This window comes from Dicentrarchus labrax, unplaced genomic scaffold (assembly GCF_905237075.1).
Source record: "Dicentrarchus labrax unplaced genomic scaffold, dlabrax2021, whole genome shotgun sequence".
Taxonomy (NCBI): domain Eukaryota; kingdom Metazoa; phylum Chordata; class Actinopteri; family Moronidae; genus Dicentrarchus; species Dicentrarchus labrax.
The window spans coordinates 25,101,408-25,171,606 of record NW_026136720.1 but is presented as its reverse complement, the minus strand read 5'-3'; the positions used below and the strand labels follow the sequence as shown (position 1 = coordinate 25,171,606).

The following is a 70,199-nucleotide window of genomic DNA, read 5'->3' as shown; positions in this document are numbered from 1 at the left end:
ACAAACTGAGAGCTTCAGGTATAGTGAACTATTTCTTGACAGACCACAGTGTATCCCTCCGCCCGCCGAGATCGTCTTCCTGCCCGACGTCGTTTACGTAGTTTGACGTTTTCTGTGTCTGACGTTCCCGTGGCGTCGATCTGACACAGAAGTATAAATCCGGTTTATTTCTTAACTTTGGACAGAGCCTGACCAGCTGTCTTTATGCTAAGCTAGGCTAACCACATCCGTCTGATGGGTTAAAAAAGTTAAAAAGCTGATTCAGGAAATCGTTCATACGCTGTCTCTTTAAAGAGCTGCTTACCGTCAGGCTAGCAGTTTCCCCCTGCTTGCAGTCTTTGTGCTAAGCTAGGCTAACCACACACAGTTGGATATTCCTTTACGTTATTCTAACCTCTACAATCTGCTGTGTTCTCTGTATTTTCTGTGAAGCACTTTAACTGATTTCAGTGTTTTACCAATAAAATGTTTTATTGTCGATATCGAGGTTGGTTGTTGGTCTTCGTTACGAGCTGATGGGATCTAAACACAGACCCGCTTTCATATTCAGACCCTTTATGATGGTGTGTGGACTGATTTGCAGCTTGTGCAGTAATGTTTTAGATCAGTTACTTAAATAAAAGTAATACAACTACAACGTAAATATACTCAATACACAAGTATTAACAAAATGTGAAGAAATAATGAAGCCGCAGAACGTCGATGGTGTGTGACTCTGATTTCTGATTATATTTGATTATTGTTCTGTGTTTTAATATAGTTGGTGGGGGTGAAGCCAGTTTATTTCCCTGTAGCTGCTGAATAGAGTAAAAAGAGTAAAAAGTACAATATGTTCTTCTGAACTGTAGAGTACTACAATGTGACCTCCGCACTGTAAAGCAGTAGTTCTACGTCCCGCCGCTGAAAGAAGTCAAATAAACCTGTGTGTGTTCATATAAAAGTCACAGCGTCACCTGAAGATCAGCCGGTGGTACTCACCTGTCCCTGTGCGGTCAGGTGGTCCGGTCGGCCTCGTCAGGTCTCTTCATTAACAGTCTGGCAGCTGTCTGATGGGGCAGATATCGTCCCGGCAGGTAAACCGAGCCCCGTTATCAGCAGACAGGTGTGTAACTGTAGTCCAGCACGCTGCTGCAAATCACAGGCGCACTGATGTAATCTGCCTCGGTTTAATCACGCTGCCTTTGTCCCGAACGTACTCCAGGATCCACTTTACTCCATTTGTAAAGGAAATTTCTCTCAGAAGCAGTATTTTAATTATAAAGGAGCCATTTTGGGTTGGAGCGGTTTCTGTAAACTTACTGAGTACTGCGCGCCGGCGTCACCAAACACTTATATGATGGTATTTTACAAGATTCTGACTGGGTTATATGTATATATATATATATTATATATATATAGGGTTATCGTATAATATACGATGACATTAAAATATACACTATATTATAGTGAAAGCATTGATTACTAAGACTTCACTGTGTAGCACAGGGCAATGCAGTGCAAAGAGAATAAAATATAAAATATATAGTGTATATATGTACACGTGCAGTGTTGTCCAAGTATTGTGTTTGTACATGAGGTAACGGGTACCGGGTTCTGGGGTCTGATGGCACAAATGATGCATGCTGGGATGTTTTTAGGATTTTTTTTGCAGTGAAATGGTGGCAGAAAGTGAACATTGCTATAAAGGTAACGTTTTTCTCGTATAATTCATTAAAAACCGAATGCAGCTGGTTCCAGTGAGAATATAAGTGTGTTTGTACAGTGGCTAGCTCACTAATGAATCTTCACTCTGTGTGGCTAAAAGTTGCAGATTGATTGACGGGTGAATGTCAGGATATTATTGGTTGAAATCAGTTAGTTCATGCTGACGTAAACACGCATCACATTTAGTTTCACAGGAGGACACAATGATTGGTTGACACATCGTCAAATAGGGATCAATATGACGGGATGTAATGTAAAAAGACATTTTAGCATTTTATCTGAACAAACTGAAAAAGACTGAATCTAGGCGGTCAGTGAGGCGCAGAGTGTTTGTGGAGGTCTCCTGCCCCCCCTGGTGGCCACCAGCTGATTACTGCAGCTTTAATAGACTCTTTTAAACTCTTACAGTTTCTCACAGAGCAAGAAACCAAACAGCCACATTTGAATGGCGAAGATGGAGCTCACGGTCGGCTGGTTTACATGAATACACTCACACTCACTCACTCACACACACACACACACACACACACACACACTCTGGTGGTGTGCCGGTGACCCGCCGGGTTAGCCGAGCGGTTTCATGGCCTCACCTGACGCCTACAACAACATGGCTGAAAGTGTTTACGGCAGATCCTGTTACCCGCTGCAGCCGACACTTACCTGCAGGTGAAATGAAGTTACCTGAGAGTTACACTGAACTCTGAATGACCCCCCCCCCTCACTCTGCTGCATTAATTATTCCCAGGACAATCACAGAGGATAGTGACAGGTGAGAGGACAGCCTGGTGTCTGTCCAGCCTTCGCAGACACACGGATAAAGAGCGGGACAGGTTTCACTTTAAAGACGCTTTCTGACGTCCTCGACATGCTAACGTCACAAAAACGGCGAATACACACCCTACTTTGTTGTCCTGGAAAATGTGAATAGTACTTTAGTCTGTGTGAGTGTTACACTGGTTCCCAACCTTTTTCCTTAAAGGAGTCCTTTTCTATCACTGAGTGAACTAAGGGACATAATATTCAGAATATTATTTTTAACAATAATAATACAGAACAGCTGATAAACTGTAAACAGTGAACTCAGTAAAGTAAGTTTGTGTAAGAACTATATTTTTAGGAACTTTTTATAACTGAAGTTTTTATTTTTGACAGATTCAGTGTTTCCTTCGCATTGTTCATCAGCTCTGTGGTTGTTTTCTGACGCTGGACGAGGAAACTGAAGGATCTGTGAATATAACTTGGTCTTCAAATTTTATATCTCGAGTCGCGAGGCCTTCTTGATTTTTAGTGTTGTAAGAAAACTTTAAATATATACACACAGTAGGCCAATGTCTCAGCAATTTGGTTCATTTCAAGAAAACTAAATTAAATAGTTCACATTGTTTACATATTCTGTATTGTATTGTTAAGAGGATTGTTACAGACAGAGAACTGTATGAAAAGTTCCTAAAAAATATCAGTAAAACTAATCTCTGATCAATATTCAGAGGAGATAATCAAATCTCTGGTTTTACATGAACTTCCTGCAGTTAATGAGTTCACTGTTATTATTAAATATAATATGAAATATATAAGTATGTCACAGTCGGAGGTCGGCAGTTTACTCAATGATAGAAAACGGGTCCATTAAAGGAAAATGTTGGGAACCGCTGCCTTTAATTTACGAAGGCCTCCTGACCTCTTCTGGTGCTTTGGTGACCTCTAGAGGGTGCCCCAACCCTCAGGTTGAGAACCACTGCGTTAGAGGGAAACTGTCTAGGTTTAAATGATGACCACTGTGTAGAAGCTATTGTTAGAATAACTCCTGGAAAAGCATTTCTTAGGAATCGTGTAGTTTGAGCCATCGATTGTTCAGAGAGACATCGCAGAGGTCGGCGCTGCAGCTTTCATGTTGGCTCAATCTGGAGTCCAAATCACAAACAGATGAGCGGGTTTCCAGCGGGAGGTGGTGGGTTTGGGGGTCCGAGGGCGCAGCTGAGGGAGTATGAATGAGACTTTTAATTGGCAGCGACGGCGGCAACTGGCCGGTCAGACCTCTGACAGCAGCTGATCGGATTCGGACGAGACCGGTTTCATCGTGGAGCTAAAAACTGAATCTTTCTTCCACCGAGAATAAAAGTGAAATAAAAACTTAATCAGCTCTAATCTGTAACATTTCCTCATTAAACAGTGTATAAACTCTGGCTTTATGTTCTATGTGTAGTTGAGTTCTTACACTATCCCAGATGTTTCCAACAAAGTTCAAACTCAGAGAAATCTGTCATTTTATTCAGGTAACGCTGCGTTTCACCGGTCGCCTGTCGATGGCGTCATATCCCCTTTGTGCCTGCGTCAGCGTTGTGGTTGTCTGCCAGAAGCTGTCATACATTGACTGTTGATCCAGTCTGAAGCCACATTGTTACCATCCACTGTTTAGATCTTGGTGCTTTTTAACTCTAGATTTGAACCGGATGAAGGATTTTAGTCATCAGACGTCTGGATCTTAAGTTATCAGAGAAACAAGCTGAGCTAACGTTAGCAGCAGCTCAGCTCACATTCTCCTTTTGTTTAGTGGCATAACTGGGCTTCCATACTTTTAATTTAATTTAATTTTTGTTTGCATATATTGAAAAATTATTGTCTTATTACAGATTGTGTTGTAGTTTCATTGCCGATCATCTGTTCAACTACAGCAGCACAATTAATCTAAATTATATCAGAATTTTTTTTTTTTTTGACCAATCAGCATTTTGTTCAGACCAAACTCATGTCCTTGATTTATTTTATTCTCACTGGAACAAGTTGCCTTTGATTTTTAATACATAATACTAATAAAAGCAACTAGTTTTAGTATTTAAATATGACTGTTTGCAGCAGTAAGAGTTCCCCTGATTGCTTCTAAAAGACCAGAACCAGGACAGACAGAACCAAAGTACAGTAACAGAATCTCTCCATATAGTGTCTTTATATGTGGCCTCACACTGACCCCTGCTGGTGGGAACAGAGCAGAGCACCTTTAAATCCCTCAGCTGCAACTGTATCAGTGTTTTATTGTCTGGAGCTCACAGAAAGTTGTGTATTAATATTTCTTAAAGGTCCAATATTCAGGAGGAATTATTGGCAGAAATATAATATTCATAGGTATATTTTTATTAGTGTGTAAATAACCTGGAAATAACAATAGTTGTGTTTTTGTTTCCTTCGAATGAGACGTTTTTATCTTCTACGGAGTCCGCCATCTTTCTACAGCAGCCCAGAACGGACAAACCAAACACTGGCTCTAGAAAGGGGCTTTTGAGTTTTCTCAGCCACCATAGTTTCTCCTAAACACTTCACAAACCTTTAGACCTTTATTAAAAGAGAAACTATAAAGTATATTACGGATAGAAAGTAGAGCTCGTGGAACATGTATAAATGAGACGGCGTCTGTAACAACTTTCAAACAGTTTATTTCTCATTTTTCCATGTATGAAGTTTGAGTGATGCAGCAGAGATGAAAACAGGAGTAAAAATCTAAGACTGAATCCATCACAAACGTCCCTTTAAACCAACAGAAGACATTTCAGCACCGACCCCAAACTAAACAAGCAGGAAGCTTTGACACCGACCGTTTAGAACAAAACATCATCAACCCAAAGAAAAAAAGAGCAAAAAACAAATACAGAGCGAGTGGCGGGCGACTTCAAACCGCTAGATTACACTTATTTTCTTATTTTTTTTTGTCATTTCCATGTTTAAACCTTTTATTGGCAACATCTACGTGCTTGAAATGTTTTATTTATCACCATTATTAACATGTAAACACAACACGGCCTCACGGAATTTCATGAAATGAGCCAAAACTCTGAAATGCAAAAAATGAAACACAAGATAAATGACGTCATCCTCACCGTGAAACACATGGTCTGATAATAACATGATTCAAATATGAAACAGCTAAATAAACAATCCTGTTTAAGGGTTAAAGTTCTATTGAAAGTAGCTATATTCTAATTATTAAACATGCACCAAAAAACGCCCGTTTTATACTTTATTTCATTGTATAACTGTATAAAAATTCTACCTCACAGAAAATGCCGTCTTTTCAGTGCAAGTAGTCCGACCTAACCGGTAATACGATCACATACTCTTGCATGCACAGAATAGATTATTTGCATTTGCAAGACATTTCACTCATTTCATTAAATTTTGAGACCAGTCTGGTAAACTCGAGCTTTGAAAAAAGACCTTTAATATAAAGCTTTAAAGAGCTTTAATAAAACCTGATCTACATGCAAACAGCAACAGGCAGAAGAAGAAGTTCACACGTCATGCAAACACGTCACAAGTCGTCCGTTTCAGGTATAAAAGTATTTTGCGGCGCGTCGGGGAAAACGAACCGTTCGGTCCGGCAGATTTTCCTGCAGCGCGAACCGAGTTCAGCAGCTTTTAGACTTCCGATGGCCATTTTGTTTTTCTCCTCCCTCGGTTTTGCTTCTTCCCAAAGAAAGGTGGAGTATAAAGACGTGAATGTCCGAAAGCAGAGGCGCCGATTCAGTTCACAAAATATCATTTACAGCCTCTGCCGTACCTCTGAAGCTTATTTCCAAACACTTTTACTAAATCTTAAAGGTGTAAAAACACATACAGAAACTATTTAAAACTATAAATGTAAATGAGTCTTTGCAGCCAGTAGGAGTCCTGCATGTCGTCCAACGATCAGTGGCTTTACCGTTTCTAAAGCGCCATCAAGCAAACCGAAATATTTGGGAGGAATTTCAGCATCTTTCCTCATTTTAACAGTTGACCAGATTTTCTGACAGCAAAAAGATATTATTCCAAATAATATCTGTACGTTTGTTTGTTCACAGTCTGCAGTAAATCAAACCTTTATGTGAAGCAGTTTCCAGAGATTACTAAGACCTGACGTCAGGGTTCGAGCTACCCGGGAGCTCCTGTGGGGGTCGCTAACACATTCGCAACAACCTTTATTCAGCAAGACCAATCGACCAAAAAAACGCTGAGCTGTACGTCACCAAACTCACGTCCTTGTTTCTAGTCGGGTCCAGATGGTTTGATTTTACTCTCAGTGTTGCGAGGGCAGGTGATTAGCACCGTGCCGCCCTAAATCACTGCAGGAGAAATTCCTTCAGTCCATAAAACAATAACACCTACTTCTGTCTGATTCTACAGGGTTAGATTGTGTTCTCTCCCGTTGGCATATTTCAGCCCACTGAAACCTCCCCAGTGGTCGTAAGGTAGGTGTGTGTGTGTGTGTGTGTGAGAAAGTGTTGGACCACGTAATGCTGATTGTTTCAGAGACCCCCACAGTCAGCGGCTGAGAGGTATCAGCGAACAGAACATGAATCCAAAGGACCGTTATTAGTGTCGGACTTACTGCCTGCTGATGTGTGGACGAGGAGAATCGTTGAGAAGTGACTGAAACATTGTTCGCTAGCAGACTGATCACTGTTGCTCTCTGGGACATCAGGTTGTTACTCAGTTACTTTCCCCTCATATTCAGATATTACACAGCATCAAGTCTCCATCAGCGTTAACTAAAAGATGTAATGCTACAGCACAGCTAGCTTCATAATAGCCTAACGATAGATGGTACGTTAGAATGAAGATATAAGGACACTGAATAACATCATTTGGAATCAGTTTGCGAACGAACAAACCGCCAACAACTTTCCTCTTCCACACATCAGTGGGCAATCAGTGCGCCCCGCTGTGCCGTTGGCTGACACCTCTCAGCCACCGTAGCAGAGCTCAGACTGTAACTCGAACCCCATCGACAGCAGCCGCTCGTCCCTGACGCCATCTCAGAGTTACTGTAATAACTAGTTTGTGATTTGTGAGTAAGTCGTCGTGCTGAAAGTGCCTGAAAAAAAGATGCTAACGGATGCTCGCGTACGCCGTCGTTTACAAACATGCAGAGCCCGAAGCGCCGCCGTTATATCTGACTGAAAGAAGCCAAACAGTGACTGTGAATGAAGCTGTTCTTAAAGTGTAAATAATGCAGTACTCCAGTAAGATAAATGCATTCAATAATACAGTTACATCTCCAAAACAAAGACACAGACTTTACCTGTAACTCAACTGCATGTCAGTAAATTCTCGTTGGCACTTCATGCTGTTTGTGTTGTTCTGAAATCAAGTAACATCGCTGCTAACGTCCGTTAACATCTGCTAACATCTGCTAACATCTGCTAACGTCCGCTAACATCAGCTAAAGTCCGCTAACATCTGCTAACGTTTACTTTCTTTAAGATTCTTTGATTCTCGAAAAAAAAAAAAACAATGACACCAAAATAAATATAAAAAACCCACATACCTTGAAAAAACCAGTAAAACATACAGTACACATCCACACACACACACACACACACACACACATATACACACACACACACACACACACACACACACACACACACACATACACACACACACACACACGCACACACACACACTCCAGCTCTCCTCCACCAAACTGAAACCGCCGTTCTGCGTTAAAAAGCCGTCTGTCAGCTTTTAAAGTGCGACGCCGCCGAGTCAATGAGAGTTCAATAATACTTGGTTAAAAGTTTGGCTTCAGAAGGCTCAGGAGGGGAGGAGGGGTGAGGACGGGTGAGGACAGGGGAGGACGGGTGGGAGACGGTGGAGGACGGGTGGGAGACGGTGGAGGAGGGGTGAGGACGGGTGGGAGACGGTGGAGGAGGGGTGAGGACGGATGAGGACGGGGGGAGACGGGTGAGGAGGGGATTTTTCACAGAGAAAAAACTTCCGTTTGAAAAACAGACAAGAGCGTTTTGCTGGACGACGTCTTCAAGCAGATCTTCAGTGAATGGAGGCCAAAACACAAAGTTGTCAGACGTCCACCACCATCTTTTTGTGAATGTCTAATCCACCGACGACCTGGAGGAGACAACAGGAAGTGAGGTCACACACACACATCGTTTCTTGTTTTTAACGTTTAACCAATCACAGTCAGAGTGAGGACGAACGAGGAACAGAACAAGTTTAAAGTTGCACTCTCTGCACGACCTTTATATCGGTTAATGTAATCCAGAGACAGAGTGCAGGACCTGCAGTTTGGGGGTCAATCAAAAAAGCATAAAAGCAAATAAATAAATACATTTATTTATTGCTAACTGGACTAAATCTGCTCTTAATGCTACAAATGTTTCTGGAGTTTTTAACTCTTCAGGCTGTTTCCTTCTTTCCTGGAGGTAAAGTTGTGCCAGTCTATCAGCTGTGTGTTTCAGTCTGAAGCTCTTGTTAGCACACAGGGGATGAGGGGGGAGGAGGGGAGGATGGGAGGAGGGGAGCAGGGGATGAGGGGGGAGGAGGGGAGGATGGCAGGGGATGAGGGGAGGAGGGGGGGGGGGGGGGGGGGGGGGGGGGGAGGCAGCAGGGGATGAGGGGATGAAGCATCGATACTTACAGCACAGAACTCCTCGAAGGATATCCTGCCGTCCCCGTCTTTGTCTGCGTTGATGATGGTTTTGTCGACGATCTGTTGGAGCTGGGTGTCCTTCAGGTTGTTGCCCACCATCATCTTGAGGACCTGGAAGAGCTCCCCGTTGGATATGTAGCCGTCTTTGTCCATGTCATAGATCCTGAAGGCAACTGAGAGGGGGCAGGCAGGGTCGATGTTATTAATGAGGTTTGTCTGAACGGCGTAATTTAGACAAACATACAACAACAACGTGGGATACAAACAGTTGGTGCGTTATTCTCTGTTAAACCCTCTAAGTGATGGATATTTAAAGGTTTAACAGTTATGAAAATGCCTCTCACTGAAATATTATCTCTAATTTTGAATGAATGAAAGTTAAAACAGATGAAACCTGTTGAGATTTAATTTGTCTACATACATAAGTCTGAGTGTAATAATCATAACCCGGGGACGGGAAGGGAACGTCGGCCTGTTGGACACTTACAGCGCAACTTCTGCTCTTTGTCTCCTTTGACGCTGAACTGGGAGACTCCTTCGATGAACTCTGCAGAAGAACAGAAAACAACATCATCGGTTAAAATATTCTATGTGATCGTCTTGTTTATGGATGTGAATCAGACGGGGCAGTGGTTCCCAATCTGGGGGTAGCCAAAGATTCATTGGGGGGGGGGTCACGAGGCCTTACTGATTTTAAGGTATGTAAGGAAACTTTAAAGATATCAACAGTAGGACTATATCTCAGCATCTGGTTCAACGCTGTGAGGAAAAGTTGAAGTAAATTGTCTAATAGAACAATGGACAAGAAAACACTGAATCTGTTCAAAAAGAAGCTGATTAAGTCTGTAAGATTGTTAAAAATGATAAAAATACAGAATACAAACAGAGAATTATATAAAAAGTAAACAGGTAATAATCTTCTTAGCATTAATCCAAATCTCTGGTTTTCTTCCTGCAGTTACTGAGTTCACGGTTCGTGTTCATTGGACAGTTTTTAAATATAATATGAATTATCTGTAAAATGTCACTAAGGAGTTTAAAGACTTATTTAGGAATCCTATTTGATTGTAATTTAAGCATTACGGCCAACACAGAGTACAGAGTACAAGCAACAAGCAGTGCCTGTATCTGATCAGGATTCATTGGATATAAACAGGAATATTTCAGAGGACGTCTATCGAAGTCTTACTGACGGTGTTTGAACTTTTAATGCAACAAACTCAGACTGAGCACAATCACAAACACGGCCAGTGAGATTACTGGGAAAGAGCAGAAACAACAGAGTCTGATCCTGTTTATCCTGTTCAATGCATTCATACAACTGTCCTCTGGAAGGCGCTATCGAGCAGCTGCAGCAACCAGCAACAGCTACACAAACACATCTGTGACTGTCTGTACTGTGTTATTGTGATTTCATCAGCCTGTGAAGGCGAATGTCTAAACTGTGGACAATAAAGATTAATATTATTATTATTGTTGTTGTTAATATTATAATAATAGATAAAGGGTCCCTAAAGGAAATGGCTGGGAACCACTGGTATCAGGGTATCAGTATTAAACTGTAGACTGTTTCATGAGCAGTAAAAACTACTTTTAGTGCGTTTCAAGAAGAAAACAGATCAAAGCTCTTTCCAGAGGCAGCGCACTGATCATCTTTAGGACTGGTGTTAAAACTTTCACACGGGGAATAAGATCCTGTTAAAGTTTAAATTCATTCAGCGTTTGATGATTTATTTACCTTTAAAGTCGACTTCCCCGTTTCCGTCGGTGTCGAATATGTCGATGACTCGCTGCACGAGAGGATTCTGTTGGAGCTCCGGTAAGGACATAAACTCCTCCACACTCAGGGACCCGGAGTTATCTAGGTCGAGTTTCTTAAATCTCTTTCCTAGCCTCTTAATCTCATCAGCATCAACTGAAAACAAACAGAGAGACAGAGACAGAGAGAGAGAGAGTTATCTACAGACAGGAACAAGTTTCAGCTCTACACGAGGAGAATATTTGGACTAAGGACCAGCGACTTTGTGGCGAAGCTTCTTTCTACCAGTGAAGTTGCAGTTTAAACAACCGTACGTCCTTCCTGAGCGGCCTGCATGGACCGCTTCCACAAACAGCACAACCGAACTTACCTGGTTTCCTGTTCCTACCGGCCATTGTAGTTCAGAGCTACTGGTGTCTCACTGCACCAGTGAGGCTGAACCCTGTGCTACCGGACCTCCTGGTGCCGCGCTCTAAGCCCTAACACCGGGTCATGTGACACCTCTTTCAGCACTAATCACTCTGCTGATTACCATGAATCAGCGAGACACAGTGGACCTGGTGGATCCTTTACCCTGTGTTTACATGACTAATGCTCGAAACTAATAGACTAATAAATAGTTTTTTTTGTAAATACAGAAACTCTCCTGAGGTCTGACTCCTGTGTGACTTCCTGCTCAGCACAGATGGGAAAAACTCTCCAATTATTCTGCTTCTCCTGAGCTTTGTTCAGAAAATTCAACAACTAACAGCTTCAATTTCAGGTTATGCTTTTTTCTCTGTGTCGCTGACATTATACTGCAACGTGATGTAGACCACTAACTGCTGTTATGACACTGAACAACCACTAGATGGATCTCAACACAAAGGAATGATGAGCCCAGAGTTACTGGTATTACTATATACCAAACACTGCTGGAATTCATTCATTATCTGTTTCATAAACTACAAAATACTGTGAAGCCGATTTTCCTCTTAGATCTGATAGAAGGTCTATAGACCCTTTTCCCCCTTTGGTGCCACTGAGTGAGCGGAGGTTAAATATGGACTGATATCATTACACCTTCTGTCTGAAACCGTTATCAGAGATATATATATGACAGCAGAACAGGCTCCAATGTGGGCGTCTATCCAGGAAGACCTTACCCTGTGCCGGCATTTATTACTCACACCAATGGTGTTATCCCTCATTATAATCCAGCTTCACAGCAGACGGGGAACACAAGAGCACACAAGCCCATATAAAACTCAAAACAAAACTCGTATAAGCTTCATTATGGCATAAAACAACCATTAAAATATTTTTTTATTGGGCTGGATGGATGAAATTGTTAATTGTTTATATTGGGGATTTATCTGACAGAGACAAATTCATGTCTTTTGAACAATTATAATAAACTCTTAAGTAAAGATTTCAGGAAATAGCATCAGCTGTGTAGCCTGATCCTGGCACGGTTTACACTATTTACCATTTATATTTAGTACTGAAATACCGTGCCCCATGGTGCATCTTGTTTCGTCATAGATGATGTTATTTGTTAAGACAGTGATGATGTCTGTGCACACATTGGTATCAGCGACATACCAAAGGGAAGTTGTCTAAATGCCCACCAGACTTCATGGTGCAGAACAGCATCTATCACTGGATGCAGAGTAGTAGAAAACTATCAAATTCTCCTCCTGTGAAAGACGTTGCTATAAACTGATAGACAAAATATCTACATGAATATCTGGGGGCCTTATTCTACGGCAGTGTGCTAATTCAAGGTTCTGTTTTACATAGTCAGAGGTATTATTTGTTACATACATCATGTAGTATACAGAGGATACTGTGTAACGTCTCTGTTATAACCGAGGGATGGGGATCGAGACCAGGTTCTGAAAGGACCCGGTTCCAAATTTCTTAAAACCCGAGAATCAATAAAAGGTCAGAGCTTATCGATACTGCTATCGATACAAGCGGACTACACTAATAAAAGTTTTTGAATTTAAATTAATCCCCTCACAACCTTGTTTGTTCTATTTTCCTCTGGTCAATCGGTTGCTTGCTAAGATGGCTGTATTACATTTCTTCCCAAGCAGAGCATGAGCAGTGTTTACTGAAGGTAGGTCAGTTACAGACTCAGTTAAACAATAAAAGCAATACCAGTTCTGTTTAGCATTTATTGTCATTTATTCTTGATGTTCTGATTTGGATTTTATTGTTGATTTAGCAGAACTTTATATCAAAGAACCCAATAAATCCAAGTCTTGTGCAGATATTTCAGTCCAATAAACTAATCTCTTGTGGAAAAAGTAAAGCTAAGGCACAAGAAAGGTTCAACACACATAAGGTAAGCAACACCTTTAGACACTCCTTACTCTTCCCAGTGTATAGTGCCACCTTTGCTCCATAATAAAGCAGGTAAAAACCCAACCTTCCACTTACTCCAGAGGAAGGAAACACAATCCAACCAACCGAGCTGCAGTCGGAGGCGGAGCAACACTGAACAGAGGAGAACTTTAGCGTCACACTCCAGAAATGAAACTCAATGTTTATCAGAGTTGAAGCCACGCAGCAGTCGAGACGAGTCTCTGTTTGTCTCTGAGAGAAAATTCAAACTGAGTTCATCAGGTCTTTCTCAACAACACAGCAGAGTCTCTGTCAAACACTGGTGAGTACAGCTGATCATATTTACAGTTTAACAACCAGGATTAACACAAAACTTCAGCTCTACTCAGACAGGCACTCTTCATTTCATACTTCTGACACTAACTATGGCTGTTTGACCACGGACCCACTTTAACTGCTTTAAACTGTTGATCTGTCAGTTATCAGCAGGAGAATAACATCTAACTGAATCTCTGTGGTTTGGAGTTTCTCCTGATTTCCTGGTATTTCTTTGACTGATCGCTTCCTAAAGCCATTTTACATTCTGTTTCCTCTGGTTATTTCACATTAAAAGCTTTCCAACAGCAAACCAGCAGGAGGTTTTCAATGTGAAAGAGCTAAAGGAAATACAATGCGTTAATGATAAGTAAACTGAGTTTTGTCAGCAGTCCTATTCTTCAATACAAACTGGTCTAACACAACAGGATATGGATATATTCTGGTCGGTTGGTTGGTTAATATGCTTTCACCTGACCACAATCTCATTGGTCTGACAATCGCTGGTGTTACTTTGATAAGAAGCCCCCACAGGCTTGTACGATAGGCAGTAGGCATGATGGGTGCATCACTTCATCCGCCTCTCTTTTTACCCTCATGCGCCCATACCTCTGGAACAGGGTAAATCTGGATTCATCAGACCACATGACCTTCTTTCATTGCTCCAGAGTCCAATCTTTATGCTCTCTAGCAAATTCAAGCCTTTTTCCGGTTTAGCCTCACTGATGAGTGGTTTTCCTATGGCTAGACAGCTGTTTAGTCCCAATCCCTTGAGTTCCCTTCGCATTGTGTGTGTGGAAATACTCTTACTTTCACTATCAAACATAGTCATGAGTTCTACTGTTGATTTCTTATGATATGATTTCACCAAAAGTTCAAGTGATCTCCGATCACGATAATTCAAGAGTTTTTTCCGACCACATTTCTTCCTCAAAGATGATGGTTCACCACTATCCTTCCAGGTTTTAATAAGTTCTTAACCATATTTTGATAGTTTCAACAATCTCCATAGTTGTTTTCTTTGCTTGATGCAGGCCAATAATTTGACCCTTCTGAAACTGATTAACATCCTTTCCACAACCACAGGATATGTCTTCCGACATAGTTGTTTAAGAAATGAGAAGTTACTCATATCAGCTATGGTTAAATAACTTGTTGCCAGCTGAAAAATATTAATCACTGCAGTAATTATCTAATCGAAAGCTCTTACCGATTTGTTTAGTTAAATCCAGGTGGTGACTTTTTTTTTGGACGGGCATTGTACAATGTCTTTATCATTAAGTAAACAGAGCTTTGTTAGCATTGATATTATGTAATAGAAATCAGTCTACACAACAGGATACACATTCAGTGCTGTTTTGCCAGGGTAGTGAGCTTTATTTTGCCAGCACGGCTTAAATGGTCAGTTACTCAAAGCTCACCTTGGTCAACTCAAACAAACACATAATTAAAATTTACTTCACCGGATAATATATATTGTACTTACAATATAGGCACGAACAATAGATACACTTCTTTCTTAATAATCAAAAATTTAAAACTGAATTTTGAATAAAATGTTTTTCTTTCAAACTTTGTGTAGATATGGCTGCTGCAAACTATCTGCCATCTGAAGATCAGTTCCTGTGCTCCATCTGTCTGGATGTGTTCACTGATCCAGTCAGCACATCATGTGGACACAACTTCTGTAAAACCTGCATCAATGAACACTGGAAAACTACTGACCAGTACATGTGTCCAATGTGTAAGAAGGTTTTCAACAAAAGACCTGAGCTGCACATCAACACTTTTATCTCTGAGATGGTCGCTCAGTTCAGACAGTCAGCTCAACAGAAATCCAGCCACAGCAGCTCAGAGCAACAAGTGTCCAAACCAGGAGAAGTTCCCTGTGACATCTGCATTGGAACCAAACTGAAGGCCCTGAAGTCCTGCCTGGTGTGTCTGGTCTCCTACTGTGAGACTCACCTGGAGCCTCATCTGACTGTGTCAGGTCTAAAAAGACATCAGCTGATCGACCCTGTGGAGAACCTGGAAGACAGGATGTGTACGAAGCACGATAAACCTCTGGAGCTGTTCTGTAAGACTGATCAGACATGTGTCTGTGTGCTCTGCTCTGTTTTAGACCACAAGACACATGAGTTTGTTTCTCTGAGAGAAGAATATGAAGTAAAGAAAGAAGAGCTGGGGAAGACAGAGGCTGAAATTCAGCAGATGATCCAGGAGATCAAACAGTCAGTGGACCTCAGTAAGGAAAATGCAGACAGAATGACAGCAGAAGGTGTCCAGATCTTCACCGCTCTGAAGGAGTCTGTTGAGAGAGGTCAGACCAATCTCACCAACTCGATCAAAGAGAAACAGAAAGCAACAGAAAAACAGGCGGAAACTTTCATCAAACAGCTGGAACAGGAAATTTCTGAGCTAAAGAAGAGAAGGACGGAAGTGGACCAGTTCTCACACTCTGAAGACCACATGCATCTTCTCCAGAGTGTCCAGTCCCTAAAAATCCACCACCCACCACCAACCAAGAACTGGACAGATGTTAGTGCCTGTCCATTTTATGAGGGGACTTTGGTGGCAGCATTGACTCAGATGGAGGAGACACTCAGTACAGAGATGAGGAAGCTGCTTGAAGCTGAGATTAAAAGGGTCCAGCAGTATGCAGTGGATGTGACCCTTGATCCTCATACAGCAAATCCCTCTCTCATTCTATCTGCTGATGGGAAACGAGTATATCATAGTGATGTGACGAAAACTCTCCCAGACAATCCAGAGAGATTTTCTTCTCATGCTTGGGTCTCTGGAAAGCAGAGTTTTTCTTCAAGCAGATTTTACTGTGAGGTTCAAGTTAAAGGAAAGACTATATGGACTTTAGGAGTGATCAGGGAGTCGAGCAGGAGGAAAGGAGAAATCACTCAGAGTCCCAAGAAAGGTTACTGGAGTATATGGAAGAGGAATGGAAATAGGTACAAAGCTCTTGATGACCCTTCAGTCCATCTCTCTCTGCAGTCTCAGCCTCAGAAGGTGGGGGTGTTTGTGGATTATGAGGAGGGTCTGGTCTCCTTTTATGATGTAGATGCTGCAGCTCTTATCTACTCCTTTACTGGCTGCTCCTTCACTGAGAAACTCTACCCATTCTTTGGTCCTGGTCTTAATGAAGGTGGTAGAAACTCTGCCCCTCTGATCCTCTCTCCTGTCAGAGTAAAGTAATAACTTATCTTAGTTCATATATTGATTGATTTTGACTGAATGGGTCACATTTAGTGGCAATCCTGTTTAGTTATACATCTTATTTTCTACAAAAATCTGTTTACTGTAGTTATTCATTCACACTTCATTGAGAGATTTTATATTATATGCATCCCATTTCATATTAAGAGTATGTCCTATTACATATCTATAGAGTATATAGAATACAGTATGTGTCATTGTCATACGGGGCATAACAAGTGATCATACAGAAATAATCAATAGAATAGATGCAAAATGTTATAGTTTGATCAAAGGGGTTTTGTTTAATTACTGGTTACTTTGACCAATTTCTTTATGAATGCTGGTAAGATGGTGTATGATTCAAATGAATCTGTAAATGTGTGATTGTTTTATATAAACTGTAAAATAGACCTTGTGTTCAACAACTAGTTTGAGTACGTAGTGACTGGAGCACCAAACACTCAACAGGAAAGCTTAGTTTCTATATAAACTGTATTTAATTACAAAATGCGTTGTGTTCCTGATGGCCTCTTCACAAAAAAAGCCACCACGTGTTTCACCAGTTGGACTCTCTTTTACTGTGAATCAGTTACAGGAGGAAATGTTTGTTAGCACCGACAGTGATTGAATACAGTAACGTAGTAGGAGAGTGAACAGTTAGGGTGACAATGATCAATAAGAGATAATTATGATTGATTACATGCTGCAACGTTCACTATGAATCCCTCGTGTGTGTAAAGGCAATCGCCAATCGAGCACCAGAACTGCAGACTTATTATGGCGACCATAAACAGTATGTATGAAAAATGGGGTTTGAAATGTCTTTCTGGATTTGGACCAAATGGACAGTACATTAAACCTACCTCCTCTTAAATGAATGCTTCCGATGTTCAGCTGTTAATAATTAAAGCTTGTGTTGTGTAAGGACATTTCTGGTTTTGTGCACAGTACTGTGTGGATCTACCTGCAGCAGTACTGATACTGTGTAAACTGAGGAATGTGAAATGAACGCTTTGCCAAAATAAAAAATAAAATGTAATAAAAAAGAAGAACAGGGTTTGATTTCATGTAAATCATCAGGGTGATAACTGTTTGATTTCAGCCCGACCACATTCTCCCTGCAGTTTTACTCTATTACATAAAATGATTCTTACCTTTGTGATATGTAACACTAAATCAACATGATGTCCTATATTTGAACCCATTACATTGGGTCAACCTGTACTTACTGATCTCCGTGGCAGGCTTTGGGGGACAAATATGATGAGAGTCACCTGACTGACAGGAGGGGAGCAAAATGCCCAAAAACTCCTCTTCTCAGATTCTCATATGAAACTCAGACATAAATGTAGCCTTCGTTTTCTGACACTATAACATCTTCCTTCCCAAAATGTAAAATTACAGATGAACTCAAGCTTAACTTGTAAATAAACACAGACAATAAGTCCTAAAAGTGCTCTGAAAAAGAGAAAGTTTGAACATCTACAGTGTAGTAAAGTCCCCTTAACGAGTCATCCAATGATATTTGGTTTGTAAACTCAGGAAAACCTCAACAATTAACATTTCCGGAGAAACTCATGTCTGACCACTTCTAGCTGACTCCCTGCTACACTGCAGTAACAACAGGCTTCCATGTAGACCACTAACTGTTGTTATGACACAGAACAACCACTAGATGGATCACAACACAAAGGAATGATGAGCCCAGAGTTACTGTACTGCTGCCACTCCAAGCACCAAACCATGTGAGTGAACACACTGCGTGTCACATACGGGTTAATCAGCCATGATGGCCGACGATACAACTAACAACCTCATCTTTCTAATTATCTAAAACATTGTTCTCTTACATTGAATTATTTTACTTCTATAACTATATAAAAATATCAATTGCTACAACTAATGGGCAGAAAAAGTGAAGAATCCTCCTACAACCACAGTTATAATCTGACCAACAGTATTTCTTATGAGAGAAAACTGAAGTATTTCCCAATGAGTCAGAGGAAGGAAACACAATCCAACCAACCGAGCTTCAGTCGGAGGCGGAGCAACACTGAACAGAGGAGAACTTCAACGTCACACTCCAGAAATGAAACTGAATGTTTATCAGAGTTGAAGCCACGCAGCAGTCGAGACGAGTCTCTGTTTGTCTCTGAGAGAATATTCAAACTGAGTTCATCAGGTCTTTCTCAACAACACAGCAGAGTCTCTGTCAAACACTGGTGAGTACAGCTGATCAGATCTACAGTTTAACAACCAGGATTAACACAAACAAGCTCTACTCAGACAGGCACTCTTCATTTCATACTTCTGACATTGGTTAATATATAACTATGGCTGTTTGACCACAGACCCACTTTAACTGCTTTAAACTGTTGATCTGTCAGTTATCAGCAGGAGAATAACATCTAACTGAATCTCTGTGGTTTGGAGTTTCTCCTGATTTCCTGGTATTTCTTTGACTGATCGCTTCCTACAGCCATTTTACATTCTGTTTCCTCTGGTTGTTTCACATTAAAAGCTTTCCACCAGCAAGACAGTGAGAGGCTTTTAATATGAAGCAGCTAAAGGAAATACAATGCGTTAATCATAAAGTAAACTGAGTTTTGTTAGCAGAGCTATTCTTCAATACAAATTTGTCTAAACAACATGACTGGACATGTTCTGTGTCTTTTAAAGGCTTAGTGAGCTTGATCTTAACAGCACAGCTTATATGGTCGCAGTTGCTCATTAATTTGTCTGATAATCATGTTATACTAAAAAGAACAATGATCACATTTCCTTTTAAAACAACAGATTAAACTTGCATTTTAAATTAGATGTTTTTTCTGTTCTCTGTGTAGATATGGCTGCTGCAAACTATCTGCTATCAGAAGATCAGTTCCTGTGCTCCATCTGTCTGGATGTGTTGACTGATCCAGTCAGCACATCATGTGGACACAACTTCTGTAAAACCTGCATCAATGAACACTGGAATATTAATGACCAGTACATGTGTCCGATGTGTAAGAAGGTTTTCAACACAAGACCTGAGCTGCATATCAACACTTTTATCTCTGAGATGGTTGCTCAGTTCAGACAGTCAGCTCAACAGAAAGCCAGCCACAGCAGCAGCTCAGAGCAACAAGTGTCCAAACCAGGAGAAGTTCCCTGTGACGTCTGCACTGGAACCAAACTGAAGGCCCTGAAGTCCTGCCTGGTGTGTCTGGTCTCCTACTGTGAGACTCACCTGGAGCCTCATCTGACAATGTCAGGTCTAAAAAGACATCAGCTGATCGACCCTGTGGAGAACTTGGAAGGCAGGATGTGTATGAAGCACAATAAACCTCTGGAAGTGTTCTGTAAGACCGACCAGACATGTGTCTGTGTGCTCTGCTCTGTTTCAGACCACAAGACACATGAGTTTGTTCCTCTGAGAGAAGAATGTGAACAAAAGAAGGCAGAGCTGGGAAAGACAGAGGCTGAAATTCAGCAGATGATCCAGAAGAGACAACTGAAGATTCATGAGGTCAAACAATCAGTTGACCTCAGTAAAGAAAATGCAGAAAGAATGATAGCAGAAGGTGTTCAGATCTTCACGTCTCTGAAGGAGTCTGTTGAAAGAGGTCAGGCTAATCTCATCAACTCGATCAAAGAGAAACAGAAAGCAACAGAAAAACAGGCTGAAGCTTTCATCAAAGAGCTGGAACAGGAAATCTCTGAGCTGAAGAAGAGAAGGACTGAAGTGGACCAGCTCTCACACTCTGAAGACCACATGCATCTTCTTAAGAGTGTCCAGTCCCTAAACATCCACCACCTACCACCCACCAAGGACTGGACAGATGTTAGTGTCTGTCCATTTTATGAGGGGACTTTAGTAGCAGCATTGGCTCAGTTGAAGGAGACACTCAGTACAGAGATGAGGAAGCTGCTTGAAGCCAAGCTGAAGAGGGTCCAGCAGTATGCAGTGGATGTGACTCTTGATCCTGATACAGCACATCCCTGTCTCATCCTGTCTGATGATGGGAAACAAGTGCGTGATAGTGATGTGCAGAAGAATCTCCCAAACAATCCAGAGAGATTTTCTTATCATGCTTGGGTCTTAGGAAAACAGAGTTTCTCTTCAGGCAGATTTTACTGCGAGGTTCAAGTTAAAGGAAAGACTGCATGGACTTTAGGAGTGACCAGAGAGTCGAGCAAGAGGAAAGGACCAATCACTCAGAGTCCCATGAAAGGTAACTGGAGTATGTGGTTGAGAAATGGAAAGGAATACAAAGCTTTTGATGACCCTCCAGTCCGTCTCTCCCTGAAGTCTCAGCCTCAGAAGGTGGGGGTGTTTGTGGATTATGAGGAGGGTCTGGTCTCCTTTTATGATGTAGATGCTGCAGCTCTTATCTACTCCTTTACCGGCTGCTCCTTCACTGAGAAACTCTACCCATACTTCGGTCCTGGTCTTAATGAAGGTGGTAGAAACTCTACACCTCTGATCCTCTCTCCTGTCAGAGTAAAGTAATAACTTATCTTAGTTCATATATTGATTGATTTTGACTGAATGTAACAAATGTACATATTTAGTGGCAATCCTGTATAATTATACATCTTATTTTCTACAAAATATGTTTACTGTAGTTATTCATTCACACTTCATTGAGAGATTTTATATTATATGCATTCTATTTCATATTAAGAGTATGTCCTATTACATATCTATATAGTATATAGAATACAATATCTGTCATTGTTAAACGGGGCATAAAAAGTTAACAGAGAGATAATCAATAGAATAGATGCTAAATTTTATCGTTTGACTAAAGGGGTTTTGTTTAATTACTGGTTACTTTGACCAATTTCTTTAAGATTACTGATAAAATGGCGTATCAATCAAATTAATCTGTAAATGTGTGATTGTTTTAGATAAAATGTAAAATAAACTAGTTGTTGAACACAAGGTCTGAGTACGTAGTGACTGGAGCACCAAACACTCAACAGGAAAGCTTAGTTTCTATATTAACTGTATTTAATTACAAACTGCACTGTGTTTCCTGTGGCCTCTTCACAATAAAAGCCACCATGTGTTTCACCAGTTGGACTCTCTTTTACTGTGAATCAGTTACAGGAGGAAATGTTTGTTTGCACCGGCAATGATTGAATACAGTAACGTAGTAGGAGAGTGAACAGTGAGGGTGATAATGATCGATGAGAGAGAATTATGATTGATTACATGCTGCATTGTTCACTATAAATGCTTCTTGTGTGTGTGTGAAGGCAATCGCCAATCGAGCACCAGAACTGAAAGACTCTGATGGAGTCTGTTGAAAGAGGTCAGACCAATCTCATCAACTCAATCAAAGAGAAGCAGAAAGCAACAGAAAAAAAGTCTGAAGCTTTCATCAAAGAGCTGGAACAGGAAATCTCTGAGCTGAAGAAGAGAAGAACTGAGGTAGACCAGCTCTCACACTCTGAAGACCACATTCACCTCCTCCACAGCTTCCCGTCTCTGAAGGATGTCCCACCCACCAAGGACTGGACAGAGGTCAGTGTCCCTCAATCATATGAGGGGACTGTGGTGAGAGCTGTGGCTCAGCTGGAGGAGATACTCAGTAAAGAGATGAAGAAACAGTTTGATGCCGAGCTGAAGAGGGTCCAGCAGTATGCAATAGATGTGACTCTTGATCCTGATACAGCACATCCTGAACTCATCCTGTCTGCTGATGGGAAACAAGTGAACGATTGTGACATGGAGAAGAATCTCTCAGACAATCCAGAGAGATTTTCTAATTGTATTTCTGTTTTAGCAAAGCAGAGTTTCTCTTTAGGGAGATTTTACTACGAGGTTCAAGTTGAAGAAAAGACTGAATGGACTTTAGGAGTGGTCAAAGAGTCTATCGACAGGAAGGGAGATTTCACACTGAGTCCTGAGGATGGTTGCTGGACTATATGGTTGAGAAATGGAAATGAGTACAAAGCTCTTGATGACCCTGATATCAGTCTCTCTCTGCAGTCTCAACCTCAGAAGGTGGGGGTGTTTGTGGATTATGAGGAGGGTCTGGTCTCCTTTTATGATGTAGATGCTGCAGCTCTTATCTACTCCTTTACTGGCTGCTCCTTCACTGAGAAACTCTACCCATACTTCTGTCCCTGTTTAAATGATGATGGTAAAAACTCTGCCCCTCTGATCATCTGTCCTGTCAGTTACACTGAGTAAACTAAATAACTTTATCTTACTTAATGTATTGGTTTATTTTCATTCAAGGTAACACATGTAGTGGGAATACTGTGTAGTTGCATCTAATGTAAGAGTAACGCTTATTACATAGCGCGTCATTAAATGAAAAGTCAATGGGTAAAGTTAACTAATGGAATAAATGTGGAATTTTCTGTGTTGTGTAAAAAGTATTTGGGTTAATTACAGGACACTTCGGGCTGATGGATCAGTAAAAGAAAACTGTGAATAACTGATTGTAAAATAAAAAAAATAAAACTAGTTGTTGAACACAAGGCCTGAATAAGCACCAAACATTGAACAGCAGAGCCTGGTTCACACCTTAGTTGTATTTCATTCAGAAAACATCAAAGCAAACATTACAAAAAATGTAAGCATATATAAGTTGAGAAGGATATGCTTAATCTGTATTTTAAATCTAGTTAGTTCTGTTTGAAGTTGTGAAACCTTATAATAATTGTGCAGTTTCTTCATGTTTGTGATTAGGCTGATTATGACAATAATTCTTGTTTTATTGCTCAAAGCAGTGGATAAAAATCATTGTGCTTCTGTACAAAAACCCTTTCAATCAAAATTTAAATAGTTAATTAATGGTGCTGAATAGCTTTAAAATACCTATCCAATGCTTAATAAATTAATACCATAAAAAACCTTCATGCTGAGTTCATAGTCATTCCCTTGTTGCACTACAGTAACAACAGCAATGAGCCTCTATGAACACCACTTACTGGTGTAGTGGCACAATGTGACCACTGGATGGAGCACAACACAAAGTAACAAGCAGCATGAAGTGACTGAAACCAAACACTGATAAATGTGGACAAAAGGTTTGTGATAACAGGGAAACTTATCACGTTGAACAAGGACAAATGTCAAAATGTTTCTATTGAAGGCAACAACTGAGCTGATGTTTTGCCTGATGGGAAATCTGATTTATTTTTGGATCAACCCTAAAATGTGGGAAAGCATTTTTTGGATTTTCTTCTTTCAATGTGCCTTTTTACAACTTTGCAGTAAGTTTTTTGTGCTGCTAGTAGTATAAAATATAATAGTATATAATATCAGGCATGAAAACGGGTCAGGGGTGAAAAAGGTGAAAAGGATATTACCCCTCTAGGGGGGTCTGGGTGCATGCTCCCCGGAAGAAAATATTGAATATTCCATATTTTAAAGCATCAATCTGATGCATTTTGAGATGCATTTTTTGCCAACCTGGGGAGAGCTGGAGAAACTTAACTTCAGTCATGAGTCAAAAATATTATGGCCTCCATACTAAGTATTATGCAAGCCATTTCATGCCAGCCTGTCACTGGGTCTAACATTTACAGTATATGAGGCACAATGTGGTAAGGGCACCACAAATGGCTTAATGCATAACCCCCACAAGAGATGGTGGACATGCTGTAACTTAACTTGTCAACTCTTCCATCATGATTGACAGCCAATACAATGTTATGTAATTCAGATTTTAATACATTTACCCCCCCCCAAACATTTTCTAATCGAATCTACACGATTCACGTAGGTCATCTATTTTGGTTTCAAAACGGCAAATTTCGCAGAAAGGTGAGTGATTTTCATGTATGGATAGAGTATTCTCTTCCACTTCCCAAAAGGTGCCCCCCCCCACAAAATGTAACTCAAATGTAAGTGTTATGCACAGTACCGCCTTCACCTCCAGTTGAGCCAGAAAAAACCTTTGTATGTCACTGTAGTCATGTCTAAACACGAAGAAGACCAAACCTCACCAACAAAGCTACAATAAAGGGCAGGGCAAAACTGGATCAACGTCACATTCATTAAATGAAACTGAAGTTTGAAGAGTTTCTCTCAAAAGAAAAAATTCATTCTTTCTCAACAACACTGCAGAGTCTCTGCTAAACACCAGTGAGTACAGCTGATATGTTTACTGTGTTCAGTTCTCATTACCTCTGTGTGAGGAAGATTAACTATATTGTTGCTTCAGCTGGTATGTTTTCTATTTTCCAAAAGAATTAAAACTTTAAAAAAGATAAATTATTTTTGGATATAATAGACGTATTAGACACTGTTTCCACTGTGGAAATGAACTTATATTAATGGCAGGTGACTCATTTTAGCAGAGAGACAGAGAGAGAGACGTAAACTGGTGGACATGGTGGACATTTTTCAAGCACAAACCGGATAAAGCAACAGTTTGGTTTTTGATAGGCGACGTCCTTACGGCTCACCTGTCGTTGTAAAAACTAAATCTGGGGAAAAATCCGAAACGTGAGTTTAGTTTCTTTATTTCTAAAACTAACTGCTGACCAACAAAGTGAGCAGACACACATAGAGACTGTATGATACATGGAGAGAGCAGCAGAGAGGCGGGGGCAGACGTGTGTGAGACAGCGGTGTAGGTGTGTGCATGTGTAACGGGGAAGAGGAGGGGAAAGATTAATGTATTTTGTGAGTTAACACCAAAATAAGGTGAATTTAGTAGAATTAAAATGGTGAAATGAGGAATTACCTATAAAAATACCCCCCCCCCTGCCAGTCTGTATGAAACTGTATGTTTGTTAAGGTCTGAGAGCTCCTAATATCCAGCCTAAGTGGTTTAAGTTATGCCACTAAGAGTATATAAACTGTTTTCGATCCATAATTTAATAATTCATTAATTGTAATACTTAATATACAACGGAGTTAGGAACAGTTAAATAATAAGGTTACACTATTAACTTCCAATAGGCTGAGCCACCGTTATTCAAAACATTCAACATTTAGGTGGAACAAGTTTGTATTCTGAGCTAGGCTAATAGGCTTAGCTTGCTAACCAGGGCACTGATTCCCACTAGCATTAGAGTTCGTTCATGTTATCTCAACACCTGCGTTAGCCAGCATAAACTCTCACTGCTGAATTATAATACGGAGAACGTAACATCCAGAGTTGTGATTGGTATCAGTGCTGATTCTTACCTTATTACTGCAGATGTGATCCTCTCTGCTCATTTACAGCAGTAAGCATTACACATAAAGTTACCACTGATGCTTCCTGCATGTGCATTAAATCATCAAGCAATTAAAATACTTTTGTCCTCTCTGTGTAGATATGGCTGCTGTCAGCTGTCTGCTGTCTGAAGATCAGTTCCTGTGCTCCATCTGTCTGGATGTGTTCACTGATCCAGTCAGCACACCATGTGGACACAACTTCTGTAAAACCTGCATCACTGAACACTGGAATATTAGTTGCAGGTGGCAGTGTCCCATATGTAATGAGATTTTTAACCTGAGCTGCACATCAACACTTTGTTCTCTGAGATGGTTGCTCAGTTCAATTCAGCTCAACAAGAAGCCATCAGCACAGAGCAACAAGTGTCCAAACCAGGAGAAGTTCCCTGTGACGTCTGCACTGGAACCAAACTGAAGGCCCTGAAGTCCTGCCTGCTGTGTCTGGTGTCCTACTGTGAGACTCACCTGGAACCTCACCTGACTGTGTCAGTCCTGAAAAGACATCAGCTGATTGACCCTGTGAAGAACCTGGAAGGCAGGATGTGTACGAAGCACGATAAACCTCTCGAGCTGTTCTGTAAGACCGACCAGACATGTGTCTGTGTGCTCTGCTCTGTTTTAGACCACAAGACACATGAGTTTGTTCCTCTGAGAGAAGAATGTGAAGAGAAGAAGGTGGAGCTGGAGGCTGAAATTCAGCAGATGATCCAGAAGAGACGACAGAGGATACAGGAGATCAAACACTCAGTTGACCTCAGTGAGGAAGATGCAGACAGAGAGATAGTAGAAGGTGTTCAGGTTTTCACTTCACTGATGGAGTCTGTTGAAAAAGGGCTGAATGAGCTCATTGACTCGATCAAAGAGAAACAGAAAGCAACAGAAAAACAGGCCAAAACTTTCATCAAAGAGTTGGAACAGGAAATCTCAGAGCTGAAGAAGAGAAGGACTGAGGTCGACCAACTCTCACAATCTGAAGACCACCTCCATCTTCTCCAGAGTATCCAGTCCCTAAACATCCACCACCCACCATCCACCAAGGACTGGACAGAGGTCAGAGTCCCTCCATTATCTTATGAGGGGACTGTGAGGAGAGCTGTGGCTCAGCTGGAGGAGACACTCAGTGAAGAGATTACTGAGCTGGTTAAAGCCGAGCTGAAGAGGGTCCAGCAGTATGAAGTTAATGTGACTCTCGATCCTGATACAGCAAATCCCTGGCTCATCTTATCTGATGATGGGAAACGAGTGAGGTCTGGTGACGTGGAGGAGGATCTCCCAGACAACCCAGAGAGATTTTCTGATTGTACCTGTGTTTTAGGAAAGCAGAGTTTCTCTTCAGGAAAAATGTACTATGAGGTTGAAGTCAAAGGAAAGACTGAGTGGGATTTAGGGGTTGTCAGAGAGTCCATCGACAGGAAAGAAGACACCCCACTGAGCCCGGTGGAGGGTTACTGGACTATATGGTTGAGAAATGGAAATGAGTATGAAGCTCTGGATAACCCTGATGTCAGTCTCTCTCTGAAGTCTCAGCCTCAGAAGGTGGGGGTGTTTGTGGATTATGAGGAGGGTCTGGTCTCCTTTTATGACGTAGACGCTGCAGCTCTTATCTACTCCTTTACTGGCTGCTCCTTCACTGAGAAACTCTACCCATACTTCTGTCCTGGTCTTCGTTATGGTGGTAAAAACTCTGCCCCTCTGATCATCTCTCCTGTCGGACTAAACTAATAACTCATCTTAGTTCATGTGTTGATTTATTTTAATTGTTAAGTGTACATATTTAGCAGCAATGCTTTATAGTTTACATCTTATTTCCTAAAGAATCTGTTTACTGTGGTGATTCATTGACACTTTACACATTTTCTTTTTCTTTTATTACATAAAGAACACATTCATTAGATGCATTCATCTTTTCAACCCCGTATCATGACTCAGTTATGTGGAGAGTATCTATTAAAACCTTACGTTACGTTATATATGTCAAGCTGAATTGTTTTTGTCATTGAGTCTTAAAGCTTCATTTAAGAGTAAGGCCAGCTGAATGTCTATAAGGTCTACAGACTACAGTGTTTGTCATTGTTAGACCTAATTTGTCTGAAAAGTGGTCCGGTTGGTTTGTTAATACTGTAAGATGATTGATCAAAAGAAATCAGTATATATGTGATTGAGCAGCAAACACTGAACAGTAAGGTCTACTTTTAAAGCTGTAATCCTTCAGGTTTCATGTCCTGGTTGATTTGGTGACACCTGTGGTTTCTGGTGGTAACAGCAAGTGAGCTTTAACACAACAGCAAAGACTCTCTGAGCAGCTACTCAGAACTACAACAGAAGAGCAGCTGCAGCAAAAATAGACCGGGGAGCACAGAAATAGCCGAGCAGAGGAAAAGAGGCTCTGCTTATGCATCCAGTGGACATCGACACACTGCTGAAAACAATCTGCTGCCATCCTAGTCTTAAAGGAAACAAATGTTCAGCCACCTCTGATGGATACTGGGGGGCTCCTGATTAAAGACATTCCTTCAGAAAGATGTGTCAGTGTTAATGTCTCATTCTTTCATAAGCTGCAAATGGAGGAAATTGTTCAAGAAACATTAAAAAGGTGTTTGTTACTCGTACCAATGAATGTTTGCACTCACTAGTTAAACCACACAGCGTGTATCCTTGAAGTCGAGCAAACGTGTTGAATTTATTTTAGAAAGTGCGTCGTTTACATCCATATTCAGTCTTCATTCCCTTTGCTGGAGCAGTGCTATGTTTCTTATTGCATTACTGCCATTAACTGTAACCCCCAGATTCGATCGGGCAGGGCCGCGATGCATTCAGGCTCTGCTGCGGTCTCTGGTGCTCATCGCCCCCGTTCTAAACGATGCTTGAAATTCCACCAGAAGAGCCGCAGCACGTCCCAGAAGCTGTGACCCACTTGCCAGGCCAGAAGTCAATCAGGCAGATCAGAGGAGGTTTATAGATGAGAAACACCGTTTTGTATCCTTTTTAAGGACAAAACACACAAGTAAACAACGTCGGGCAGAGAACGCCATGAAGCCGTGCTCGCTGGAATTTCGGCGTCAGTCAGCAGAACGGTGTGAAACTAAGAGCGGAATGGAAATCGCACCGCCGACATCATCCTGTGCATGCAAGATAAGAGACCCAATCAGAAAGATTGGGCTCAATAGTGCTTCTGGAGGGAGAAACAGCCACAGGGTTCCTTTAAATGGACATTAACGGTTCTTCTGTGATGGCTGAGAGGGCGACTCCACAGGAAGCAGCTGCAAACTGCTGGGCCTTAAAGAAAAGGAGGGTGGGGGAGTCGGGGCGCGGCATCATCGGGGACTCCAATAAATATTCTATCAGTTGACAGGGGAAATACAGCACAGTCAGCCAGACCGAACCCCCCCGCTGCTCCAGTCTCCCCGTTTCAGGTCGTTAACCCAGACACCTCTCCAAATACTCCGGTGGGGTTTTGGTGAGGGCCGAGACACCCGAGAGCCGCTGGTGTGACTTCCAAAGTCAACTGCAGTAAGCAGAGACACCCGGTGAACCGCGGCCCCGGGCACACAGCGGGACCAGGTCTTGTTCACAGATTAGAAAACCAAAGATAAAAGCTGTTCCTGGGAGTCAACAAACAGCGTCACAAGCTTGTTTTTGAGTTTGAAGGGATGGAAAGACCTCACCCCCACCTCACCCTTCTTAACAGCTCGTTAGCCCCCCCCCCCAAACCTCCCACCTACTCAGAAAACGTATCCCAAACCAACAACGCCAGATGTAACTTTGAATCCCAAGTTCAGCTTACACTACGGTCTTCCTGGGGGGGGGGGCCCTACTCAGAAAGTAGGTCCAGACATTACAGTCATTATTTTCTAATTAAGCGGCGAGGTTTCCTTTCTGGAGTGGGGGGGGGTCAGAGCAAGGCAACAGACTAATTAAAACTGGTATATTGCAGTGACTAAAAATAAACGAGGTTTTCCCAGCAGCCCTGACACTGACCTTTACAGAGCGATGAGGCATTTTTAGCCTCACAGTGTGGGGAGTCTGGGTCAGACTGCCGGCGGGGGCCTACAGAAGATGGTGCAGCATGTGGTGATGTTCACATCTATCACCGGCCGCCGTTATATATCCCTGACCTCTCCTCTGACCATCACTATACAACAGATCTTTATATCAGACACAGTAAACTAGCAGGAAGTGTTTGATTAGACTCTAATGAATCTTCTTTAGATCAGATGAATCCAGATTTAAAACCTCATGTTGTTTTATTCTACACTGTATTGTTTATGCCAGCAGTTTCTGTGAAGCTGTTTCAACGTATTAAACACTGATGCTTTTGCTCTTTTTGTTAAATTTATAAAAAATCTGTAGCAAAACTTAGCATTAGTTCAGATACATCCACGTACACATCCTTCATTTCTGAAAAGAAAGAAAAGTTTTTTTATTATATATCTATATATATATATATATATATATATATATATATATATATATATATATATATATATATATAGATATATATATATATGACTCACGGTTTTGGTTTTTTAATCATTTTAAATGACTTTATTCCTTATATCGCTGTTAATGGTTCCTTTATTGTTGCCAAACTGTCACCATCCACACAGACTGATGCACCAGCTGCAGATATTTAGCCCTACACCTTTAGCAACATGTGCTGAGGTTAGCACAACTAGCCGATATCAGTCACAATACAGCGAGTCCTGCACAGGTCCAGAGTTTACACATGTAGAAACATGAATTAAAATGATCATTTCCCGTTGAATCAGTCACCAACTGTTACTCACTACACTACTGCTGCTGCTGCTGCCAGCTGGGCACTGATCTCCACACAGTTTCAAACAATCTGATTCCCCTGCACATAAACTCAAAGCTCCTCGTCCTCCTGTTTCTGTGGTTTTTGTTTTTGGAAGTTTGGAAAGTTTTTGGCCCGGCAGCTGAATGGTTCCTCAAAGAGGATGCACGAGCTTTCACAATAAAAACTAAATTCTGCCGGTCGATTAGCCTTGATAGTATTTAAAAGATTTAGATGTTAAAAATAGCCTGCAGTGTCATTAACGGTCACTCTGCACTACGGCGAGCGCAAATGAAATGCTGGATTGTTTAGGAACAATTCGGGTTCCCGGTCGACTACAACAACAACGGAGAGAGAGAGAGAGAGTGACAGAGGTGGATAAGAGGAGGACATCAAACACACATTCAGCAGTAATACACAGATAAAAGAAACAAATCCTTTTGTTTCTCTGAGCCAAAATCTCACTAAAACCACGGCCGGGGTATGAACCGAACCATTACACCATTAGTTCCTAATGTTCCAGCACATCCAAAGCCGTTGTGTTTAACACTATAAAAAGCTTCACTGTGGCTCAGCTCAGAAAACACTTCCAGCTAAAGACGAGAGTTTACCCTCCAAAAGGTTCATCGCAACTGAAACTTCATCCTGTTTTTAACTGATCACCAACAAATATATATTCACAATTATAACATAGGCGTGTAGATAAGCAGTGAATGTATAATGGTACTTACAGTGCGAGCACATGTCCAGGGCATAGCTGGCTTCGTTTCCCTGAGAAAGAGAGGAGAGAGACAATGAAACAAGAGCTCCACATTTATGTATCTGATTGGAACCAGAGAGGAGAGCAGCAATGTGGCTTTCTGTGTGAATGGAGGAGCTGAGTGTTGCCATCAGTCAGCACGTCACATTAAACATGGTGAAACATTACAACAGTCACTGTGTATGTGGAGAAACCAACTCAAATGTATGGGAATATGACTTTAACTCGTGTTCATTATGCATGAGCGACAGAACGATCTGGACTCTGAAAACGAGGCCAACGCGCCGCCTCGATGTGCCTCGGCTCATCTCTGGAGGACTGCAGCTCTCGTCCTGAACCAGTACCGAGAGCCGCGACTGACTCTAAATCACATGAACAGGTTAATATGTGAGGTTTACTCTAATACCCATAATCCCGTCTGTGGGGTCTGACGAGGTTGCTGCTTACCGCCGCTGACTTCATGAACACCGGACTCATCAGTGGGGGGTTTGGGAGTCTAAAGCTCACTTTTAAAAAGGTTATTAAACCATTTTAAGCAGTGAAATATATTTCTGATCTCTACCGTCACTGGCTGACCTGTTTCTCTGTGAAATGGGATTTTATTGTTTTTGTCACTGACAGGCTGCCGTAGTTGATGCAGGTTAATGGTACACGAGTCACAACCAACACAGTGCTCATTAAGGCCTTTTTTTAACTGTTTATAAAATGGAAACAGAAATAATTTCCTAATGACCAAAGTAACACCAATAGCTCTTCCAGATATCTGATCTTTGCCTTTCAGTCGAGACCCAGTATTAATTCCATAAAAGTGTGTTAAAAGAAATACATATATAATTATTAAACACACTATTATATGTATACTGTATGATTGCTATTATTGTTGAATGTTGCAGCTGGTAAAGTTGGAGCTAATGTTTACTTTATACTGCTGCGTAACTTAATCTATAATAATACATCATTTATTAGATTGATTTTGTATTAACTGCAAATGAACTAAAGATATTAAATAAATGCAGTGGAGTGGAAGAATAAAGCAGCAAAAAAATACAAATTAAGTATCTTAAAACTGAAAATATATACTACAGAACTCTTTATTTTATGCCTTTATTTTGATAGGACAGGTGAAGATAGACAGGAAAGGGGAGAGAGAGGTTGGACTCGAACCCACGGCTACTGTACGCCCCGCTGCAGTGGCCCTCCTGTGTGCGGGTCGGATCGAGGCCGACTGAAGAGCTGATTGGATTCATGTGATTGTTCTGGGAAACGCTCAAACACTCGTCCTCAGTGAACTCTGTTCCAGCCCGCTGCACCACTCGGCTTTTTTCCTCTTCATCTATTAACTAATATTAATCACTCATCAAAGAGGCGGCCCGTTGGACTGCTGGGTGCTGTAGTTCATTAAGCTGGAACTACATTGAAGTCCACGTAGTCCACAGAGAGGAACCATATTAACGGCTGATCGACCCTACAGCGGTTGTTTCTGCAGAAAATGTCTGATTCCAGCAGCTTTCTAAAGAACCTGTGATCAGGGCTGAGTGAGACGGTAAAAACGTCATACTGTCATTAATGTGGGATCATTTTATACATCACACATTTCAGTTTTGCTTAAAAAAAACTGTTAAAATCTTTATAATGTGAGATTTTTGGGGCTCTGTATAAATCTGTGTGTCACAGGAAATGACAGATTCTGTGATTTGGATAATATTTCGACTAACAGTGCAGCTCTGTGATGTTTTTAAACATTTATTTGCAGTAAAATTGTGTCAAAACTGAAAATTGCAGAGATACAATGTGATTATTATTATTATTATTATTATTATTACAACTCGTTCCAGTGAGAATTGTTTGGAGGGTCAATGTGAGACATTTTAATATAGTATTTGTATTTATTATCTTTCGTTATTGTCTCCATTTCATCTTTATTTATATTTGTCTATGTTTATTGTTATGCACCAATATACTACACATATATTTATTTATATATTTCAGGCGCACCGCAGCAACCAATGAAAATGTTTACTTTATTTTGGTAGTTTTTCTATCAGCTGTTGTATTTTTAGACCCAACGTCGCTCAAACATTACTGTAAAGCAGCGAGAGGACGCTCTGAATGTCAGAAAATACTAAATAAACCGACTACAGCAGGTGACAGTTTGATTTAAACACCAACAGAGAATCAGCCATTGCTCACACAAGACTATACTACACTTCCTGTCAGTACTTTCAAAATAAAACAGTAAACTGCAGCCATAACCTGAATATAAACAACATTAACATTTAATGGGGGTTACTGTAGATGTTATGTAACAAATAAAAAAATAACAGTTCATTCTTTGTAGTGTTGCAGATTAAAATGGAGAAACAAAAATCAATTTTAAAACACTGAATTTAAATTAACTGATCATGTTTATTGATTAATCTGCAGCTGATTTCATCATTGATTTTTTTCCTTTTGGTCGTTTTTAAGCAACAACTGTTTGCAGCTTCTCAAATGTGAGAATTTGCTGTTTCTTCCTTTTACGTATATTTGTCCACACTCATTGTTCCAGGCGATATATGGCGACGATCGGCGCTTTATGGACGTAATATTGATCAGAAACTGTTGGACACAATGGATATAATCGTTTGTTACTGCCCTCGCTTTCATACATGTTGCCTTCATTTCAGAGCAGATTCATATTTAGAGACATTTATTGAACATAGATGTCAAACATTAACAGTTTTCAGGTTTCTCTACGTTATATAAATGTAAATTAAATCACATTTTATGTTCTAGGTCGGACAAAACGCGACATACAAACGCTGCTATTTCAGGCCTGGGGGCCAAAACAAAAACAATGAAACATTCATTAAAAGTCACAATAATATAAATCGCTGTTTATGCGGTTTTATTTTTAGGTAAAAAAGCTCTTTAAATATGAATCTGAGTTTGACAGGAGAAAGACGGGAGCGAGGATAATGACCGCTAACGAAGATAGAGGCACAACAAACAATTAATTAACAAATAAAAACAATCTGTGGGTTTATGATAGCTTTCTGTTAGTCGTTACAGACGTTTGGGTGGAATGAACCTTTAAAACTACTTTAAAACTGTAACTATAACTTGAATAAAGAAGTATTAAAGATATAACAGACAGCTAGGTGGCGCTGTTGCGACAAACTCAGGTCCTAGAAAAGGTGCAACCACAGGTACGCAACCAACATGTGAACCTTTTATTTTGAAGGCAACATTACGACACTTCCGCCGTCACTTTGTTGCGCACTTGACGCACCAGCTAGCTAGCCTGCTAGCACAGAGCCGCGGCAGTATTTCCTCATAAGCTAGCTCCGTGCTCTCATCCCAACCGAGCCACACATCGACGTTACTTCCCCCGTGGATGTGTGGCAACGTATAAACTGCAAGAAGCACACAATAAGCCAATAATCGATCAATAATCTCGTAAACAAACCGCCGCGGACGCTACGCTCTATGCTAACGGCAGCTAGCAGCGAGCTAGCTCTGAAGCTAACCGCCACAGTCGAAGGAAGGAGAAGCTTTCTGCTACAAAATGACGTTTCACATCATATTCATATAAAAACACAACAACAACAACCGACGAGCACATCGTTCTCACCATTTTCCGTCAGTGGATGTCGAAGCTGCCGAGGAGGAGTTAGTGTGAAGCTCCGTTACCGGGCGACGGTTTAATGAGCTTTAACGGGCAGATAGCGACCACCGGCTACCGGACTGCTGCTCGGGTTAGTGACAGCGGGGGAGAGATTCACCGCAGCGCCGGCAGAGAGAGCCGCAGAGGGGGGAGAGAGAGAGAGAGAGAGAGTGGAGGGAGAGAGAGAGAGAGAGAGAGAGTGGAGGGAGGGAGGGAGAGAGAGAGAGAGAGGGAGGAGGAGGAGGAGGAGGAGGAGGAGCTCGTCTATAAACAGGAGGAATCACTCTGAGGACGTCCCACTTATTAATGTGGTATTAATACTTTATACTTTATATTAAAGCTATTTATGATGTTCTTTGTGTTATTGTTTTATATTCTGCTATAATGTGTTTGTTCTTATTTCTTATTCAGCTATTTCTATTTAATATTGCTGTTATTGTCGTATGAGGCACATATTTCTTATTTTTATATTATTGTTGGACTAATGTTGTTGTTGTTATTAAAGTATAATGCACATATTTTGTGCTTCTTATATTTTATTTATATTGTTATTCTATAACGGAGTAACTGTAACGTGACTAGATTTTTGATTCTGATTCTGTTTTTTTCCCCTGACCCTTAATTATTGATTAAAGCTGAAACCAAGTCTCATTTATATCTTCTTTTTTTTTCATTTTTCACGAATATTAAAAATCTTTTTTGGGTTAATGATATTATTTGTCCTGATCGATTTTAGTCTGCCCGCCTTCTTCTGTGTCAGTGAGATCATTAAAATGCTGCTGGATGCGTAAAAAGTAAGGTTAAAGGTTTCTGTTGGGAGCACAGTGTGATCGTCTCTTTAGCAAACCTTTTCTTTGTGGAGTGATTCATCACCTCAAACACACAATCTCTGGAGAAAGAAGATCGCACAGCACATCCAGGTTTTCTCTCTGAAGCTCAACGGTTGCATCAATAACAACAAACATCAAAGATCATCAATAACAACAAACATCAAAGATCATCAATAACAACAAACATCAAAGATCATCAATAACAACAAACATCAAAGATCATCAATAACAACAAACATCATATATCATCAATAATATCAAAAATCATCAATAACAACGAAAAATCATCAATAACAACAAACATCAAAGATCATCAATAACAACAAACATCGTCTACAACCAACAACAAACATCGTATACAACCAATAACAACAAACATCGTATATCATCAATAACAACAAACATCATCTATAACCAATAACAAACATCGTATACAACCAATAACAAACATCGTATACAACCAATAACAAACATCGTATACAACCAACAACAAACATCGTATACAACCAATAACAAACATCGTATACAACCAATAACAAACATCGTATATCATCAATAACAACAAACATCATCTATAACCAATAACAAACATCGTATACAACCAACAACAAACATCGTATACAACCAATAACAAACATCGTATACAACCAATAACAACAAACATCATCTATAACCAATAACAAACATCGTATACAACCAACGGTTCCACCATCAGTAGCACCAAGGTTCCTCGACCCGGTTCGAGAACCAGAGTTAATTTGGTGGAAAAATACCATCGGTGGTCGAGACTGTCAGAAGGTCCTGGGTTTGAACCTTCTGTGTCGACTTCACGTGGATGATTCAGTTTCCATTAAAGATATTAGAGTTCATTCTTCCCTCTTCTATTACAGGAACCAGCTGGGGATCAATCGACCCCCTTCATCCCACCGGACCCAACCTTCTTCCTACGCTTCCCAGAATCTTCTCCCTGGTCTCTTTGTTGGGACACATCGTCAGTGTGACATTGAACTCGCTCTGAAAGGCCGATCACCTCCAGACTGAAGCTTCCTGATCTCAGCTAACCTCACGCAGTCGGTTCTGAGGATCCTCCAGGACGGTAGTCCGTTTCCACCGTCAGGGACCCCCCAGCTCCGCTCTGCTTCAAGCACCTCATTTTGTGAACAGTACTTTTATTTTTCATACATTTTCCTCATAATAACATAATTTATATTATTAATATTCTTAATTCTTTAATATTTGTACACTGTTATTTACATATATAATATTAAAATAAGTGTTACACTGCTCGTGGTGCTGACTGCTAATGCTGCCCACACTGTGAGATAATCTCAGGTTTCACTTACATACACGTATGCACACTGTACTCCCACCTTCATAACTCTGGTTTTAGTTGTATGATGTTTCATTGCTGTGTATTTTATATTAGACCCTCAGGCTGTGATAAATGACAGTAAAGTGATTTCTTCTGTGCCGTATTAATACGTCAGTACAGGATCTGAGTATTTCCTCCACCACTGCAAAACTGAAATATTCAAGTTTATAACAATAATAATTGGTTCAGTATACTCTTTTATTCACAAAGACACTTTATACTCCTTAAGTCCAACACATAACCAAACAGCAAGGTGTAGGCATCGAGATATCTTAACAAAGAACTAACAAACAGATCAGATTTGGCAAAATGAATCCAGCCATGCACTTCAGGAGGAAACAGAGAGAATAAAAACAGCCGCTGAAGCACAAATGTAATGTGTAAGTACCGCGACTCCAACGAAAGACAGACAGAGGCGTCCGAAGGCTTAAAGGAGAAGTCTGGTGATATTCTACATTTTACTTCCTGTCAACAAACGAACGGTGAATGTATCTACTAACAATGTGTGTATCTGCGTCCTCTGAGCTCCACTGTTGTAAGAAAAACTATTAAAAAACACACCAATGAGCCACAGTGCAGTTTATTTTGACTCAATCTCACTATAGAGCACCAAATGTGGATTCATCCGCCGCTGAAAATAGTTCCTCCTCCACTGGGTTTTTGTTTTTATCTTTAATAAAAGTGAGCAGCTGTTTCAGGAAATCACTGAACCTTTTTGAACATGTTGTTAAATTTAGAGTAACACCAGTCGTTCCCTTTAAAGGAGAAACCCACCATCATCCCTTCACACTGTTAGAACTCGTATTGTCTGTTTCCTTCTTTAGAAAACCTCTTTTTCTTAAAACCTGCAGCAACTTTTCTCTCGTTTTGTCTCGTCAGTGTTTTTGTGTTTTTGGTGGATTTTTCCAGAAATAAATAATGAAATACATAACACATAAGAAAAGTCAAAACTATTACAATGATGTACACGCTCTCAAACGTCGTCTGTCCTCTCTCGCGGACACATCCACACATTTAATAAATTAGGTCAAATACTTCCTCCGTCCACAGATGTCTTCCATCCTGGTCCTCGGCTAACGCTAGCTGCTGCGCTCCGTCCCTCCCGTCCCGTGCTGCGATACATTTAATTATCGAAGGGTATTTCTCTTTTCAGTCCACCTTAAAGGAACAGCTGGAACATTTCAGTCCAGTACAGAGATAGGTCCAATATTTAGCCTAGCTTAGCACAAAGACTGGAAGCAAGTGGAAACTGCTAGCCATTAAAAGTGAACAAATGCACCTCCCAAAAAAATATTAATATTAAATATTATTGAATTATTGAACAGGTGCAGAAATAGGGGACATTTTGGGTTTTAGAATCAGTGCTAGTGCCGGTTCAAACAGAAGCTTTTCTACAGACTGACCACCATAGAGCCACATCATTACATCACTATTATTATTATTATTATTATTATTATAGCTCACTAAACATCTAATAAATCCATAGCTATCTGCCCCTGATGTAAAAGGTTCTTGGTTCTAGACCAGCAAAGTTTTGGTGCTGCGCTGGAACCAGTTTTCCTAGTCCAGAACCGGTTCGAGGTTCAGCATCGCTCCGAGCCAGTAATAGTTGCCAGATTCTAGCTCTGAGCTAACTGTACAGTCAGCTGCCTGAAGGACGGACTGCTGACGAGCTGGTTAGCTGACGAAATCAGACAACTTTGGATTTGTTTGTATGTTTTTCCTCTCCTGACGGGCCGATGCCAGCAGCTTCCCACGACTGGAACCTGGAGGCAGAAGTGACGATGTACTACCGAGTGAAACCGCTCATTGATGAGTGCTCCAGTCTTTGAGCTAAGCTAGGCTAAACACATCCCAGACATATCTCCACACTAAACATACTGAGATTCATTTTATATTCGATTCCCCAAACGTCCCGACTGTCCCTTCAACCGCTGCGTTAAAGCTAAACTCTGCAGCTTCCTTTGATAGAAAACATCCTAAAAGCAAACCGAATCCGTGTGCAGTTAGCGTGTGTGTGTAAAGCATTTCTGCTTTTCAAACGATTCCCTTCTGCTGACCACTGCAGAGTAAAGCTTTAACCCCCCCCCCTTAAAGACACACAGCTAACAGCTAACAGCTATTCTTTCTTTTCCCTTTTCACTAAACAACACAAACACCAAACCCTCGCTGACGTGACGCCGCCTTTAGGATAAGGCTGTCCTTTTATTGTGATGCTGATGTTCAGAAGTAGTCCTGGTACAACTGGTGTCCCCTGCTCGGTGTACGGAGCGTGGACAGCGGGGGGGGGGCGGGCCCACTCAGTTGAACGCCTCCTTGTTGATCCACATGAGGGTCCGCGTCTCGTTGGGCTTGCATTCGTAGTCGATGCTGCTGAACTTGTTGCCGAACTGGCAGTGCTCCCTCTTGTAGTAGTTGTAGTATTTCGCCTGCCAGACCGTCTCAAACGTTCCCGCCTTGTTAAACTGCACAGAGAGAGAATCGTCATCACCCACAATGCAGCAGAAATGATCATTCAGCTCTTTCAGAGACGTTCAGAAACCATTTTACGGGAAGAAATATATATATTATGTAAAGGACGAAGCCCAACGAGGTCCATTATCGGCACTGTGCGTCGGGCGGTTCCTCGAAGGGCCACATCCCGCTGATACCACGGACACTAACCAGAGTTAAGACCATTCATTTATATTTTCATCCATTTTACAAATAAAATCTAAAGTTTTTATTAGGACAACGTTTGTCACTGCTCCAGTAAACAGGATGAACCTCGGATACGACTTCATGTTCAGCTACGAGCCTACATCAGTAATTAATGGACACCCTGCAGCCAATCAGAATCCAGTATTGATCCGGACCCTGTGTGCTGTTCACGCTGGAACCTTCCAGTGTAAAATATCTAGCTACCTCTAAAACCGTAGATAACTCTACTCCCCACCCCGATTGGCTAGTACTTTGTTGGTTTGGTTGTTTAGGTTCAGGCATGGTTAGGGTTATGGTAAGGTGATCGCCGTCCGGTTCTGTTTCGTGGGTAATAAATGACGTGATATCGGAGCAGAGACTCGCAGATACCCGATCAAACAGTCTGGATCTGAACGACCCTGCTTTCATTTGACGGTCAGACTTCTATATTTCTCTCAGCAGCAGCAGTGATATCTCCTCACTGCGCCGCCACCGCCGCTGTACCTCCATGCTGACTTGGACGGGTTGCCGGTCTCCGCTCTTGGTGTGCGGGACGCCCTCGGTGTCGTACAGGGCGTGATAAACCACCGACTCCTCGTCCCTGGACTGCTGCTCCAGAGGGAAGACGATGCCTCCGATGTTCATGGTGCTGTGAGGAGGAAGAGGAGGAAGAGGAGGAAGGTTAAAGCTTTGTTTAAGTGATGGGAACGTTTCAGCACCTTCAGGGAGAAAATAACAAGATAATACTTTAATATAATTAATATAATTAATAATTCTACATCATTAACTACATTACTTCTGTTCCTCCTGATCGGAAACGATCCAATCACGTCGTTGGATTCGTGTTTGTAATCGTGGAGGAAACTAGTTTGGAAATACTCTGATTACTTTGATTTTAACTGGAATCGTCTGAATAGAACTAGTACTGTAACTAACTGCTGTAATAAGTAATTCCATTACTTTTGACTACTTCTTTGAGCCCAACACTGGTTCTCTGTATAAACTCTGTTATGTTATATTCACTGTGGACCCGCCCTGCTCCTCAACAGCAGAGCCCACAGGAACTGTCTGTCTGTCTGTCTGTCTGTACACCAGCACACAGACAGACCGACGCATCCTGACACCAGCAGCCATTAAACACACACACACACCGCACGCACACACACACACACACACACACACACACATGATTTATTCAGGCGGATATGTGATGCTTCAGGCCTGCAGGAGGAACCACTAACATGGACGCCCACTGCGGCTTTACTCTGTCTTTATAAACGCTCTTTACACCGGATCCCTGACCCGTAGATGTTCTGTTTATATCTGTATGACCTTTATAATCTCAAGGACCGATGAGGAACCCGCTCCCTGTGGCCTCCTGCTGCAGAGGAACCACAACGTCCGCCGCTAGAACCCGGACAACACGGACAATATCCCTTTCTAATAGATGCTCTTCTTACGTGGCCTCGACGTTTCCAGGCTTCAGCACCACCTCGATCTTGTACTTGGAGCCAGTGAGCAGTTTGATGGTCCTGCTCTGGCCGAACCGGGTCCCGTCCACCTTGAAGAACACGGGCCCCTCGTTGGGCTGGATCCGCAGGGAGATGGAGATGTTGATGATCGGAGGGACGTCGTCCATTATCCCGGCTTTAGTCTTCTAACGGGGTCAGCTTCGGGTCCCGTATCGAGGGGGGAAGGCGGCGGAGGATGCGGTGATGCTGAGGAGGGACCGGAGTCAGGACAGCGCGGGGCTTCCGGCCACGCGTTTCAAAATAAGAGCGGAACTGTGAGGGCTGTGAGTAAAGCCTACATGTGCATCAATCAGAGGTCACTCACACACACACACACACACACACACACACACACACACACACACACACACACACACACACACACACACACACAGCATACTGCCGATAAAGAGTGACTAAAATAAGCTGATAATGATCCTGATCAGCCAGCATCAGTAATCAATAAATTAGCAATAAATTATTATTAAAACCATTAATTTAAACATCAGTCACAATCAGACAACCTGATCAGCCTTCAGCAGTCAGCTAGTGTTTCTGTAGTGGAGACTAAACGTTAACAATGATCCATATCAGCAGTTTGAATCCAACTAAAAGCTCCCTGCACCAAACTCCCTTTAAGAAATATCACATTTTAACAATTCCTAACGTGTTCGTAACAACACGTAACTCTAGAAACACGAGCTAAAGGCCGTCATATGTCCACAGTCTGACTGTCAATACAGGATCAATATCATCCATAAAGATACAGTGTATATTGATCAATATCATCCATAAAGAAACAGTGTATACTGATCAATAATCAATAAAGATACAGTGTATACTGATCAATAAAGATAGTGTATAATGATCAATATCCTCCATAAAGATACAGTGTATACTGATCAATAATCAATAAAGATGCAGTGTATACTGATCAATATCATCCATAAAGATACAGTGTATACTGATCAATATCCTCCATACAGATACAGTGTATACTGATCAATAATCAATAAAGATACAGTGTATTCTGATCAATATCATCCATAAAGATACAGTGTATACTGATCAATAATCAATAAAGATACAGTGTATCCTGATCAATATGAGAGGCAGTTTTATGGTGTGTTGGTATCTGAGGAGGTTATTTTGGCCGTTACCATAGTAACTACCCGGCTTCCTGCTTCCTGTATCTGCTCTCATTGGCTGCAGCTCGTTAACCGATTATTTTATTGATTAATTGACTTAATGACATTTTCCACAGAGGTCGAGTGAAGGACTTTATCTGTGTGGACACAATAATAGAAACACCTTATGACACGCACACACGCACACACACACAGAAACTGAATCACAGGCTCCAACGCTGATTTATTCTCAGTCATATTTACATCAAAGCAATAAAAAAAGCTTCATTTCAGCCAATAATGTTAATATTTCATTTCCCCATGATCCTTTTTTTCTTAAAAAAAAGTTTTAAAAAGATAATTATGTACAATTGTTTGTGTGCATTCACATGAAAACACAAAAAGATATATTAATATTAAAAGGGTTAAAAATCAGACTTTATATAAAGTCCTGAACGCCGTCGGTCATCGGTCCAGCTCCGCCTGAAGGATCTCTCCCCACGTCTCGGCGTCCAGCGGCGTCATCTTCCTGCCGACCAGCTCCTCGGCCGATCTCACGCTGCTGTAACGTCCTCGCAGCCAGTCGCTCTTCAGACGGCTGCGGGTGAAGTTCCTCACCAGGGTCACCTGAGAGAGGACGAGACAACCATTCCATCACCTCTGACCTCTGCTACCAGTCCCGTCTCACAACGAGGAAATATTAATAACATATCCTGTCAATTTACATGTTTAATGTTAAATAATCTGTAAATAATCCGAAAAATACTGTTTATTTAAAGAAAATGTCCTTTAACACGTAAAAAGATTTAAATGTATTTGCATGTAATTGTTTCTCAGATATTTACTGTTTAATTAATAGATTTAACCGTTAAATTCAAGTTTAATATTGTTTAATACATTTATAAAATTATTTAAAATTAGTGACATTAACAGTAAAAAGTATTAGTTGTGTAATTTTAATGTATTAGTTAGTGAACTGACAGATATGTTGTATAATGATGGAAGTTAAATAAATGTTGTTTATCAGTGTATAAGGTAAACTGTCCAAATACAGTTGTTATCAGTGTAAACAGCAATAATTACTGTAATCTCACAGATAATGACTTTTATTACACTTCTATAACTTTTAACATTCACATTAAAATAATAACAATCCAATAATAACAGCACTCTGCTGTAAATGTAAGTCTGATTATTGTATTATAGTACACTGTAAATATATTTAATTAAACATTAAAAAGACAAAAAAACATAGATTTGATGTAAAATTAAAGTTAAAAACTGTATTTTAAATTACAGAAAATTACAACATACATTACAAATCTCACAAACACACATCAGCTCATGAACAGGAGTCATTTATAAAGTCATAAACAGGTGATTTATGGAGTCTGAAAGGTGGTTTGGGTTAAAAATGCTGTGTTTTAAAATGTATACAGTATAATGAAGTCAGTTCAAGGTGAGGTGTGTGTATGTATGTTTCAGTGGCTCCATTACAGCTGTAGAGATTCACCGATACGACTCAGACGTCGTCTCTGAATCGTAACCGATGTATCTGGATTCGTATCGGATCGTCTCAGAAGGTGTTCCTAGAAAGCGGACCTACCTTCCAGGACAGGCCGTCCCTCCTGTCGCTGTCGACCTCCCTCTGGCAGACGGCGGCGACCAGCAGACACTGGCCCCTCCACAGCTGGTCGCTCTCCTCGATGATGTGGTGCCACAGCTTGCAGGTCCTCGAGGCGCTGCACAGGCTCTCCGCGTCCAGCTCGCCGAAGATCTTCACGCTCATCTCCGTCGGCAGGGTTTCGGCAAAGTTGTGAGTGTGGGCGGCGCCGCGGGGCGATATCAGGGAGGGGCTTCTCTCACAGAGGAAGAACACAGGAGAGGTCCTCGGGGAGTCATACTGCATATTAGCTCAGAGTGCAGCAGGTCTGAAACAGCCTGAACAGAAAGGAGCAACCAATGTCACACAGACTGACAGACAGACAGACAGACAGACAGACAGACAGACTGACAGACAGACAGACAGACAGACAGACTGACAGACTGAAGACAGACAGACAGACTGACAGACTGACAGACTGACAGACAGACAGACAGACTGAAGACAGACTGAATACAGACAGACAGACAGACTGCAGACAGACAGACTACAGACAGACAGAATGACTGACTGACTGACAGACAGACAGACTGAATACAGACTGAAGACAGACAGACAGACAGACAGACAGACAGACTGAAGACAGACAGACAGACAGACAGACAGACAGACAGACTGAGAGACAGACTGTCAGACAGACAGACAGACTGACTGACTGACAGACAGACTGCAGACAGACTGAATACAGACTGAAGACAGACAGACAGACAGACAGACAGACAGACTGACAGAGAGCAGACAGACAGACTGAATACAGACAGACAGACAGACAGACAGACTGACAGACAGACTGAATACAGACAGACAGACAGACAGACAGACTGACAGAGAGCAGACAGACAGACTGAATACAGACAGACAGACTGACTGACTGACTGACAGAGAGCAGACAGACAGACTGAATACAGACAGACAGACAGACAGACAGACTGACAGACAGACTGAATACAGACAGACAGACAGACAGACTGACAGACAGACTGAATACAGACAGACAGACTGACTGACAGACTGAATACAGACAGACAGACTGACTGACAGACTGAATACAGACAGACAGACAGACAGACAGACAGACTGACTGACAGACTGAATACAGACAGACAGCAGACAGACAGACAGACAGACTGAATACAGACAGACAGACAGACAGACAGACAGCAGAACTTAACATTTAAAATCAATAAAAACTAAAGTGAAAGAAGCTCTGGAAACCAACTGAAATACAAACAGAACAACAACAACACATTGAAACACATCTTAAATGAATGATAATGTATAATAATATATATATATATATAATGTCCTTATGTTGGTGGAAATCTAACCACTCATTATAAAGCACAGGACCGGATGTAGAACAGCTTTAATTTAAACACAGAAGAAGAAATATTCGCAGCACGAGTCTTCGCCCCGGCTAGCATGTTAGCATGTTAGCTCGCTAGCTCCCAGCGGCTGCAACCCGCCCCGGCCTCCCGCGGCCCTAAATACCCCTTTTACCCCTTTTACCCCCCGGGGCAGCGGGTACTGACCGCCTGCCGCCACATTGAACAGTATGAGAGGCTAAAGTGAGGTTTAAATGTGTGTTTCTTACCGTTGGGGGGGGGCTCTGACAGCTGTTTAAATGTCTCAACCGTTGTTTACACACACACACACGTCACCGTGTTTTTAACGGGGTGCGCATGCGTGCGAGGGTCATACGCCCACAGCTGACGTCAGTGTGTGATTGATCCACGTTTCAATAATCATAAAGAGAAAGAAATATTCTCACTCTATTAAATATATGGGTCATAATTATTTAAACTATTAGACAGAAAGTTTAAATTATGATTTAGAAAGTCAACATTAGCTTCTATTTATATTTATTTTCGTTTTTACCCAATGTACCGTAGTGAGAAGCGTGAACCAAATCTAAAAGTTACAATTCTGATCAACTAAAATCATACTCTATATATTTAATGTGTGCCGAATTAAAGAGCGATATCTACTTATTGATAATCAGTCTTGATGTTTATTATATCCGCAAGAAAATAACAGAAATAAACAAAAACGTTTTAAATTGTAAACAATCAGGATGGAATCCGGTGAACGTGTTGATCACACGTGTCTACTGCGCATGCTCCACTCCATCCCGGAAGTTTTGAAGTGTGTGGCTGACAGCAGAAGTTTCTGTTCGCGGGGTTTCAACCCTGAGGGATCGATACTTATCCGGTCGACCTCCACAGCAGGTAGGCCGAATTACAGTCCACTACTGCGGGGTCCGCTGTGACTTTAGCTTTAGTTTCTGTTCCCCGCAGGCAGGCAGGCAGACAGACAGACAGGCAGACAGACAGACAGGCAGACAGACAGGCAGACAGACAGACAGACAGTTACACATGGAGCATGAGTTAGAGAAGCTCTTTAAATCCTGATACCGTTCAGTAAGAAAGTCTCTTCCCGCTTCCACTCGTCCCTGAAACAGTTGTGTTGCTGTGCGGTCCCTCCCGGGGTGAACCTCCCTCCCGGTCCCTCCCGGGGTGAACCTCCCCCCCGGTCCCTCCCGGTCCCTCCCGGGGTGAACCTCCCTCCCGGTCCCTCCCGGTCCCTCCCGGGGTGAACCTCCCGGTCCCTCCCGGGGTGAACCTCCCGGTCCCTCCCGGGGTGAACCTCCCGGTCCCTCCCGGGGTGAAGTCCCTCCCTCCCGGGTGAACCTCCCTCCCGGGGTGAAGCTCCCTCCGGTCCCGCTGAGCTGAGCTGATGTCCGGCTTCGACCTCGTCCCGGAGGACGGCGGGGACCCCATCCACCTGCCGCCGGGGGAGACGGTGCTGGGCCGGGGTCCCTTCCTGAGAGTGAGTCCTCCTGTTGCTTCAGTTCATATTAATGTTGTGCTGTTGTTGTTTCACAGGAGCAGTTCGTGTTAAATATGTTTGTCATATTTGATGAAACTTTCACTGTATCCTGGTAGTATTATGAGACAGATAATCAGGCTCCTCCTGGTGCTCCTCCTGGGGTTCCTCCTGGGGCTCCTCTGGCTCCTCCTGGTGCTCCTCCTGGTGCGCCTCCTGGGGCTCCTCCTGGGGTTCCTCCTGGGGCTCCTCTGGCTCCTCCTGGTGCTCCTCCTGGTGCTCCTCCTGGGGCTCCTCCTGGGGCTCCTCCTGGGGCTCCTCCTGGCTCCTCCTGGGGCTCCTCCTGGTGCTCCTCCTGGGGCTCCTCCTGGGGCTCCTCTGGCTCCTCCTGGGGCCACTGGGCCAAACAAAAACAACCAATCAGAGCAGAGAAAGTTAGTTTAGTCATAAATACAGATTATTTTTAATAAAAAACGTTCCTATTAATTTGTAAATGACTTATGTTCATAAAATAAATCACTTTATGAATCAGTCTTTAATTCGGGACACATGTAATACACTTTACTTTTGATTTGGTTCGTACTTACTACAGTTCCTCTCTGGTCATATTATTACAGTAATTCTGCCTCCAGGTTAGATAGATCTAGTTATATAGAGCTGAGCAGAGCGACTGAAACTGCTGTTTTTATCGTCTACGTCGGTGAATTAAGGATTTATTTCCACCAAACCAGAGTTGGTGATTGTTGGAAACACTAACAGAGACGCTTTAATGAATTCTATTTGGGTTTTTTGTACAATTATCTACTAAAATTACTAATTTTGTCAATGGAGTCTGGCTGGCTGTAGCTCCTCAACCTTTTATTAGATTTTTCACGTTTCTTACAAACAGATGAATACACAGATTTTAACTGAACACACTCGTCTCTGGAATTTCAGTCTTTTGCTTCTGCTGAAAATGTCTTGAAATCCAAAACAAGACAAATTTATTATATTTTATTATTTAAATGTAATTTATTGCACTGACGCACTGTAGTGCAATAGGTATGCGATAGGTATGACTGAGATTTTGAAGCAGACTAATATAATGTGTGTGTTGTATTGTGTGTTCCACATACACAAACACAGAGACACTGAGGTAGAAACTGAGCTGCAGCTCTTCCACCGAACCACTGGAGGACGCTGTCACACTGACAACAGGATGGGGAACGTCTGATGGGACACATCAGTCTGAGTTTATCGGAGGGTTTCCAGCAGTTATTGCTGTTTCTGAAGCACCTCTGCTTCTAATATATACAACTCACTGCCACTAGATGGCGCACTAGAGCACCAGCACATCAGACTGTCTTCTGTCTGTAGTTAGTAACATTTTTTGTTGTTTTCTTTCCTTCCTGTTGTCTCAGGTCAGTGATAAGAGAGTGTCCAGACAGCACGGGCTGCTGGAGAACCTGAACGGACAGCTGCGTCTCAAACCGGTACGTCCTCCCACCTGGACCGCGTTTATTCTTCATCATGGATGTTTATTAATAACCGATAATTACCTGCTTCTCATGGCCGATAACTGATAATATTGCATTGTTGTAATTTAAAAAGGAGTCGATAACCTGGAGTTTATCGACTCCTGAGAAAAGATGATTTAATATTCAATAGCTCTGTTCTAACCAAATCTAACTGTTGTTCTATTGTTTACAACAACAACAACAACAAAAAACAACAGTTCTGAGTCTTCAAATGTTTATTTTTTCCAGTAAAGTTATTAAGTAAAAAACTTTCAATCAATCGTTTTGCATAAGAAGTCCAAATAATTTATTATCGATATCAACCGATAATTTATTGGCTGTACTTGAATTATCCTGATCATTTATAATAATATAAATTTCCCATTACCGGCTGTTTAATAATTTATCCTGCATCCTTACTCTTTATGAAGATCCACACCAATCATGTTGGAGCAACTTACTGCAGCTGCACGATATGGTAAAAACAGTGAAAAAATAAAAGTTCTTTAATTTTTTACAGGAAAAATAAACATGTTTGCATTAAAAATATAATTTTAACTGAAAACACTTTCAAAATCATGCAGACGTGACATTTCTTTGAGATCTGTACCAACAAGATCTGAGGGCCAGAACATCTCTGCAGCTCTACAGTACTTCACTGTAACGCTGATTCTTACATTTATGGTTCCTGCATTTTGGATGTTCCCTGAGCCCATATTGTATAACATTTCGATTAACTGTGCAGCCCTATTGGTGAAACTGGAATCAGTATCGGCTTTATGCTCTTCTGACCTTTAGACCCACCTGAATCCATGCTTTGTTCAGTCGTCCCCGACCGAAGACCCCCGACCTCTGCAGAGAGACTCCTGGCACCCTCTTCGTCACGGTGACTTGATCTCTCTGCTGCCGGGGCAGCTCATCTACCGGGTGGCGGCCGTGGGCGGAGGAGACCACACTCCCAGGTATTTGTGCGTCGTGTTAATGCTCCGTGTCAACATAAAGACACGACTCTCATCTGCTGCAGTCTCCCCCGACGTCTCCGTGAATAATTCAATCAGGACAGAAGAGGCTGCTCTCCTCTGTTTAATTAAAGCCCTATCTTTTATCTCTGCGGAGCAGTCTGCGTGGGGTTGAAGGCGGGGCGGTGTAAGTGCTGCTGACTCAATTAAAAGCCAACATTAGCGGGGAATGTTTATTTATGTCGTCTTCGGTTATCTTTTATCTGAGTTCCCCCTCCATTGTGCTGCTGCGAGCTCTCTGAAGTTCAGATCAAACAGACGGGAAAGGACACTCGAGCAGTGCTCAGACCAGCTCATGTAAAATTCATCCTGAAACAGCAGCAAGCTTCCACAAATTCTGGTTTCTGACACTTTTCACGTAATTGTTCCTCCCGAGAGAGTTTTAACCTCACTTGTTCAGGCTGAATGTAATTTTGTCAAATATCCCTTCCCGTAGGAACAGTCAGATGTTTGAAGACGAAGAAGAACTTCCTGTTTCTCCTGCGCCAGATGTGGAGCCTCCTATTGGGCAGGACCGTGGACAGACTCCTCCCACACCAGCAGCTCCATCAAACCAGGAGGTCGCCGACAGAAGTCTGAACAAGGTTTGCAGACTCGCAACAGAATGTTTATGAGAGAGAAGAAGCAGTTCTGAGCTGGCAGTTATATCATGTCCGTCTCTGTCGAGGTAGGAACGCACCTGTGTGGGGATCTGACGTTGGGAAACTTTGTATGACGCAATGAGAAGAGCAGTTCTTTTACTAACCTGCTATATAAGCTATAGTCTAGAGCAGCAGTTCCCAACCTGGGGGTAGTGGGGGTCACCAAACCTTCCTGGGGAGGTCGTGTGGCCTTCTTGATTTTAAGGGGTGTAAGAAATCTTAACACATATACAGAGTAGGCAGACATCTCAGCATTTTGTTTACTTCTGTGAAGAAAACTAAATAGTCTAATAGAACAAGCATCAAAAAAGAATCCTATTAAATCTGTGTGATTGTTAAAAATGATTAAAAAATACATAATACAGACACAGAATTGTATTAAAAGTTCCCTAAACAGGAAATAATCTGCTCAAAATTCATCCAAATCTCTGGTTTTACACAGACTTCCTGCAGTTACTGAGTTCACTGTTTGGGTTCATTGTACAGTTTGAATATAATATGAAATATTATAAATGATAGAAAAGGATCTCTGAAGGAAAAAGGTTGGGAAGTAGTGTCACATTCCCTCAGTTGAACATTCATATCTAACTATCTGAGGATCTGTCTGGTTCTTGTAGAAAGACTCTGTCCAGTCAAAAGAAGAAGAAGAAGAGGAAGAGGAGGATGAAGTCACTCCGTCTGTTCGCAGGAGAAGAGTTTTACCTGGGTGGATGATGGCGGCTGTAGTGACTCCACACGCTTCTTCGTCCAGCCCAAAAGGTACCGTGTTCATGTTTCACTACAGTAGATATGAGTTCATGTGTCTGTTCAGATTGGAGCTTCACCTCGAGGAAGGTCCCTTTTTTAAATTCGGGATCTAAAAATTAGGGATGTCCTAATCAAGTTTCCCCCCCCGATCCGACTCCAAGCTGTTCCTTACTGGGTTTTTTATGTCTGCTGGAGATTTCAGACATTTCAGACCCTCACGTCTGTAAACGTTTCTGTGTGCTACCTGTTTGTAGCTAAGCTAACGGCTCAGTTATTGATTAGAGGGTTAGCAAAAACTAGCATAAACTCGAGTTTAGTCGTCCCAAACAAGCGACTGTATGTCAGCATTTGTCTTAAAACATACAGGCTGATTTAAAACAGCTTTATCGGTACAATGCTATGAACTGTGGGTAATTCCCTGCATAAGTGCACTCCTGAACGCACCTCGAAGTCTGTGTGTGTGGATATTTGGCCACAGACTTTACGTAACACTAGAGGAGTAAACTGTGATCCCTCTCGGTCGCGGTTGCTTTTGAATTCCTGATCAAACCTTTTGGTTTTGAAGCCAGAAGATAGGATTTTCCATGATGCAGCCTGTGGTACATTTGGCTGGAGGAAGGATTCTGCTCTCAGGTGACGCTGTGCAGAGCCGCCGCACGGACCCAGCAGACGTTTGTTGACCTTAAACAGCAGCTGAACCCGACTGCCACACAGTCTGAGGGCTTCAGTACAACCTGCGGTAGTCGATGAAGTGACGTTAACAAGAGAGTGAACGGAGGTGTGAGACTGCGGTTGTGTATCAAGATGTTCTTTGATAATTAGAGCAGCTAATAAAAGACTATGGAGATCCTCTCAGAGTGTGTGTGTGTGTGTGTGTGTGTGTGTGTGTGTGTGTGTCGCTGTGTTTTCTGACAGTATTAAAGCCACTGTTTCCCCCTGAGTGCTGCTGTGCTCTAATATTTACTCTGAGGGAAAGCAGACGGCTTCCATTACTGCGTCCATCCGCTCACTTAAAGGCTGCGTTTAACTGAACAGAGTGGACGGGTGGAAAAGTTCCAGTTTCCTAAAGAGGAACCGGTGAAGCTGCTCGGAGTCGTCTTAACTCTGAGTTAAAGAACAGTGGAAACACAAGTTTTACTTCACAAAAACATTTAAAGTGCAGTATAATCAGATAAATTCCAGTGGTGGAAAGTAATTAACTACTTTTTTTAATGAAGTATTTCACTCTAGTTACTCTTGATGAGGTGGTGAAGCAGCATGGGATCATGGGAGTTGTTGTCTTCACCACCATTGGCGTCATTGCAGTCAGCTTCTCCCGGTTAGGATTCCTTCAGTGTTCATGGTTCAGGAGGTTTCTACCGGGAGCCCAATGATCCACAGAGGTCTCCTCCTCTCCAACACAAACAGACCCGCTGATTAAAACCACTAAACACACTGAATAAAGCAGTTCCACCTTAACAATCACTGAATAAAGCAGTTCCACCTTAACAATCACTGCTTCTCCCACGCTGTTGGACAGACAAAGGACGTCCCGGAGGGGCTGCGAGCCGAGCTGCTGCTAACGTTAGCTCAGCTTGTTTCTCTGATAACTTAAGATCCAGACGTCCGATGACTAAAATCCTTCATCCGGTTCCAATCTAGAGTTAAAAAGCACCAAGATCTAAACAGTGGATGGTGACAATGTGGCTCTGATATCTGTCTCTCTGTTTCAGTTCAGTCAGCCGTGAAGAGAAGTAAAGGAGCCTCAGCGGCGTCGACCGGCACTAAACGAGCCGCAGCCAAACAGTCCAAGACTTCCTCAGCTGAGGAGGCGGGGGTCAGCGAGGAGGAAATGCCGAAGAAGAGGAGAAGGAAGATCAGCGATGAAGACGAAGCTCAGTCTAAAACAGTTGAGTACAGTTGGTAATGTGTACTTTTCTTTCATCATCTTTGGTCCAAATAAGACTTTACTCAACACACACAACATGCAAATGTTGTTGACTTCCAGGACGTTCCCTCCCAGCGGCCCGCAGTTCGACCCCAGAGTGAATCCAACAGGCCCGAGGTCAGCGACGAGTCTGACGGCTTCACCATGGAGGTGGACGAGGAAGGCCGAGGAGGAGGGACCTCGACATCGGCGTGTGCAGTCAGTCAGCCCGAGGATGAAGACAGCCGGTGGAGAAACGGACGACAAACCAAACAGGCAGAGTCCGTGGGGAGCAACAGCGGCTCTGCGTCCGGACCCGCTCCGTCCAAACCACGACTCCGAACGGCGTGTCCGTACGGGAAGGACTGCTACAGGTACGTTTCCCTACGAGCGCACGCCGAGCTCAGTACATCAGTCACTTGAGCTGAAGAACATGAAGCAAACTGAATCCGGTCCAAAGGCTTCTCCGAGCAGCTGCCTCTCAAATTTAAGATAAAGGATCATTTAAAAAAAACATTAAAGGAAAACTAGAAATCGTCTTTCTGTCTGTCCGTCCTGAAAGAGGGCCCTCCCCTCTGTTTCTGGACAGAACGCTGTTGGCTCCTTTAACTGAAAGCAGGGAGACGTTTTTGTGTGCAGAGGCTCTGACAGTGACCTCTCATCACCTCCCTCTTTGTTTTTGCTTCTCCAGGAAGAACCCGGTCCATTTCCAGGAGTGCAGTCACCCCGGTGACACCGACTACGAGGAGGACGAGGACGAGGAGGAAGAGCGGCCCGAGTGCCCCTACGGCACGGACTGCTACAGGTCAGACATCACAGCACAGTCATTATTACCACTAGATGACAGGGATCGATCTCTGATGCATTTTTGAAATGTGCTGAGAGGCTGCTAGCAGAGCTGAAAGGTTGCAGTTACACTTTAAACTTCACTGTGACTTTGATTTTCTTTTTTTTCCCTTCACAGGAAAAACCCTCTTCACAGGAAAGAATTCAAACACACAAAGAAACCAGGTAGGATCCTTCTGGTTGTCTTTCTTTGTTTAAATGTTGATTGTAATTAACAGACAGCATGTAGCATCAACACTGCGGACATTATGAAACTCATAATTTATTCCTTTCAAATCTGTTGAGTTGTTAATGAAAAAGGTCTGTTCTCGACATATAATACATTTAAATTTCAAATATATTCCTCAATGTCAGCTTCTTTAAAATGCAGGAAAAAGTAATTAACTGGGTCCGTTATACATCTTTGATACAGCCTCATTTGAAAGGAGAGAACATTTAATAACCAAACATTATGGATGGTGAAGCTCTATCGCTCCATCACCACTCCAGGACTTGAACGCACCACCAAGAAGGATCATTATTGAAACTCTTAAGATGAACGCTATGTTACACAAACTGCAGTTCCTCTAATGGCCACTAGAGCCTCCAGCAGTGAGTCAGTCTCCATAAGGCCTCATATTAAAACTTTACAGCAGAAATAAACATGTTTACAGCCTTTTGGTCCTTTAGGTCGACTGTACAACTCACCTGTTTAAATTAAACTACGCACACAAAGTTAGGGATATTCCACTTTTGGCTGAAATCTATGGAAAATGTCAAAAGTAGATGCTACAGTGATATTATATCATGAAAGTAGGACATTTAAGTAGAAGCATGCAATGGTTATTTCTTCATCTCATCTTCAACAGTGGTGGTTATACCACAACAAGAAATGTCACTGTCAGTAAAATGTCTTTTGTCCTTGAGCATCAATTACAGCTCGACAAGACGTCTCATGCTGTTCACAAGTGGACTTATTGCAACCTGCTGATGACACTCTGTGACACTCTAAGCTCAGTGGAAACCTCCCTCTGAGTACATCCCGATTGAAGCCTCGCACTGGCCAGGGACTGTTGATCCATTGTTAGGTGTCGTCTTGGTTTCGTGATGTTAAAATGTGAACAGCATGATGAAGAGGACTGTTTAAATACAAACTGTCATTGAACCAGAAGAACAGCATGTTATGCAATAAGTACTGAGACATTGAACAGTTGGACATATGCATTCAAAAGTTTAGCGAAGGTCAAATTAAGATCACCTGGAAAGGTTATAGTGCATTTTATGTACATTCTGAAATTTCCTCCGGAAGCCGAATTTCCCTAACTTTTTGTGAGTAGTGTATATGGAGGCTTAAAGTCGTCCATAATTAAAGGTCGTGGCTGCTTTGAGCACTGGAAGGACGGAAAAACATTTGAAATGGCGACAGGATGACTGGTCCTTTAATAAAGCAGCAGCTCTGCCTCTCACACACACACACACACACACACACACACACACACACACACTCCGTCACCAGAGTTGATCGGCATCTATAAACCGACTGGGGCCTATTGATTTGTTTCTGTTAGCAGGTTGTATAATTTAACCTCGGGACGTTAACTCCCCCACCACAGAGGAAACGGCCCTGTGACCACAAACACACTCCAGCGGTCGCCGCCCTTTAATGACAAACCGCTCTTCACTGACGAGAAGCGTCGCTCCTCAGAGCAGAATTTGCACTTTGATGCCTCAGTTGACATTTAGTTTACAATTTATTCTCCGTCACTCGTCTCGGTCTCCTGATTAAAGACACGCCTCCTCGCCGCGACCCGTGTTTACACCCTCAGGATGAAGACACACAGAGAAGAGATGTTTATTTCTCCCACACTGATGTATCTTTCAAAGACTTAATTATTTAACACAAAGTAGTGTAACAAAGTGTGTAAGATTATTGAGTTCATAGAATAACATCAATCAAATAAATCAATAAATACAGTTATTTATTTGTTATTATATTATTATACATCTTTTGAATTTGGTTGAATTTAAACAGCAGCAACAATTTTGCCTTTAGCCCTTAAAATCAAACCCGATCAGACTTCAGCAATAAAGCTTTGAAGGAACTACCGGCCGCTACATTTACACAAAAAGAAATAAGATATATCGATGATTTCTGGCCTAAAATAAAGAAATATTGAACCTCACAGTTTAAACAAAACTAGCGAGTCGACAACTTCGCTAACGCAGACAAACATTGAATAAGTTGAATCAACACGAGACACAGCGAGCAGCTGATATTACTGACGACAGCTCGCCGTCTGTCTGCAGACTTTTATTTCACCAGGCTCTTCCACCTCTTTATCCAACCACTAACAGCCAGTCTCACATTCACTCTCCTCTTCCTCTGCTGAACCTTCCTCCGTCAACGTCCTCTCAGCTCTCTGAGTCTCTGGCGTTAGTCACACACAGAAGCTGCTGAACCTGGTTACGTCCGGTTCTGGCTCCCCCTCATTCCCGGTCTGAAAACATTCTCCTTCCGGCATCCCCCCCCCCACAATGATAGTGAAGCTATTACTAAGTTACATAATGGGGCTTTAAAATGTCGACCTGAGGGTGGCGCTTAAAGTGTAAAGTCAGAGGAAGTAAAACAAGTTGGTAGAATGTTTCCACAAGATCCAAAAAACCCTCTGTAGAGACGGATTGTGACGACAGCAAAACCTTATTTAAAAAAACAAATCTTTTATTGTCTTTTTCTTTTTGCTCCTTATCCAAAGTAGGAACCGGCTCATCAGAGAGCTTTTACAGAGCTCGTGTGAGTGTGACTCTAACGTAAACCTGTTCCCTGTTTACAGCCCGCACTACTCGCACCGCCCCCAACAAGACCTCCGCCGATGACGAAGACGAGGACGAGGACTTCGGGGACGACGACAGCTTCATTAATGACGACAGCGAGGACGGGGGCGATGACTCGGACTACGAGCCCCCGGACTCGGATGAGGACATCAAAGGACTACAGAGAGAAGCAAAGGCCCTTCTGAAGAGGAGGAAGTAGACTCAGACTCCTGTTTGTTTGTTTGTTTGTTTGTTTGTTTGTTTGTTTGTTTGTCTTAAAGCTGCGACAGGCGGCCTTTTTATGTGCACTGACAGACCGGTGACACCACCAATGAGACCGAGGCAGCAGCTGAGGCCTCGACAGACTCCGGTGAACCTGGGAATGAGTCTGGATCTCACTTTAATACTGTTGTCGTGCTTCCTTTAAACAAATGACTTGTTCTGGTGTTAAACAGCGATACCCAGTCCAGATTAAAGGTCGGGTAGAACATTAATATAACACTGGACCACCAGAACCGTCTCTGTTAGTGTTTCCAACAATCACCAGCTCTGGTTTGGTGGAAATAAATCCTGAATTCACCGACGTAGACGATAAAAACAGCAGTTTCAGTTGAAGATAAAAGCAACATAATTTACATACATCTGCAGTAAGTGTTATGTATAAACACCAACAGCACGTTGAGCTCTCAGGACCTCGGCGTCGGCCTCTCTCTCTGTTTACTCACGTCGTATCTAAACATTTCTGCGTTCATTCGCTTCCTGCTGCCATCGTGTCGCCATGGCAACGTCAGTCACAACAATGGCCTGCAATAATTCAGGTTGATTTGAAGGACAGTGTTTTTGTATGAAAGTCCTTCCTCATGCAGCTTTAAATGAAGAAATGTTCTCTTATTTCCAATGAACCTCTCTGTCTGTTCTTGTTGATTGAGTGTCTGTGTAAATATGTCACATTTAGGAGTTTTAGGAGTAGATCTCTTAGAATTTTTACTCTATTTGTTGGACCTTTGTTCTTACCTTGTTTAAATACACCTGATGCGAAAGTGGTCTGTCGTGTCTTCATTTCATGGTGAAACAGTTTGTTGACTTTAGTAACAGAAATCCTCCTGAGCAGTTGTTTTGGTATCCACCAAAAAAACCCACAAGATGATTCTTAAGATTCTCAATCATTTGATTTTCATGTATTAATCAGTGTTTATCAGCAGAGAGTGAACAGGTTGTAGTGTAGCTTTGTCCCTCTGCTGTCTGTGGACTGATCTCTATGTGTCTCTATGTAGGATGAGGGTCAAAGGTTGTGACATTTATGCTCCCGAGTGCCAACAGTGGGCAACACAGAGTCCGCAACACAGAGTCCGCAACACAGAGTCCGCAACACAGAGTCCGCAACACAGAGTCCGCAACACAGAGTCCGCAACACAGAGTCCGCAACACAGAGTCCACAACACAGAGTCCACAACACAGAGTCCAACACCTTTTGACTTTAATTTGAATCAGATTCTCTTTAAATGTGTAATGAAAGCCTAAAGTGTCAGGAAGGACAGCAGTGACCTTCCTCTCTGACGGGAATGTTATTAGTGTCACAGGTATTTGGTCATAAATTACTGGACAAATTAAATTATTGACCCGGTGATGGCGTTGGAGGAAACTGTGTCATTACACTTCATGATGAACACGAGCGCCTCGCGTCCATCCGTCCAGCAGTGGTTGAGATATTTGGTCGTGACTGTGGCAGCTGACACTTTGCATTCATTGATGACGATAAAGGCCTCATACATTTCAATCAGGAAACAGCTGCAGATGTGAATGGATCCATCACTGCACACGTTTAACAGACAGGGAAGGAAAATCCTTCTCTCATTCAACTTAAAACTGCTTCCATCCTTTCCTAATAGAGAATATCACTTTCCTCGGCTTGTAGACGTGTCCAAGAGGCTGTTAATGATACACGTGCTGACCAATATTCATACATGTCAGAAATCTTAGAGATGTAGTTTGAAAGCGTCTCTCTGGACGAATCTTACATTTGTCGACCTCATAAAAAAATCAATAAGCCTTTGGGACGTTAATCAATACGAGAGTAAAGGAATAAGAATCTCACAGTAATGAGCCTCAGGTTGGATTAATGTGTTCATTATCAACCCTCAGGAGAACGAGGTCAAACTGGTTGACTGACTGAACCAAAGGCATCATGGGATTGCCAGTGGACGGATTTCTGAATGACTGAAATCAGTCGGATTCACAGTTTACAGAAACTCATTAACTGCTAACGGTTGGTGATTGAGCCTAAGAAAGAGCAGAAGGTTCGAGTTGTTGGTGTTTTGGTGGAAGACGTTGTCCCGAGAACAGACGGCTCAGAAACACGTATTCCTGGTGTCAGTCTGCTGCTACACAACAAATGCACAGTATGTACGTGATAATGTTATTAATCACTGCATCATAAACATCAGTCTGCACAATATGAGCGATTCTTCACAGCTGCTTCATAATGACAAGTTTCTCATTCAGTTCATGAAATCCCTTCAGAAACCTGAAGGCAGCAGGACGCAAACGTCCACTGTGATTACCTTCATTACATTACATGCAAATGACACCAGGCTTCTACAGAATAACCCCACACACCTCTACACACATCAGACTGGTCGGTTGTATAATATATATATTAATAATAGTTTATGTGGGAGACGTTGGATTACCGGAGCTCATCGATAATCTGTCACAACTTCCTCTCCAACTTTATTTCTATCTAAGAGTAGTGTTTGATCTTATTCTTGACACATTGCACACACAACCTGAAACAGCTTCATCAACATACTTTATCATTTATTTTGATCTTCACAATACAAGTTAAATAAAAGTTTGCAGCAACTGGATGCAGATTGGTGACTCCCAGACAACATGACGTCCTGAAGAAGTCGTGCTTCACTGTGATTGGCTCAGCTGTTTTCAGAGCGATGAGACCAGCGTATTTATTCATTCAATTCAATTTGTATAGCACCAAATCACAACAGGACTTATTTACAGAGACCCAACAGTTCCCACCATGAGCAAGCAAGGAAAAACGTCCTTTTAAGAGGCAGAAACCTCGGACAGACCCCGACTCTAGGTGGGCAGCCATCTGCCTCGACCAGTTGGGGTTAAAGAGAGAGCGAGAGAGAGGCTGGAGGAGCTTCACGCTACATCCACGCCTCTGGTCTGATAATAAATATTCCCACTTTGATGCTGACGTTGAAGTCGGCGTGGCGTTTGAACTGTCAGATGTTTTACCTCCGAGTTCCCTCCACGTCCTCTGTCACTCGAAGGGAGGAGGTCCGTGCCTCCCCTTCATACACCGACTTGGTGGCCACAAAAGTCACCAGCCTCAGCGGGAACCTCACCGCCTTCTTCAGGCGCTTGTTGTTGTTTCGGACGCTCATAAAGCAGAGGGTGTTGATGACCCCGTTGCTCATGGCGATGCACTCTATGATGTAGAAGGCCACCAGGGAGTTCCTTTCTCTGGATATGAGGGTGGGGTAAAAGTCCCTCAGCAAGGCAAAGGCGTAGTACGGTGCCCAGCACAAGATGTAGGCGACCAGCACCAGAATCAGCACCACTACCGTCCTCCGACGCCTCTGGAGCCTCTTCCGGATCTGCTCGGTCTGGAAACCCGGAACGTCCTTAAACCACAGTTCCCTGGAAATCTGGATGTAGCAGACAGCCATGACGGTGACCGGGCCAATGAACTCCAGAGCGAAGACGAGGAGAAAGTAGGAGCGGTAGTAAACCTGCTGGTCCACAGGCCAGATCTGAGCGCAGAAGGTCTTGTAGGTGCGTCCTTCCACATGTGGGTACGTCACCTCAGAGGCCATGTAGGCAGAGGGGATGGAGATGAAGATGGGGACGATCCAAACTGTCAGAATCACGCAGTACGCCGTCTGGTGCTTCATACGAGGCCTCAGAGGGTAGAGGATCGCCATGTACCTGCAGACAGAGAGAGAACAATGTGACAAAGGTGGGTCATGTCGGTCTTTGGTGCCATTATTCCGAAACCCCAATAAGCAGAAAAATTCTTACATTATCCCAGATGTTTCCAACAATGTTCAAACTCAGATAAATCTGTCATTTTATTCAGGTAACGCTGCGTTTCACCGGTCGCCTGTCGATGGCGTCATCTCCCCTTTGTGCCTGCGTCAGTGTTGTGGTTGTCTGCCAGAAGCTGTCATACATTGACTGTTGATCCAGTCTGAAGCCACATTGTTACCATCCACTGTTTAGATCTTGGTGCTTTTTAACTCTAGATTGGAACCGGATGAAGGATTTTAGTCATCGGACGTCTGGATCTTAAGTTATCAGAGAAACAAGCTGAGCTAACGTTAGCAGCAGCTCGACTCGCAGCCCCTCCGGGACGTCCTTTGTCTGTCCAACAGCGTGGGAGAAACAGTGATTGTTAAGGTGGAACTGCTTTATTCAGTGTGTTTAGTGGTTTTAATCAGCGGGTCTGTTTGTGTTGGAGAGGAGGAGACCTCTGTGGATCATTGGGCTCCCGGTAGAAACCTCCTGAACCATGAACACTGAAGGAATCCTAACCAGGAGAAGCTGACTGCAATGACACCAATGGTGACTGGGCAAAACATAATCATGCTGGTGCTGAAGCAGATTTAGGGTTGTTTTCGACAGAATAATTGAGATTGGAAGCTGAAGTGCTGATCCAGAGCTGAGAAGGACACAATCAGACAGATGTTTGCAGGGAAGCTGGGAATACATTGACATTCCCGGATATACTGAGAATATTCATCTCTCTCTGCCGATGCTATTTTTACATGATAGAGGTGTCAGCCATGATAAATGAAACATGGGGGAGGGGGGGGACTGCTGGTCCCAAAGTGCGAGCTACAGCTGATGATAGATGTGATTCAGAAGCTGAAGGGAAGCCCAGAAGCAGCTTTTATTGTAACAGAATGTAAATCATCTCCGGTCAGATCGTCCTCAGAGTGCAGAGGTCTGTTTGATGTCTGTTCTCAAGGTTCCTGCTCTTCTGAAGAAATCATTTTCCAGGACATTTTCCGGGAGTTTTCTCGGTAATCTAGGACAGCACAAGCGGCTGTGTGATTTACCAGTAGGCCTCGTATTGACTGTACATACTCAAAGTTTCCTCTAAACCACAACAGCCCACCGCTTATAAGTAACAGTTCATATTTAGTTATTTTACAGAAAATTCATCTTCTCATCTATTAGTCTGTTAAAAGAAGTAGAAAGTCTTTGTTTGATTTATTAACCACAACAACAAGAACGTTTTCCACTGCGTCCATTTCTGCCAGTGTGATTAGTATTGACTTAGTATCTTAAAATAATGATAAACTTTTTCTCAATATTTTGATATACTAAGTCTAAGTAGTAAATACTAACTAAAATATTAATAAAGTTTATTGTTATAATGATAATTTCATAATCTTTTTTTTCACGTCACATTGGCGGAAATGGACTATAGATTTTCCTCAAATGAAACACATAGACAATCTGAGGGAATGGTTAAAATAAAAATTTCCAGGGCAAAATTGATTATTTCCAGGATATTTGAAGGTGTTTCCATTACTGGAAAACTTTTCTCTCAATTTCCAGGTTTTCCAGGAAGTGTGGGAACCCTGCAGAGCTGCACAGTGTCTGATCGTATTAATGCTGCTTATGTTTTTTCATGCTATGTTCACATAGGTTTGTGTATATGTCATAAACTGAAGAGCTGTTGTTGGGAACAAAGAGTTAACTGTTGGATATACAAAGCTAATGTGGCTAAAACCTGTGATTGATGTTCAGTGTACTGTTTGTTCCTCTAGTACCACGCTGCAGCTGTACTGTATCAGAGGAGTGTGTCTTCTGTCTCGCTGTTGTTATCACAAACAAACCAGAACAGGACCCTCGGCTCTTCCCACACACACACACACACACACACATATGCATTGCTAATGTCATTTGGTCCCAGCGGGGCGTCTCGGCGTCTGAGGCCGGTGGTACAGCCGACGGTCATGTACACGCATGAGGATTAAGTATGAAGGTGATCAGAGGGACAGAACAGAGGAGGTTGGGAAACATGAAGGAGGATGGAAGAAAAAAGAGGAAAGAATGAAGAAGGAAACGGTAGAGGAAAGGGGGGGGTAGCGAAAGAAGAAGAGGGGGATTTATTTATAAAAGAGATGTAAGATCAGTCTTTGATGTTTTTCTGCGACTCTCAGAGTAAAAGTGTGTCGACTAAGACTCTTCTCAGTGACTGTGGGGTACATATTTTAAAACTCAAATATGTACCACATTAGGTAAAGATGAAGATTTGTAGGAGTGAATAAAGAACAACTCGATATTCAGGACTTAAACCTGTGTAACAAACCAAAAGGTGGCACTATCTGCACCAAAAGACCCTTGACACTCACATTTAAATAATACTTGAGATATCTTGTGAACTAACTACAAACCCTCACAGAAGAACCCATTAACTGTTTGATGAAGGTGGACTCACCTGTCCACAGCGATGGCCAGCAGTGCGTTGGTGGACACGTAGAGGGACACGGTGCGCAGGTAGTTGGTGGCGGCGCACAGCAGCAGGCCGTGATCCCACGACAGCTGCTTCACCACGTAGTAGTCCAGCAGGAAGGGACAGCACACGGCCGCCACCAGCACGTCCGACACGGCCAGGTTGGCGATCAGCAGGTTGGTCAGGTTGCGGAGCTGCTTGTAGCGGGCCAGGCTGGCGATGAACAGACAGTTTCCCACGCCGCACACCAACATGATGCCCACCAGGACCACCGCGATGACGATGGTGGCCACGAAGAAGGCCCGGCCCTGTGTGGTGTCCGGGATCTCGTCCAGAGGAATGTCATAGTCCAGGACTTCGCTGGCCGGGAAGTAGTCGGTCAGAGCCAGGCTGCTGTTGGTCGGGTCGCCCATTTTAGATCAGGTCAACATGCTCATATAGGGTCGTCTGCGGGGGGGTGGGACAGAAAACACAGTAACAGTTTTATAACAATGAAGGTCCGTTTATTAGCTGTTCTGGAGCTTTCAGTCGTATCTCATGATCTGCACATGGAGTTCGGACAGTTGTAGAACTATAGATTTCCCTACTTTCATGATTCTTTCTTTAAGGGTTATAGAAATAAAGCACTAGAGCATAACGCACAATGGGAAAGAAATCAAATAAAACTCACCAAAACTGTCTCTGTTAGTGTTTCCAACAACCACCAACTCTGGTTTGGTGGTAAATAAATCCTTAATTCACCAAGTTAGATGTTAAAATATTCCTGAAAATGGCTTCATTTTGTTATTGTCAGTGTCTGACAGCATTATGGAAAGGATCCCTACAGAGATAGACCTTTAGTTTAACCACAAACAGCCGTAATATCACTATCACTCTCCACCAGACTCCAGAGACACAAACACTAATTTTACCTTCAGATCATCAGAACTTCATTCAAAGTGGACAGAAACAGAATCAAACTCATTAAAGCGTCTCTGTTAGTGTTTCCAACAATCACCAACTCTGGTTTGGTGGAAATAAATCCTTAATTCACCGACGTAGACGATAAAAACAGCAGTTTCAGTCGGAGCAGACCGGCTATGGAAACAAACCACAGAGAGGCTGCGATACAACACAGGCAGAGGGAGAGAGACACCATGTGACTCTGTGTATAGAGAATATAATGTTAGCTGATATATTAATGTTTAAATCTCCTCATATATAAGAGACCTTTAAACCTACCACGAGGAGTTTTTAACTGGTTATGAAACAGTTTGATACTGAGCCTCTATTTGAGCTACATAAACCATCAGAGAGAAGATTTAATATTTCTACATAGTTATTATTAAATGTCCAACGGGTTTAAAATAAATTAATAAAACACAAAATGTTTCTTGTAGGAGCTTTAAGTTGTTAACGTCAGATAAACAGTGTGCTGATGGTGCTGAAGGAACAACAGTGTGGCTCTTTGATGTGGATGCTTCAGCTGGTTTATGTCTTCAGTGGATTTGTTGACAATAATAAAACTACAGAACATCACTTATGCTTTAACATCCTGTTGGCGGGCGGTGGTCACCAGTGGACCTCTCACACACACACACACACACACACACACACACACACATAGACTCTAGATTTAGTGCTCCATGTACACACGGCTGTTTGGCCTCTCGGTGTAACTTCACAAACGTTGGATCTGAGTTTTTTAGATGCAACGTTTTCATGGTTTTGCCGATGGTGTTGCTAGGTTACGGTGTTCACGTAGTCTACTTGTGAGATCTGTCCACCGGTTGGGGAATGTGGCGTCTCAGCTCTGACGTCTGAAACTCTTTTACTGCTCCGACACGAGAGCTCTGTACTACACTGTGGTGTGTCGGCTGCATTAGAGCGGGCCTCTGATAACTGATGGGTGTCTGAATACGACTACAACATGGCAGCTCAATTAATCAGCCCTGACTGATTATTGATTAACAGCTGCTGTTGGTTTAAGTTAGAATGTATTAAAAAACAACAGTTCCCCAAGTTAATCTGACCCGTATGGAAGTATTTTAATGCGAGAAAATAGATGATTTAGATTAATTAAATATGACATTGTAACTCATAACATGACTTTACTCAAGGGATAAACTGATTATCCTGCTGGCTGATCAATGGATCAGATATTCAGCGTTTTATCTGATTATCTGTATTGTTTTTATCCAATCGCCAATAAAAATTAATTAATTTAAAAATACACAACTTTGGCTCATTGTGCTCGTCTTCTTTGTAAGGCGTCACAAGTACTAGGAAAACATAGATAATATGAAATATATATTAATTACAATAGATAACGGCTCCATAAATTCCTTTATTTATCAGATCTACAAAATTATATAAATTATAGAATCCTTTTTTATTATTGCTGAAGTACGGTATAATTTCTATATCTTCTCTTCTGTAAAAGTAAACTGGCCAATATGAATCACAATTAGTGATCATTTTTGTCTCACAAATGTCATTTTTACAGAAAAAAACTATTAAAATTGTGATGATGAGACATGTTTTGGGGTCTTTAGCAAATAAACATGTTTTATTAAGTCTTGAGAACAACATTTGTCGGTCAGGTCTCTGCAGCTTTTCATTATAATTCTGTTTATCACATTTTACCTTCATCCAACAAACTGCAGCTTCTGCCTCTTGGATATTAAACTTTCCCACATTGAGATTTCAATAATATTTCGAATCATTGTGCAGCTCTTCTTGATATCACTGAACAACTTAACCGTCTCATTATATATCTTTACATTCCTAACAAACATGTTTCATGAGTTTAAAGACGGAGCTGTATTTTAACGGTTGCAGTCTGAAACTTCACCACTAGATGTCACTGAATCCTTCACACCAGGTCCTTTAAATTAAAATTATAATAGCATCTCAAAAGTTGACTCCTTATATCATAATTAGGATTAATTACAATTCATTATAATACTGCAAGTTTTAAGTTTATCTTTCTTTTACTTGTCATGCATTTATTTATAATCTTGGCATGAATTAACTTCCATATATTTTACTAAAAATCTGTTCTATTTAAAAAAAAACTGCAGGTTAATGAATCTTTATTCAAACAGCTGATGGACATTAAATAGTTAGTAACTGATTATAGCTGCTGTTAATAATATGACGTGGATGTTGTTCTCCATATAGTTGTTATTAAATATATTTCAGAGCTGCAGCGGCTGACTGATCGATCCAAAGAAAATCAATTGGCAACAATTTTTTCAAGCATAAGCACCAAATATTCTCTGGTTGCAGCTTCTACACGTGAGGATTTCACAGTAAATTATATATGAAACTGAACGATTAATCAATTAGTCAAGAAAACGATCAGCAGATTAAATAATAATGAAAGTAATCATTACATGCAGCTCTAATGTGTTTATATTATTACAGTCAGCTGTTTATGTTTGTTTATATTGATTTTTATGAACATTGTTATTTCATTATGTGAACACACAACAAGTTACTTTTAATATAAACTGACTTTAATTAGATTTCATTTAAAAACTAAATATAAATATAACTGGTGTCTGTACATTTAATGAACATTATGTCCAGTTTCTTTTGGATTTATGAATCAGAATTAAATTGAACTGTAAAATCAGATTTAAACAAAGATTCATTCTTAAAGTCCAACAGTTAAAGATAAATATTAGAGTTTCTCTACATTTAACATCCAGCTGCTGTCCTGATGTGACCTGAATTACAGTAACTAACAGTATCTTTATTATCTTCATTATTTCAGCATTCAGAGCGAATTCATGTTGAAATATGAATGAATATGAATGAATATGAATGAATGGATGAATGAATGGATGAATGGATGAATGGGAGATATATTATTACAAACTCCAACATCAAACTATATTTCCTCCTCGCGACATTAACCAGGATCCACTGCGCCACGTGAGGACACCCTGAGGCTTCACTGATAATAATAACAACAATAACAACAACAACAATAATTATATTAATAATAATAATAATAATAATAATAACAACAATAATAATAATAATCTGACATACGGACCTGAAGCTGCTTCCTCGCGCGCTCTGCTCCACTGAATGACAGAAAGTCCGCGAGCGAGGCGCGTTAACGACATATAACGAGCCGCCGCGCACGCGCACGCGCACGCACCTCAGTGATTGTATGTGTGTGTGTGTGTGTGTGTGTGTGTGTGTGTGTGTGCAGAGGGACCAGGTCTCATCCAGGTCTCATCCTGATCAACTGCTGATCACTTCACTCGGTCACATGATGGAGATGATCTTCCACCTGTTTATTAAACAGATACAACTATAAAGTTTCTCCTCATCACTGAAATAAGATTCTTCTCATCATAAAACATTCTTTCTTTTTTTTCCTCATTCAACAGTTTTTAGTATTTTATTGTGTCGTACATTCATTTGCAGCATATGTTGAAACTAAGAGTATTCACAGAAAAGAAAAAAATGGTAGCTGCATCAATCAAGTGATTATAATTGTGAAACTATACCCAGATTCTTCTCTCTTTCCAGAGAGAAGAGTCAGACGTCTTGCAGTCAGGGATGTGGATGCTCTGACTGTGCAAGCTTTACCTTTGAGGGAGCGAGTTTCACGGGCACATACGGAACATTTTACTGTAGGCTGTAAAGATGTTGGCAGGACCAGAACATGTGTGTGTGATCTGCTGGTTGGATTCACATCAGAGGACATTTTCTCCAGTCTTGATTTGGTCAAGTGTGCTTTCAGAACGACTTTGAGTTGTATTAGGCTGTGTCGAGCAGGGGAAGAGGAATGTACCAGTTTAAGCACTGTCTCCCATTGATCATTTGTCATATGCAGTGAGTGAGGAATGATATCACATATATTATTGTAAAGAGTGGAAATCAGACCCTTACGATATGGAGACAATGAAAGAATACGATCGATCATATTATCCGGTGGAAGGTCTGGAAATGAAGTGATACTCTTCTGGGCAAAGTGCCTAAGCTGTTTGAGATTCCTGAAGAAGTGACACTTTGGTAAAGTAAATAGTCCGGAGAGTTCTGCCAATGATCCAAGTTTACCATCCACATTGATTGGAAAGAGAGGGTGGAAAGTTAGAATTATTCCTGATGGGAGAGTGTGTAGATCACCACCACCAGGTTGGAGAGAAATTGGTTTGGGGGAGGGGGCATCGGGGCACATAGTATAAAGCTTATAGCAGACTACAGGCTTTTTCCATTTGCACCCAGGCCTCACATCTACCACCCTGGTCTCCTTCCATCCAATGTAACATAACTTTTATATTACATACCCAGTAGTAATGAGTTAAATCAGGTAGGCCCAGGCCAGCAAGCTTTTTAGGTCTTTGGAGGGCGATTCTTTTTATTCTGTGTGGTTTACTCTTCCAGATGAACGATAATATGCTGCTGTGCAATGAATTAAAACATTTTTTAATCAAGTTTGGAATGTTTTGAAAGAGGTAAATAAATTTATTTAGTACAATCATTTTAATGAGATTAATCCTGCCAGTTATGGACAAAGGGGGGTTTCCATCTGATCATGTCTTTTCTAGATTTTTTAAATAAAACGTTTTAGTAAAGAGGAGAAAGCGGATTTGATCTCGATCCCTAGGTATTTAAAGTCCTTTCTATCATAAAACATTCTCCATTCAAACTCAGTGGAAGCATTACAGAAAGGATCCCTACAGAGATAGACCTTTAGTTTAACCACAAACAGTAATATCACTATCACTCTCCACCAGACTCCAGAGACAAAAACACTAATTCTACCTTCAGATCATCCTAACTTCATTAAAGTGGACAGAAACAGAATGAAACTCATTAAAGCGTCTCTGTTAGTGTTTCCAACAATCACCAACTCTGGTTTGGTGGAAATAAATCCTTAATTCACCGACGTAGATGTGACAATGTTTCTGAAAAAGGCTGAAGACATTCAGCTTGAGCCCCAAAGAGCCTGAATATCTACTTTAAATATATTTATACATTAATTTAAATAGTTTACTAGAAGCTGAAATAAAGTACATTGTGAATATTATATAGTGAAAGTTATTATAAACATGAATAAGCAACAAATACAGCCTCATGTGTTGTTCATAAAATATTAAATATATTTAATACATTCTCTGTTCGGGCAGTTTGGGGATTGAACCCAGCCGGTCGGGTAGGGTCAGGTTCGGGCCAATAAGGTGCAGCAACAGTGACTTCATAATAATGGTACAAACCAAATATTGAAATAATTCTGAACTAAAACATGAGTCATGGTGACTTAATGCAGGATAACACATTTATTTATTCGTGGTTATTACATAAAGGTTTGATGTAAATGTTGGATCGTCGTTTGAGAAGCTTTAATCAGGAGAAGAAAAGATAATTATGTTGACCCAGTTGTTCCTTTATGTGTCTGTGATTCCGGCTGTCAGATGTTAAGTGGATGTTCGTTCTATGGCAATGTGGAGCCAGTCATTACTCTGAAGTGATATTGGAGCGACCCTCTGGACCCGCTGAAGTGTCGTCTCTGACCTCCCTGTCAAAGGAGGACAGAGGAGGACTCAAATTGAGCTGTACAATTTTCTGTCTGTATTCTGGGTTTTTATCATTTTTAACAATCAAACATGTGATTTAATAATAATAATAATTAATAATCTTCTTTTTGGACAGAGTTCAGGATTTTCTTCCCCTCTGCTGCCTAACCACTGTTCTTTTATACAATTTACTTTATATTTACTTTTCTTCACTGCACTGAACTTAATGCTGAGCTGTCGGCCTACTGTGTGTATCTTTTTACGTTTTCTTAAACCCCTTAAAATCAAGAAGTCCTCGCGACCCCCTTGTGAATCTTTGGTGACCTCCAGTGGAGGCCCGACCCCCAGGTTGGGAACCGCTGATTGAAGAGGATCTATTGTCAGAAACAGAATATAATATTTCATTAATGCCATGTGCAATATACCAACAAATATTCTCTTATTGTTGTTTATTTTTCCATTTATATTAAATATATATATATCGTATATTCTACCGATCAGCCCTGTTGTTGTTGTTGTTTACAATGGTGATGTCATATCTGGTTCAGTAGGTAATTATCAGTTATCATATCATGTAATTGTTGAACGGGGAGTTTCTGAAGGTCTTTTGGAGTAAACCG

At 41.8% G+C, this 70,199-nt stretch overlaps 8 protein-coding genes and 1 pseudogene across 12 annotated transcripts in view; 5 read left to right on the top strand and 4 right to left on the bottom strand.

Moving 5' to 3' along the window:
* The window catches only part of etaa1a (ETAA1 activator of ATR kinase a), a 6,680-nt gene extending 6,196 nt beyond the window's left edge, over positions 1-484 (top strand). Inside the window, exon 6 of the mRNA XM_051383102.1 lies at positions 1-484. This exon is cut by the window's left edge and continues 435 nt beyond it. The gene's annotated coding sequence lies outside the window, so the exon portion shown is untranslated.
* The window catches only part of meis1a (Meis homeobox 1 a), a 91,007-nt gene extending 73,216 nt beyond the window's left edge, over positions 1-17,791 (top strand). Inside the window, exons 1-2 of one of the 2 annotated variants that reach the window (XM_051383103.1) lie at positions 13,399-13,536; positions 15,112-17,791. In XM_051383103.1, coding sequence (XP_051239063.1) covers positions 15,114-16,736 — 1,623 coding nt within the window. In that variant the 5' untranslated portion in view covers positions 13,399-13,536; positions 15,112-15,113 and the 3' untranslated portion in view covers positions 16,737-17,791. Of the gene's footprint in view, positions 1-13,398; positions 13,537-15,111 lie in introns of those variants that run through there. The other variant, XM_051383104.1, reaches the window with a different exon arrangement.
* ppp3r1b (protein phosphatase 3 (formerly 2B), regulatory s1ubunit B, alpha isoform, b) lies at positions 5,117-35,299 on the bottom strand. The gene is made up of 6 exons (XM_051383109.1): positions 35,080-35,299; positions 31,438-31,477; positions 10,863-11,039; positions 9,612-9,671; positions 9,113-9,297; positions 5,117-8,583 (listed from the first exon to the last, which is right to left on the bottom strand). Exons 1-6 carry the CDS (start codon positions 35,080-35,082, stop codon positions 8,536-8,538), a joined length of 513 nt encoding a protein of 170 aa, XP_051239069.1. The 5' UTR covers positions 35,083-35,299; the 3' UTR covers positions 5,117-8,535.
* LOC127353829 (E3 ubiquitin-protein ligase TRIM21-like) lies at positions 18,760-23,597 on the top strand. The gene is made up of 3 exons (XM_051383391.1): positions 18,760-18,961; positions 19,583-21,228; positions 22,015-23,597. The coding sequence occupies exons 2-3, from the start codon at positions 19,585-19,587 to the stop codon at positions 22,921-22,923; spliced, it is 2,553 nt and encodes an 850-aa protein (XP_051239351.1). The 5' UTR covers positions 18,760-18,961; positions 19,583-19,584; the 3' UTR covers positions 22,924-23,597.
* LOC127353664 (E3 ubiquitin-protein ligase TRIM21-like) lies at positions 24,730-28,433 on the top strand (annotated as a pseudogene).
* Positions 35,300-37,493: 2,194 nt separating the features above from the next.
* On the bottom strand, positions 37,494-41,788 carry cnrip1a (cannabinoid receptor interacting protein 1a). Its single transcript, XM_051383110.1, has 3 exons — positions 41,454-41,788; positions 40,498-40,642; positions 37,494-39,779 (listed from the first exon to the last, which is right to left on the bottom strand). The coding sequence occupies exons 1-3, from the start codon at positions 41,630-41,632 to the stop codon at positions 39,615-39,617; spliced, it is 489 nt and encodes a 162-aa protein (XP_051239070.1). The 5' UTR covers positions 41,633-41,788; the 3' UTR covers positions 37,494-39,614.
* Positions 41,789-42,855: 1,067 nt separating this feature from the next.
* LOC127353669 (F-box only protein 48) lies at positions 42,856-46,788 on the bottom strand. Of its 3 annotated transcripts, none has more exons than XM_051383113.1 (3): positions 46,709-46,788; positions 44,238-44,572; positions 42,856-43,258 (listed from the first exon to the last, which is right to left on the bottom strand). In XM_051383113.1, exons 2-3 carry the CDS (start codon positions 44,538-44,540, stop codon positions 43,097-43,099), a joined length of 465 nt encoding a protein of 154 aa, XP_051239073.1. In that variant the 5' UTR covers positions 44,541-44,572; positions 46,709-46,788; the 3' UTR covers positions 42,856-43,096. The 3 variants fall into 3 exon arrangements, with proteins under 3 accessions (XP_051239073.1, XP_051239072.1, XP_051239071.1); XM_051383112.1 differs by lacking the exon at positions 46,709-46,788 and adding an exon at positions 45,889-45,975; XM_051383111.1 differs by lacking the exon at positions 46,709-46,788 and having other exon boundaries at positions 44,238-45,345.
* aplf (aprataxin and PNKP like factor) lies at positions 46,369-57,608 on the top strand. Of its 2 annotated transcripts, XM_051383106.1 has the most exons (12): positions 46,369-46,522; positions 46,756-46,807; positions 46,986-47,123; positions 48,521-48,592; positions 49,415-49,578; positions 50,072-50,219; positions 50,894-51,035; positions 52,736-52,911; positions 53,011-53,303; positions 53,621-53,734; positions 53,894-53,940; positions 56,586-57,608. In XM_051383106.1, exons 3-12 carry the CDS (start codon positions 47,031-47,033, stop codon positions 56,783-56,785), a joined length of 1,449 nt encoding a protein of 482 aa, XP_051239066.1. In that variant the 5' UTR covers positions 46,369-46,522; positions 46,756-46,807; positions 46,986-47,030; the 3' UTR covers positions 56,786-57,608. The 2 variants fall into 2 exon arrangements, with proteins under 2 accessions (XP_051239066.1, XP_051239067.1); XM_051383107.1 differs by lacking the exons at positions 46,369-46,522; positions 46,756-46,807 and having other exon boundaries at positions 46,985-47,123.
* A 1,753-nt stretch (positions 57,609-59,361) lies between these two features.
* prokr1a (prokineticin receptor 1a) lies at positions 59,362-67,187 on the bottom strand. Its single transcript, XM_051383108.1, has 3 exons — positions 67,104-67,187; positions 63,044-63,505; positions 59,362-60,519 (listed from the first exon to the last, which is right to left on the bottom strand). Exons 2-3 carry the CDS (start codon positions 63,469-63,471, stop codon positions 59,823-59,825), a joined length of 1,125 nt encoding a protein of 374 aa, XP_051239068.1. The 5' UTR covers positions 63,472-63,505; positions 67,104-67,187; the 3' UTR covers positions 59,362-59,822.
* Between the last annotated feature and the right edge of the window lie 3,012 nt (positions 67,188-70,199).

What these genes read in the sequence shown, in the direction of transcription:
- LOC127353669 (XM_051383113.1), bottom strand. Translation starts at nt 44,540, where the DNA reads ATGCAGTATGACTCCCCGAGGACCTCTCCTGTGTTCTTCCTCTGTGAG. An exon ending in GGGACGGCCTGTCCTGGAAG is followed by an intron (nt 43,259 to 44,237) that starts GTAGGTCCGCTT and finishes GTCCTCTCTCAG; the next exon opens with GTGACCCTGGTGAGGAACTT.
- LOC127353829 (XM_051383391.1), top strand. Translation starts at nt 19,585, where the DNA reads ATGGCTGCTGCAAACTATCTGCTATCAGAAGATCAGTTCCTGTGCTCC. An exon ending in TCTCTCCTGTCAGAGTAAAG is followed by an intron (nt 21,229 to 22,014) that starts TAATAACTTATC and finishes CAGAACTGAAAG; the next exon opens with ACTCTGATGGAGTCTGTTGA.
- aplf (XM_051383106.1), top strand. Translation starts at nt 47,031, where the DNA reads ATGTCCGGCTTCGACCTCGTCCCGGAGGACGGCGGGGACCCCATCCAC. An exon ending in GACAGCTGCGTCTCAAACCG is followed by an intron (nt 48,593 to 49,414) that starts GTACGTCCTCCC and finishes TCTGACCTTTAG; the next exon opens with ACCCACCTGAATCCATGCTT. An exon ending in ACGAAGCTCAGTCTAAAACA is followed by an intron (nt 52,912 to 53,010) that starts GTTGAGTACAGT and finishes GTTGACTTCCAG; the next exon opens with GACGTTCCCTCCCAGCGGCC.
- prokr1a (XM_051383108.1), bottom strand. Translation starts at nt 63,471, where the DNA reads ATGGGCGACCCGACCAACAGCAGCCTGGCTCTGACCGACTACTTCCCG. An exon ending in CTGGCCATCGCTGTGGACAG is followed by an intron (nt 60,520 to 63,043) that starts GTGAGTCCACCT and finishes CTCTGTCTGCAG; the next exon opens with GTACATGGCGATCCTCTACC.
- ppp3r1b (XM_051383109.1), bottom strand. An exon ending in CCTGGACATGTGCTCGCACT is followed by an intron (nt 11,040 to 31,437) that starts GTAAGTACCATT and finishes GTTTGTTTTCAG; the next exon opens with TTGATGCTGATGAGATTAAG. An exon ending in CGGGGAAGTCGACTTTAAAG is followed by an intron (nt 9,672 to 10,862) that starts GTAAATAAATCA and finishes GTTCTTCTGCAG; the next exon opens with AGTTCATCGAAGGAGTCTCC.
- cnrip1a (XM_051383110.1), bottom strand. Translation starts at nt 41,632, where the DNA reads ATGGACGACGTCCCTCCGATCATCAACATCTCCATCTCCCTGCGGATC. An exon ending in CCTGGAAACGTCGAGGCCAC is followed by an intron (nt 40,643 to 41,453) that starts GTAAGAAGAGCA and finishes TCCTCCTCACAG; the next exon opens with CACCATGAACATCGGAGGCA. An exon ending in CCGTCCAAGTCAGCATGGAG is followed by an intron (nt 39,780 to 40,497) that starts GTACAGCGGCGG and finishes CTCTCTGTGCAG; the next exon opens with TTTAACAAGGCGGGAACGTT.